At 38.4% G+C, this 70954-nt stretch overlaps 7 protein-coding genes and 2 long non-coding RNA genes across 12 annotated transcripts; 3 read left to right on the top strand and 6 right to left on the bottom strand.

Moving 5' to 3' along the window:
- Window positions 1-24438: 24438 nt before the first annotated feature.
- Window positions 24439-33050, bottom strand: LOC126372342 (gamma-glutamyl hydrolase A-like). Of its 4 annotated transcripts, none has more exons than XM_050018045.1 (7): window positions 32806-33050; window positions 29322-29594; window positions 28636-28686; window positions 27864-28096; window positions 26013-26119; window positions 25595-25692; window positions 24439-24922 (listed from the first exon to the last, which is right to left on the bottom strand). In XM_050018045.1, exons 1-7 carry the CDS (start codon window positions 32826-32828, stop codon window positions 24601-24603), a joined length of 1107 nt encoding a protein of 368 aa, XP_049874002.1. In that variant the 5' UTR covers window positions 32829-33050; the 3' UTR covers window positions 24439-24600. The 4 variants fall into 4 exon arrangements, with proteins under 4 accessions (XP_049874002.1, XP_049874003.1, XP_049874001.1 ...); XM_050018046.1 differs by having other exon boundaries at window positions 32878-33048; XM_050018044.1 differs by lacking the exon at window positions 32806-33050 and adding an exon at window positions 29837-29987.
- A 106-nt stretch (window positions 33051-33156) lies between these two features.
- Window positions 33157-35525, top strand: LOC126372340 (COP9 signalosome complex subunit 1). Its single transcript, XM_050018042.1, has 4 exons — window positions 33157-33261; window positions 33403-33480; window positions 33575-34918; window positions 35003-35525. Exons 2-4 carry the CDS (start codon window positions 33469-33471, stop codon window positions 35093-35095), a joined length of 1449 nt encoding a protein of 482 aa, XP_049873999.1. The 5' UTR covers window positions 33157-33261; window positions 33403-33468; the 3' UTR covers window positions 35096-35525.
- Window positions 35526-35693: 168 nt separating this feature from the next.
- LOC126372345 (E3 ubiquitin-protein ligase FANCL) lies at window positions 35694-39775 on the bottom strand. Its single transcript, XM_050018052.1, has 5 exons — window positions 39068-39775; window positions 38406-38564; window positions 37822-38009; window positions 37180-37310; window positions 35694-35730 (listed from the first exon to the last, which is right to left on the bottom strand). The coding sequence occupies exons 1-4, from the start codon at window positions 39561-39563 to the stop codon at window positions 37206-37208; spliced, it is 948 nt and encodes a 315-aa protein (XP_049874009.1). The 5' UTR covers window positions 39564-39775; the 3' UTR covers window positions 35694-35730; window positions 37180-37205.
- Window positions 39776-40303: 528 nt separating this feature from the next.
- On the bottom strand, window positions 40304-44299 carry LOC126372334 (DIS3-like exonuclease 2). The gene is made up of 3 exons (XM_050018032.1): window positions 41578-44299; window positions 41218-41476; window positions 40304-41128 (listed from the first exon to the last, which is right to left on the bottom strand). The coding sequence occupies exons 1-3, from the start codon at window positions 44157-44159 to the stop codon at window positions 40934-40936; spliced, it is 3036 nt and encodes a 1011-aa protein (XP_049873989.1). The 5' UTR covers window positions 44160-44299; the 3' UTR covers window positions 40304-40933.
- Window positions 44300-45798: 1499 nt separating this feature from the next.
- On the top strand, window positions 45799-46481 carry LOC126372356 (multifunctional methyltransferase subunit TRM112-like protein). Its single transcript, XM_050018065.1, has one exon. It carries the CDS (start codon window positions 46089-46091, stop codon window positions 46464-46466), a length of 378 nt encoding a protein of 125 aa, XP_049874022.1. The 5' UTR covers window positions 45799-46088; the 3' UTR covers window positions 46467-46481.
- A 747-nt stretch (window positions 46482-47228) lies between these two features.
- Window positions 47229-52753, bottom strand: LOC126372341 (cytochrome b-c1 complex subunit 2, mitochondrial). The gene is made up of 10 exons (XM_050018043.1): window positions 52613-52753; window positions 52289-52425; window positions 52003-52177; window positions 51352-51483; window positions 50605-50775; window positions 50168-50262; window positions 48780-48877; window positions 48295-48458; window positions 47749-47970; window positions 47229-47420 (listed from the first exon to the last, which is right to left on the bottom strand). The coding sequence occupies exons 1-10, from the start codon at window positions 52655-52657 to the stop codon at window positions 47337-47339; spliced, it is 1323 nt and encodes a 440-aa protein (XP_049874000.1). The 5' UTR covers window positions 52658-52753; the 3' UTR covers window positions 47229-47336.
- Window positions 52754-55719: 2966 nt separating this feature from the next.
- On the bottom strand, window positions 55720-60738 carry LOC126372672 (uncharacterized). Its single transcript, XM_050018521.1, has one exon. The coding sequence runs from the start codon at window positions 60736-60738 to the stop codon at window positions 55720-55722; it is 5019 nt and encodes a 1672-aa protein (XP_049874478.1).
- A 915-nt stretch (window positions 60739-61653) lies between these two features.
- On the top strand, window positions 61654-63512 carry LOC126372365 (uncharacterized). Its single transcript, XR_007567154.1, has 3 exons — window positions 61654-62224; window positions 62318-62448; window positions 63375-63512. It is a non-coding gene; the product is annotated as an uncharacterized LOC126372365 (long non-coding RNA).
- Window positions 63513-64260: 748 nt separating this feature from the next.
- Window positions 64261-66296, bottom strand: LOC126372364 (uncharacterized). The gene is made up of 4 exons (XR_007567153.1): window positions 66141-66296; window positions 65560-66045; window positions 64779-65386; window positions 64261-64375 (listed from the first exon to the last, which is right to left on the bottom strand). It is a non-coding gene; the product is annotated as an uncharacterized LOC126372364 (long non-coding RNA).
- Between the last annotated feature and the right edge of the window lie 4658 nt (window positions 66297-70954).

The raw sequence follows: 70954 nt of genomic DNA, 5'->3' as shown, positions 1-70954 counted from the left end.
CATGCACCCACTTCAGAACCCTGTCGTAATAACATTTTTGACATTCAATGAGACTTAACGGTTTAATTTGTCAAAAAAGTTAATGTGACATAGTTTCAAAGTGTATCATATTAGTACTCGTGACCGTACTTCAGATAGAAGTCTTGTGTTGGTAATCGGTATAAAGTTTTATTATTCTGTACAAGATGTGGTATACGCGTTAGAACTAGGGCTAGGTCGTGTCGTAACCTTAGACATGGTATTTTTGACATCAGTAGCTAGGATTAAGTTGCTTGCACATGACCTACTTACGCGCAAGGGTCCCGAGGTCTCGAGTCGGATTAACGAACCGCGCTGTCTATTTGTCTTCTTCTTTTCTCCATTTAGACGTGAGCTCGCATCACGAATCCAGGTTTCGGTTACAGAATCAGGCCGGCATTACCTAATGTTACAATCTGATGAATGAATGCGTAACGGTTCGACCATTACTCTAGTTTATCTACCCTACATTCAATGTTTCAACAAATTAGGGCGATATTTTAATATTATTATAACCTAGAAAAAGGCTCGTAGATAATTATAACGTTTAGAAACCTTGGTTTTAATAATTTCGTTGAAATAATTTACATTTCTGCCACGTAACCCAGTTATAATATTTAAACTACTTCAATGTCCATAACACACAAACATACACAAACAGCCTATATACGTCCCACTGCTGGGCACAGGCCTCCCCTCAATCACCCGGAGGGGGAATGTCCATAACAATCACTGTTTATTGTTAGACCTTTTGAAACATACATCACGGAACATGTCCTTTCCCCTTTCTACTTCTAGTAGCATCATAGCAATTTTTTATTGAATAAACCTTCAGAGTTGGAGAGGGGGTTTCACCCCCTTTAAAGGGCATGACCCGCGCTATCCATGTCAAGGATGATTCTTTAAATAGAAATTTTCAATTTTCCCCTCCTCTGATATTTCGCAACTATTTTCTTAACTTTGCCTGAGTAATTAATAATATGATGGATTTTTAACTCAATGACCGAGGCTAGACTGAGTAAGGTTTTTTATAGATATCTATATGCAATAATTATATCTCGTCTTTTAAATTTAGAAATTTGTAGTACTTTTTAATAAAGCGTAAAATAGAACACTTTTCTAACGACATTCATCGATATCAATTAAATTAAATGTTTCTTGAAAACTCAATAATAATTAAGTCTATCATCAATGCCATTCATACACGTTATTATTTGGAGCCACTCTGAATTGATGATTTTCTGATTGAGCTTTCATTCAGATCACATATGTAGGAAAATCACTGCAATTACTCGTTATTATCTTTTGTATATTAAAGAGTATCCCGCTGTTGAAAAACACATTTATTCCATACACTAAGTAATTCTGTGAATATTTTTATGTCATGACCTTTCTGTATATAAATAGAAAGGACGGAGAGAAATGACCTCGCGATTCATCTGTACCTGCGACCTCGATGTTAATTGTATCTTTGTATATGTGCGGTGGATGGGGGGGGGGGATGCAGGGGTGTGCACGGGAGGCTGTGATCTAGTTTTGAATGGGCTCGCGGAGACTCGCGCGTGACGTCACGGAGGCGGAGCAGTGACGTCAGAGGCAGAAACTGGGTCGCGCGGTCGCCGACCCTGGGCTCGCTGCAGTCGTAGCACACGATTGTGTCCTTGTGCCTCCGCTGAAGAGATACAACCCACGTTTAGGCGATTTCAAAATCCAATTAAAAAAAATAAAAAGAAAAAATATCTCATTGCATAAACTACACAACAGTAATTGATATCTCCTAGTAGACAACGTATCAGAGTCCTATGTCAGGAGTATCTCTTATTTTGTGCGTGTGTGTATATGTGTGAAAGAGGGTGTGAGTATATAGCGTGTGAAGTGAAGTGGGGGCAGGGCAGAAGCATCCGATTTGACCTCCGACTTACATGTCTCTTCTTATGAGGTCGAATAAGTTCGACTGACGGCTGCGCTTGGCTGAGGGAAAGCAGAATGATTATTTTTTCAGAATGTCAACCACCTCACCTGAAAAGCAGATTAAAATGTTTTAGAAGGGAGAACGTGATTATTTCTCAGGCACAATATTTTTTGTGTCATAAAATCATCTAGGATTTCGTTTGGCCAATTTACAAAAAAAAATTCTTGGTTTGTCATTTTAAATTTTCAAATTATTATTTTTTGTTTATCATTTTCAAGATGGAATTCTAAGCCTACTTTCTTACAGTAACAGACTGATCCCGCTGCATATTTCTGTTAAAAAAATGTTGAATAATTTTCGATGTAAGTACTCGTGCTTATTTTTAATTTTATACACATGCACACAAACATGCGCACACACTGTCACACAACCACACACACCCTCCCACACACAGACACACATGTTAACCAACAACAAAACATTTGAATCTGGTATTGTTCATATTTCCCGGACATTTTGAACAAGTAAATTTTCTTCGTTCTCTCAACCATGCATAACATAACATAACAATTATTGCAATCACAGAAAATACAAAACACATGAGTAATAGAAAAAGAGTACTATAGGCGGACTTATTGCTAAATAGCAACCCCCCCCCCTAAGTAAGTTCCTAAGTAGCCTAACTTCTTGGCGCAGTAAGTATTCGACCTTATAGAAAAATGTAAGTGTGAGGTTACATCGGATGCTTCAGGCCTACCCCCACTTCTGTTATTTCATTGAACGTGAGAACTGGGTCACCAGTCCCGTGACCCGTGGGTGCTGCAGTCCCGGGCACGATCGATAGCTGGCGTCAATGAGGACCCTCCACTGAGGACCTCAAGCCCTGCTATAAATAGACCCGAAGGTAGAACAGAAGACAACCGTACACTTATGTAAGCCTAGCACTTTGGTTGCTGTACTGCATTGAATTTGCGTCATTAAAATACTGTCCTTCATAGGTAAAGAATGTTCTACTCCAATTCTAAAATGTATATTCACAGTACAGTCAAACTTATACTTAATAAGGCCCTGTTAGGGCCCTGTCTCGCAGGACACCATGGTTGCTCTACCAGCGGGAAATTATTCGGGATTCGATTGGCGACAACAGATTGGTTACGCAACCAAGTGAATCACCCTTTAATGGTGTCCTAGTGAGATAGGCTCCTAAGCCAAGTAGTTGCTTATAGTCATCCTATTAGTACTATTAGTAGTAGTCATAATTGTGGCGTGGTCGATTACAGAATTATCCTTGTAACTCTACCTCTCATTAGAGATAAGGGCCGTGAATTTACAAGAATATTATGTACTTATAGGTACTATTCCTAAAAGACACAACATATTTCAATATTTTAAATAATTACCTTCAAAATATTAGGCAAAATGCTTATCATCATCACTATTTTAAGACCCACACTCTTGTTGGTGTAGTATCCTCTGTGCTATTTTTTAGGGGAAATAGAGCAGTGGTTGCCCTCTTGCCTTCTGCCCCGCAGTACTCTATCTGACGCGAGTGGGATGGCGCCCAGAGTAGTCTATTTCAAAGCCGCAAAATTCTAAACAATGTTTATTGTACTGGTAGCTTAGATGTAAAACAGATGATGATGATGATCTCTCCGACCGATTTCGGCCATGGCGACCACTTCGACTCCTAATTGGCACGACGCCGATGCGCCCGAAGATGGCTTATGTGGCTTATCTTTACAGTGAACTCCCGCGCACAGTGAGGGCACGTGAGCACACCGTTTTGGTAATTATAATGAATAGCGGCAAGGGGACGGGCCTTCAACTCATCACGTTTAGCGTCGAGGTCTGCCGAGGTGTTGCTCGAACTCGTGTACCCGCCTCATCACCAGCCTGCGCCATTCTGGGCGCTGTGCTGCCAAACCCTCCCATCGTAAAACAGATATGAATAGAAAGAATTACGTTTAAATAGTCATAATAAGATAATACGCTCATTGCAATAGGTTCGCCCTCTATTTTATGGGACTTACATAGCTGGCGAGGCTTACCCAGAATAACCCTAACCTCTTAAGGGACACTGGCGTAATGGTAAGTTATGTTATGTTGTTTTATTAAAATAAGACAGGATACGTATATACAAATAAAACCTCTTTGTTTTAAGTTGATTGTGCATGCTGTGACTACTTGTAATTGAGCCTTTGGCTGTGCAGAGTGTAGCTTGTAAGTTGTCCATAATAAATAAAATAAATACTAAATTTACTTAAATAATATAATCAAAAGTTTCTAAGTACTTACGTAAGATGATGCTCGTCGATGCCCGGCAGCTTAGCTTATAAGTAGATAATGATTAGAATTCGATATTAGTTTAATTGAGTAAACTGTGTAGGTAGATGATTAATATTTATTTCTGTATTGGTTTATTGACACTGTTTTATATAAGCTGGTAAACATTCTCAAAGAACTAAGATTACGTATTTGATTCAAAACGATGAGTAATATAATCAGATTGGTATTGGTTCATTGTTATTGGTTGTATAACTAAAATACGTCGCATTAGCGCCTTACAAAAAACAGAATATTTTTTTACGTACATAGCATAAACTCACGCCTATTTCCCACGGGGGTAAGCAGAGACTATGTTATTTTAGTAAAGGCCAATTTATCTACCTTAATATAATCCATCGATTAAGCAATGCCTTTGTTCTTTGTACTGTACAATATTTACAATCCTGCCATGTACATGTATATGTACCTATTCTATTTGCGAAGAGCTGACGTTAACACTGTCCTATTTTCCAAACTTCAACCTTTCATTGTTATAAGACCCGACGGCTCACCTCTTACCTTCCTCTTGCCTAAGAATACTTGTTCCATTAGAAAACGGATGTAACATAGGGTCACTGCCCTTTGCATTTATACTGACTTATTCAGAACCATATTCAAATCGAATTGTGAATATGTTTTCAGCACCAAGTGAGTATTATATGAAATGTCGTGACAAGTAATTGAAATAACCTTTCAATTCCAAAAGACGGAGGTAAAAAATAAACCTTTTCTGGTCCCTGGTGCGGTAAATGAGGTTAGTACACCCTTAACTTATGAAAACTATTGTAGGACCCTAAAAAGTTTCTTATTTATACCGATGGCAAAGCGAAGAGAAGGGTTATGTGTATGTACGTACTTATATGCACATCTGTTCCCGAATAACGTCTGAATCATATATATTTGTTTATTGATAACATAATATCTCAATCATGATTTGAGCAGCGTTTATCACCAAGCTCTTCGATCATACCAAACCTTACCAGTAATAGATACATAGATAAAGCAAAGAAAAACCCAAAATTACGATATATGTAATAACAAATTAAAATCTTGTTATTACATTATACTATGTCGCCCCACTACTGGTTAAGGCGCCTCCATTTCATATTTCTACCTTTCACGGTCTTCTGCGAAATGCCATCAGGGATGTCAATGTAATTACATATTGTTTCAATCCAGTGAAGCGTGATTAATTCTGTCGCAGTGTTACACGCGCGATCGTTTATCGCTGTTTACGCGCGAATGAACAATAGCTATCCTTTAGGATGCAGCCTACGACACAATGCACTCAGAATACCCGTGTGAGGAACCTGACATGACACCCGCGTCACTATTCAGAGAGCTTACGTCAGAGGAGGTATACCACGCAATTTGACTATAAAAAAAAAACAATTTTTACATAAAATAATATTTGTAATACATACATAATATGATGACGTAAAGTCTCAAGTGTCAAGATGATTAAATTCTGTACTATAAAGTATATTTGATTTTCATTTCATTTGAAGTAGCAATACTTTGGTTGACTTTTACGATATGCCCGAGATACATATTATATATTATTATAAGTATATACATGTCATGTGGTTTTGCCATACCGCGGGACAGCTTGACAACAAAATATTTTATTACGCATTTAAGTACATTAACTACACTTTGTGCAAAAAAAAAGGGGCGGGGGAGGGGGTTAAAAAGGCCACATCGAAGCAATTCATCAAAAAAATTTGTCACGGTCATATTACACCTATTACAATTATGTCGTTTTGTCGATTGGTGCTAATATGTGAACCCAAAGAAGTCATGTCGTTCTGTCAAAATGCGAACAATATCACGTGACACGCATGTTAGGGAAAAAAACAAACTAATCGATTTTGACAAAATTGATTGAATCGATCGATAATTATCACGTTGCGCATGTTAGTCCTGCAGGTGAGGTATATACTGCATTAATTTTGTTGGTGGCGTAACCACCGTGGTACTACCATGGTGTTCTAGTGAGATATGGCAATATGCTGTAAATAAATTGTGTGTGTGGTTTGCAAAGAACAGTGAGCATTGGAACTTGTTGGCAACATCAAAGTCTTAATATATATTTTTTACTGTAATATTATTTGCTCTGGCAATATTACAGGACTTACGCCATGTACTTTGCCGACAAGGCATGTTTTTCTTGTCTGTTTAACTTTTGTAAATAATTTCCTAGGTTTAATTTATTACAGTCCACTTTTACACCATCTCGAAGGAGTTTTATTTACCGCACCCAACATCACCTCCAACAAAGGCATAAAGGTATAGGCATGTATCTCCAACTGAAATTAAAGTGTAGTAAAACATAATAAAAAAAAATATTTTTTTTTTACCATACGCAATAATGGCCCTAAATATTATTACTTTACACGTGCTACAAATTACTTATGTGCCCACAATTTATGCATCGATTATTTTCATAATAAAAACGCAATAATGTGAAAGAAATCAGAATAAGAAAGGATCTTGCACGAGTTTCTTGTCACAGAATTCACGCGCTGAGGTGAATGGTATTGTGCCAGGCAGTTACAGGATGAAATATACTCTATCATTAGTTACAGTTGCTGGAGAAATGTAGGCATCCAGATTTACAAACTGGAGTTTCAAAGTACCGTGAAATTAGTACACAAAATAAATGCGACCATCAAGTTGTCAGACCCACTGTCTATAACACTTTGTTTCAAATTTTTACGTACTCGTAGGTAAATATTTTTATGTACATTATCTACAGGCTTTTGTTTCCCCAACATTGAAGTAAAAAATTACTTATGGAAATGAGTTTTTTAAAACTTCTCTTCTATCGTGTGGGTTGTGAGGTGGATTACCAACTCCATCAACCCTGGTGTCAAGTTGCTATTGAGCCGCCTACGGCCCCAGACATGGCTTTTTTTTAATGACCACTATTTTCCTTTCTCCGCGTCATTCTAATACCTACTATGTAAGGAAAAAACTTGATATGAAATACCCTCTGGTATTAGCACCTAACAAAGCCATTAAAAGACGCTACACAATTAGACGGCAATTTAAATCTAGCTAAATTTAACATTGATTACGTTTAAAATTGTTCGTCCCTGTATCTCTCTTCTATCCATTCCCTTTGTGTACGTAATAAACAACCATTGAGTTACAATAATAATTAACACAATAATTTCGTTACAAGCGGTCCCGTACAAAGACCGTTGCGTAATACAATTTTGACTGTTTAGACTCCTGCCGGGTCTGCATGACAAGCGGCGCGAATTATATTGAGCGCTTCGACCAATAAACGATACGAATGCTATCTACGTAAACGGACGCCAAACGGCTATTGGTCGAAGGCCTCGATATAATTCGCAGTGCGGTTACCGTGCAAAGCCTACTGGAATTCGTAGTAAAATAGGTCCTACTTAAGACCCTTGAGATAGAATCTAGACAATAATACTTATGTTTATTCCGTTTGAGTTGTTCACAAGTAATTAAATTGTATCAACAGTGGCTGCAAGTTGTCTTTGATTACTTGTGGCTCTGCCCACCCCATTTGGGATTACGGGCGTGAGTTTATGTATGTGTATGTATGTATTAAAATTGCCGCGAGGGCATTGTACGAATCTGAATTGTCTACCTCATTTCAGACCTCTGTATATTATGAAATTATTACTACGCATAAAATCTCCTTTTGTCTTTTACAAAAGCAAGGTAAAGTGTGTTATTTTGTGACATTAAGTACATAACTCCCGTCCCACTCCTCAAATTTCTATGACAAATCGTTTACGGTGCGAGCTATCCGGCTATGGAATCTGCTACCTGAGTGTATCAGGCGGGCACCATCGCTGGAGTCCTTTAAAGGACAAGTAAAGGCGCACTTTGTGAACTCTGGCTCCTCCTCTTTTATGTAAACCATCCTTCCTTTTCCATAGTGTTATTATATGTATGTATAATTATTTAGTTATGTATAATAGTCATATTACATATATATGTAGTTAAATGTACTTATTTTATGTAGGCTGTTCTTTTAATTATTTATTTTGTTAGAATGCACTAACCCGCTATTATTATACTTGTACAAAATTTTCCTGTACCCAAAGGTTGCCTGGAAGAAATTGCTGCATGAGCAATAAGGCCGCCTGTTGTGCTTTTCTGTATATGTTGTCCTTATCTCTGTATTTTGTGTCCATTGTGCTCAATAAACTATTCTATCTATCTATCTATAACCTACGCAAACTGTGTGAAATGCGATTCTCACACAACACCGCGCACAGATGCGGTTGGCGGTGAAGCGGTCGGCAAGGAGGCTTTGACTTGTGTGTAATCCGCTGATGCCTAACACACGAAAACCGCCGCGCCGCGCGGTGCACCGCCCGTACGCGTACAAAACTCGCGTCACGTAAGAATCGCCAAAAAGAAACCTAAATCCCTATAATCAAAGGTGCTTATGTCAGGCGTACCCTCACTACAGGCTTATTTATTAAAGTACGTCTTATTTAAAAAGGTAATTACTTACTTACCTATTATAAATTTAAAAATATAGTTTAATTTGGTAGGTAAGTTTTAGTTAAAACCATAACCATAAGTACCTATTTTAAGTGTATGGTAAAGTGTATTCGATTTAAATACTAAACTTTTTAGCTGCATTAAGCTGTAGGAAACTCGGCCGCCTTTTTTAACGGTAATATTTATGGTGGGATATTATTAATTTTATTATTATGCAAAACACACACACACACAGTCTCTGTGGTCTAGTTGTTAGAGTGTTGGGCTCACGATCTGGAGGTCAAGATTCGATTCCAACATTGTCGAAAACACTTTGTGAGACTGTCCGAAAAAGTTAGATGGTTCCGTGCTTCGCAAGGCACGTTAAGCCGTTGCTCAGGGCTACTAGCCCAAATACCTCTACCAACTCGCAATGGAGCAGAGTGATGGAATATACTCCATAACCCCTCCAGTTGATTGATGGGAGGCCTGGGCCCAGCAGTGGGACCTATGTAGGCTGTATATGTATGTTATGTTATACAAAACAAGACTGAATGTCATGTGAACGACCCGAAAGACGAAACGTAAGTAAGTTTTGCGTCATACTCGGGCCAAAAGTTTGCTATATCGTACTAGGAGCAATTTGCTAAATCCCTTGACGGCCAATGACTATCAACCCACGTCCAATGAAAACTTTGACGGATATATTTGTAGGTACCCCAATATTGGTATCCGAGTTCGGTGCAAGTTTTATTCCCCATCTAATTTAAATAATATATAAACTTACTGTCTTAAACTTACTGGTTACTTAAATATAAACCTGATAAACCTATTTCTGAGAACAATTCTTATCTACTTAATCATTGTAATAAATTCTGTCTTAAACTTATAAGGGAAAGGAATTATTAATATTGTCGATAATTACTCATTTTCCCCAGGTTGATGCCCTATGAAAAGTTATTAATTTAATAAGATCGGAAATTGCTTCGCCACAGTTTATAAAACATAGTAGTCTACCAAGAGAAGGGGAATGGAGCACACTCCATTAACATGTTATAATAAAACATACTTAGGTACATAGTATCAATATATGTTTTGAAATTATTCTGCACGCAGTCAGATGAAAGTTATCTACTTAGCAGTGTAACCGCGTAACGGTCGCAGTTCGTCGTAGCTAGCTACGCAATATAGCGCTACTAAATCTACTAACAGCATCACAAATTATTGCTCATTAACAATAATAATAATAAAAAAGTTTATTTAGGTAAAATTACGACACACTATTTCATTCATTCATTATTTCGTATAAATTGCTAACCACACAAAGGTTACAGGTGGCTGAACTTTTCTCAATTTAAAGTCTCTTAACAGCTCAATGAAAGATAAATCATATACTTACTCGATTTGCGACTTTAATCGCTTTAAGATTCGATTGCACCGATATCTAATGAATATTTTGTTTATCGCCGTGTCATTGGCCGCCACAAGTCGATTACCTTCACGTCCTAAAATAAACAGGACACCAAGTTTCGTGTCTGAAGGGCCTTGTGTGGTTTCTTTGGAACACTCAAAGGAATCTCCACATAGAACCATCTAGATTACACTACACTTGTATGCTCCTAGGGCGAAGAAACATCTTCTTTCAAAGTTTTACTCATCAGTTATTCGATTGTGTTCTTACTAATATTAATATTAATATTAATTTATTCAATATCTCCTATACTTAAAGGTTGCCTGGAAGAGATTGCTACTTAGCAATAAGGCCGCCTATTGTGCTAATTCTATTTCTTTTTTGTTTTGTATTTTGTTTTTTCCTGTTTGTGCAATAAAGTATTTGTTATGTTATGTTATATTTAGGTTTAATTCAAATAAGATAGTCTATCTGTCTGTTACATTCTCATGCCTAAACCTCTGAACCAATTGGGAGGAAAATTGGCACATGATAGATTAACACCTAGAAACAATTCTGGGCCGTCTTTTCAGGGACGCACTTATTGTGTTTACCGGTACCACTATTTTTCTACACTATATAATAAGCGGACAGCATTTGTGTATAATGTTTGTACTACAGAGTACAAGCTAGTCAGTTATATCTCATAGTATTTTTGTAGCATTGATCAAAATCAAACAAAACACTATAACAACACACACCATACACAAAAAACAACAAGACAAACAACAATACCAACAAACAAACCACAACACAACATTAACGTTAGTATCATTTATTAATAACTACTAATAGTACCATACATAACAACAAAAGAATACAACGTTAACATTAGTAACATAAGCCATCTTCAGGCGCATCAGCGTCGTGCCAACTAGGAGTCGATGTGTTTGCCATGGCCGAAATCGGTCAGAGAGATCATCATCATCATCATTTAGTACTAACTAATAGTAACATTTAACATCATCACGAGTGCGGTCGAACTGTTCCGCCTCGCGGGAGTTAAAGATAAATATTCGGAGCTGATAGCCAACCTCCACTAGTTGGAGAGGCACCTGAAGAAGAAGAAGTAACATTTTTGTTATTTACTGCAAAGGCAATATATTTATTTATTTCTTCGTCGGGAACTAAATAGCTGTAAAAAGAGAAACACTGATCTTTTTTCAAACACGTGTAAATAATATCAGTTTTCCTTACTTCTAGGGAAACATTCATTAGTCTCCAAATGTTTTCAAATTGCAAAGTTCCTTGAACCTCGTTAATGTGGAATCTAAATCGCAATTTTAGGTAGACCAGGAAGGGTGTGAATTAGACCCGCAGGTAACTAAATTACGGTAATTTGGTTAAAATTTACCTCTTAACATATTATTATGTTAAGATGCGGGGATTACTTCGGGTCACATTAAATGTATTTTAGCATTTTATTAAATGCTTTATTTTTATTCCCTATAGAGAACCTTCAGTGCAAGTATGAAAAAATAGGAAGTACCTATTGCAGGAGTCAATGACATTCCTAAAATCAACTTTTGCAGGAAGATTTATAAACTTTGGCAATAATTTGAAATCTCCTGGGTAATAATGAAATTCCGATCGGATATATTTTTTCCGACTTGACATTTCTTTGGTGAAATGAAAAATTCTACGTTTGATGATCTCATTCCTGTTTTTTTTTAAATGGTACTACTTACGTTAATGGATATTGCAAAAGCCTTAAACAAGTAGCAAACTTTCAATAAGTCGCATAATGAATTATTTTTAACACCGATTATAGAAAGTAAGTTAATGAGTTATAATAACCTGCTGAATAAATGTACATAATTTTAATAAGTGAAAATATATAAGCCCTCTTATACACGAGCAGCACTTGCTGTCGTCAGAGCCAACTACAGCTGTCACAAAGAACAGAAGAGAAAGAGGAGACCAATTTCTATAATAATTTATTTTCCAATAGATGGGCCTGAATAGATGATAACAATGGTACACCTTATCATAAACAATAAAATAAGCTACTTATTAAAAATTTACATATTAATGAAAAGTGTTAATCAGCAAAAGTGTTATAGGCACTGCAAACTCATCCGAATATCGTTAAAATTCATGTTACGTTTTATGCTAATTGTATCGCCCTTACTTTCCTTCCCGCATTATCACAAAAGGGTTGTAACAATTTATGAGTTCACTGAACCCGTGCTCTAACCACCCGATGTCGTAAAAAGATACAGTAACAATAATATTTTTCCACTTATCCAATCCAGTATACTTCTTTGTTACGAGTGAGCAATATTTTTTGTCATTCAATATCTATTACAGTGTCGGCGTTAGGTGAAAAGAAAATTCCGATTTAGGTTTGTCAAAATAGAGTAATTTTTCCAGCAAGAAGAATAAAAACAGGGAAATCAAAGTAGAAAATATAGATATATATATAAGTCATTTTCAAACAATTCAAACAAACTGCGTTTTGCTGCAGTGCATTTACCTGAGCTTAGGGAAACTCACAAAGATAAAATTAAATTAAAGAAAATTCTGACTCGGACGGGGCTTGAATCCGCAGCTCTTGACAAGCCACGACGAGCGTGTTACATTACACCGCCGGGTCCTCCTCCTGTCCATGCGAAGTTCGTCCGTCAGATCTATGTATCGTCCGTCATTAAACCGACGCTGACGCCAACTGTGAACACTAATATTAATCAAACTGATTTAATTCTACAGTTGCATATGAATTTCAACTTATCGTAAAGAGGACACTAGCTATTTTTAAATGTTTTTTTTTTTTTGTTACCCGTGTTTAGGGAAAATCACAAAGAAAAAATTTAAAAAATCAGAAAAAAATCTGTTTCGGATTGGACTTAAACCCGCAGTTCTTGTCAAAGCCGGGACGTAATGGTTAACACGTTCGTACCGGCTTGACAAGAGTTACGGGTTCAAGTCCCGTCCGAGTCAGATTTTTTAATTTTCTCTTTGTAATTTTTTGATCTTTGTGAAATCGATTTAATTTTCTACTTGTTTTTAAATAGTTTAATGAAATGTTAAGTATTATAGCAATCCATCGTATGATCTATTTCGTTTCTAGCTACGGGCCTGTGCCCTAGTATCCGATCAAAGAGGGGAGGGAGATATATCAAACTGTCGGTGCCCGGTCGAAAGCTACACTTCCTTATACATTTTATCGGCTCGAATTCACATGTCATGCAGAGATATATTACTAAACTCTACTTATCTTAACGCCAGTTAGTATTACGACGATGGTATCGACGACTTGACTCGACACCATGGTGTTTGGTTTGGTGGTTCCGATTACGGTTTGGCTCCAACACTTACCTACTATCTAGCACTGCACAAGTAAAGTTGTGGTTGTTGAGTAGCTTTGTTCCATTTTTTACACCTAATGCCAATATTATTATATTGTAGTATAATTTCACAGAACCCAGAAATATGTATCCAGAGACATGATAAGTTTCAAATTTCGAACTTTCCTAAAAGTTGCAAATTCAATTAGAATTCAATGTCAGCGACCAAAAAAACAACAGACTGCCCGAATGAATTAGCTTCACGTTACACTTTTTTAAAGTTTTTTTTAATTTCAATCCCTTTGGATTGAAGTCGACGACCTCCGCATAATTAAGTTACGTAGTGTCCTTTTACAATACATTTACATCGTCTAAACAAATTCTCAGTAAAACGTCAAGTGTGATTTAATCTGAAGCCAACCGTGCTAAAGGTCGTATAGTTCGAATACCTACACACAAGGAAGGTAGGAATCTTATATTAGATAACATAATATAGACTCACGACTATAATAGCAATTGGGGTAGTTAGAGGTAAGTACAACCATCACAAGATGAACTAAGTACCCACACCTCATTGAGCTTTCTGTTAGACCAACGCAACGTGTTAGTTGGTGAATCGAGCCAACTGTGTTAGTGAAAACAATAACCAAATGATGTAAGTCCGGAATTTGAACCGGCGCTCCCCGTTTGAGAAGCAAGACAGTGATCCACAGGACTTTTAGAAAAAGTTTGATTTTAAAGAAAGTACTTTAAAACACACGCATTTACATAAACTCCTACCCGTAATTCCTAATGGTGGACGAGTCAGAAATAATATGATCGGAAGAGAACTTGCATCCACTTTTAATAAGTACAAAGTCCTGAGATGGAAATGACGTGGTGGCAGCGGTATCGATCAGGTGATTAGCCCAACGCCCATACTACCCATATAATAAAATACACCTAACGGCCTCCGTGGTCCAGTGGTTGAGCGTTAGACTCACGATCCGGAGGTCCCGGGTTTGAATCCCGGTGGGGACATTTACATTTACAGTTTGGTTAGGACATTACAGGCTGATCACCTGATTGTCCGAAAGTAAGACGATCCGTGCTTCGGAAGGCACGTTAAGCCGTTGGTCCCGGTCACTACTTGCTGATGTAAGTATGTGGTCGTTACATGAGCCATGTCAGGGGCCTTTGGCGGCTCAATAATAACCCTGACACAGGGTTGATGAGGTTGGTAATCCACCTCATAACCCACACGAGAGAAGAAGAATAAAATACATTACAAACTCATCTGCCTGTTTTACATGCCCGGGAAGACAAGAAGTTGAACATTTTCTTTGTTAAACAAATCAAGGTCACTGTCAACATATTGTCAGTAAAATTTGAACTAGTTTGAAATTTCTATCTACACCAGCAAGATGAGATGAAGTTACGTCAATCTGAAATATATCAACCCGAACTTAGCTGTCGTTAAAACTCCACCACAATTTATCCCAACTTTATTTTAGTGAAGGTGAAAACTTCAAAGTTGTTAAAAGTTCTTTGTCTAATAATGACACTCCGTAACCTTCAAATATACAAAGTAGATTTCCGAACTGAAAATTTTACTGAAGTAAAGTCGAAGTAAAGGCCTCCAAAAATTACTGTAATGAAGTCGAAGTCAAATTATTTATTTCAAAGTATTATTACACTTGTCAACAAGTAGATAACAAAACGATATTTGATACTCAATATTGTTGTAGTTAAGCGCTATATTTTCTTCAACGAATTTTGGGGTTTAAAAGATCACTCACCTTCATTATTTCATCTTTGCACATGCGTATTTGAGGTCAGATACCGGTACATCGACAGGAAAAATACCTAAACTAAAACGATACCAACTACGTATAAGCTGTTGACGCATCAATCACTCTTTTAAATACAGCGGTGTATTAAAAGCCTTTTACCTGGTTTTAGGCACCTTGTAAACTGGATATTAACCCCAGGTGCACGCCCTTTCAGAGAAAGCCACTTTGCAGAAATAATCTAAAGAAAAGATGAACCTGTAACATTTGGGAAACCTATCAAGTTTTGTTTAATGTTCTTATTTTTGTTTTGTTCATTGCCACCCCGTTTGAACCTTCTGCGTCATAAACTCAGCATAGAAAATGCTATTGTTTTCACCCTTAGTTCCTTTTGTTTATTCAAGAAAATACGTGTGGTTCTAAAATTAGATTAAAAGGTGTGCGTCAAGCTAGCGGCCTCAAAAAAAAAATGGGCACGAAAAAATAATTTGACCATACCAAAAAATAGTACTCTTATTGAAAAAAATAGTACCTGTTGTAAAAAAATTAGTACCATCACGGTTCTGGATTTATAGCCATGTTTTATTGCACTTGCTAGCTTGACGGTGAGCGAAATTTGGCGAGAGTTAACGACAAGGTCTTTCGCTTTGATTTAAACGCCAAAAAATAGTACCGAAATAGTACTCACCCCCTGCAAAATACCGAAATGAGTACTTCAACAGTTCCAAAGTTATAAAGGCAGTTCTTTGATCCCGCTGGCTTGACGTTTTGAAAATACCTATTATCTGGGGAACGCTTGCATACTTCAGTATGTAACTAATGTCAATAAACTCGTATGAAATAGTACTTCCTACCATCATAATTTTGATCCGATTCTCTTTGTAGAAATATGTTAAAAAATCATCATAACCTATGCCATACATTTATCAAGACAGGTACCGTCGCGAACAAAAATATTACACATGCTCAAGAAGAACACATTAAAAGCTAGTGCGCCACACATTGGACAGTGTAGTCACTGAAATTTCATATGAAAATAGTTCTAAAATCGCAATCCAGTCACGTTTGGTACCAGAAACTGTCTAATAAACATTGTACTTATCTAAGATAAGGGACGGAAACGAAGCCAAAGCTGGCCGGTCATTGCACTTGTCCTTTTTACTCTCCAAACACTTACTAAGATGACGGATTACACGCATCAACTGAGCTTATGTCAACGGTTCATTATTACCTACGTGGCGGTCAATTTTCGGAATGAATGATGAAGTCTGTGAAGCTCATGATCAAAAATGAGAATGGGAAATATTGTTATAATTGTCAAATACTAAATAGTACACCATAGTGATTATGCAATCTTACATACAGACTGTTCGTTACTTCTTTTCATTGTATCAAAAATAAGTTTTTCTAGTGTACGGCCCATGTCGCACTGTACGTGGAGGTGTCTCCCGTCGTGGCCTGGTAGTCTACTTATCGTGTGGGTTATGAGGTGGATTACCAACCTCATCAACCCTGTGTCAGGGTTATTATTGAGCCGCCAAAGGCCCCTGACATGGCTCATGTAACGACCACATACTTACATCAGCAAGTAGTGACCGGGACCAACGGCTTAACGTGCCTTCCGAAGCACGGATCGTCTTACTTTCGGACAATCAGGTGATCAGCCTGTAATGTCCTAACCAAACTGTAAATGTAAATGTCCCCACCGGGATTCGAACCCGGGGCCTCCGGATCGTGAGACCAACGCTCAACCACTGGACCACAGAGGCCTGGTAGTGGCGATGATAAATACGAAAACTCCTGTTTTTGTTGACATTTATTAATAAGAATATTGAGCACATGGTAGAGAGTCCCTACCGTGTATAGCAAAGAAAATTCTAGGTCCTGTAGACAAATACTCTGAATATAGGGTGGGCAGGTATACATAATAAGGCAAATATTAACTCAAATAGTAGATAAATACTCATATCTTGGACAACCTACACTTATAGCGATTTATTTATGTCTAGAGTCAAGAGTTCAATGACCCTTTTAATGATTTTTAAAGAAGTGTTCAGTGAATTTATCCAATAATCGTTTACAAATTCTTTACGCCCACAGTGTGTTCAACTAATTTTCTAAATTGCTTTTCCGCTTTCCTTTAGGTGACACTTCGGATATCTTAATAATAATTTTGCAATTAAACTCTTCACTAAGGTAATTAATTATTTGTCGGCTAGACATGGAGTAAAGAAAAAAATAAAATGATTGATTTTATTTCGGATGCTCATCTCATCACATCTCGGTATTTGAGATACGTATCATAAATAAAAAAAACACCACTGGAACCTCTGTAGCGGTTACAGATGTGAGTAAATTCTGTCTGTTTGTTCTTTATATTATAAACATCAACAATGTCGCACCAGATTTTTGTTTCCTAGAATTATCTTTATTATGTTCCCTTGTGGCGGGAACCAGACTGAAATAGCCTGAGTCGGGCCTTAGCCAGTTCAATGACAGTTAAGTAGTGGAAAGAGCCCGTCACTGCATCCGTAAACATATTGGATGGACCCTCATCCGTCAACTGACGGTGATTTGGTGCCGTTGACCAGGATCAACTCGATAAGTGAAATAAAGTAACATTATAGACGTGATGTAAATACTACATTTGTTTGTTTCCAAAGGAAATCTCGAGATGTCTCATTTTTTTCTTTCCATTATGTTTTTAAAGAATTCGCCGTGTCTTAATCCCCAAGCACTTTTCCGCACAAATTATAAGTGAAATCGATAGGTGTATAAAGGTGATAAGTCTCTGATCTGCGTTACTACGATCGTTGCTTCTACCCTAGAATGTAATTAACCAGAGGCCAAATGTCAAATCTTTTAGGCCCTTCGAAGGCAACAGGCCTGAGGTTGCCCAATTGGGCGTGAACCTCAGCTCAGAGCGTCGTCTGAGAGGATTATATTTGAAAGAATTAATCGACCCTAGTGGGTCGATGGGGATAAGTGCTGAATGAGGGAAAACGTCGACCACGCCCCCGTGGTCACAGTTCTATAAGTGTTTGTTGTCGCGAGCCGATTGGCCGCCTCTATGGCTAGAGTAATCGGGTCGTCACGATCGTATATTATGACCTTCGGGCGCCGATACTTTCTGTACCGTCCCTAAGCGGGATGTATTCGGAAGCCGCAACTACGAGGGGATTTGGATAGTGCGGAACAGAATCGAAAAAACGTTTTGAAGCTAATTTGAGCCACTGGGCAATGGTTGGCAGATCTGGGTCAAAGTGCAGATTCTTATTGCGAAGGAATTTCACGTGTCATTTTGCAAGAGCGCTCTCACAGCGACAGGTTTTTTTGTGTTTAACAATACAGTATGACACCGTTCATACCATATTATAAAAATAAATCCTTCCTTTCTTGGCACTCTTTATACTTCCAATTATTTCTAAAGCCATCTCTTGGTCAAATACTTACAGGTGAAGTTTGTATATTATTTTTTTTATAGAAGTTCTTTGTTATAAATTAAAATAAGTAACGCGTAATTTTTAAAGTATTTAACAATACGTCACAAATACAAACATAAAAACTAGTCATTAAATAACCCGCCCCTCACTGTTCCCGGAGCAAAGGTGCCACAACATTAGCCGAATAAACGTAAGGTAAAATTATTTCTTTAGTCTGTCACTTTTCTGCGAGTAGATGAAGTCATTACTATATACTTACTGATGCATCAGCAAGCAAGACCGACTAATTATGTTCTATCAAAAGCATGAATGTACGTACATACCTTCAATCATCTATTTGATCCTGACCGCACTATATTTGTTATCATTTTCTACTAACAAAAAGTAAGTATACAGGTGTTAGTGACATCGTATCGAAAACTTTAAGAGATGATTCAGACCATGATTCTGAGTTGATACCAAGTAGAACTTTCCGTCGCGAAAGTATGGAACCAAAAATAATTTAAAAAACACAAACAGAAGCTTGATATCAATCCATCCACGTCAGCTGTGCGACGCATCTACACCTATAACTAGAACGCTCACTGCACGTCACAACAATAACGCACCGAATGATACTATTTATTCGCAGAGGCCTACTTTTGCGGAGAAATTAAAGTCCGAAGGTGAATGGCAATATGTGCAGAGACGGAAAGCCAAAACAAAATATCGGTATCACGGTACGACAGGTGTTTCCCACGACGACGTAGGGAATTTTAAAGCAGCAGATTCACTAGTGCCCATTTTTATCACAAAGGTGCACAAAGATACCACCGAAGTCGACATAACAGAGTACGTAAATAAGAAAACGCAAGTAAAAATAACATTAGAGAAAATCGCTTTCAAACTAGAGAAAAGCTTCAATGCTTGTAAGTTTTTTGTGCCAAAAGAGAAACTAGAGGTTTTCTTGGATAGCAAAATGTGGCCGGAGGGTATCATTTTTCGACGATTTATGCATTTTAAACCTATAAGGAACAGTGGCGACACTGTGAGCGGCCCGACAGCTATTGTGAATGAGTAGTGATTTTACCGTCAGATTAGTTAGTTTCAACAGTAAAAGCGTAAAACGCTCTGTTGGACACATAAAAACACTGTGTCATACATCGAGTATAATAGCCCTGCAGGAAACTTGGCTACTCCCTGATGAAGTACAGTTCCTGAGCGGTATTGACCAAGGGTTCGGATGCACGGGCACCTCTGCAGTGGACACGGCGGCAGGAATGTTGCGAGGCAGACCTTATGGAGGAGTCGCTCTGCTGTGGGACAAGTGCGTATTCCAAAATGTAGTGGTCGTAAAGTGCGATAATCCAAGGGTATGTGCAATACGAGTGAATATGGGCCTTAAGTCGATTTTAGTGTTCAGTGTTTACATGCCTACGGATAAAACGGAAAACCTGACGGATTTCACGGATTGCCTCGGCCTGGTGAGTGCTATAGTTAGTAATGAAGATGTCGAATCAGTTTACATACTTGGGGACTTTAAAAATAACGCCCACCCGGGGGAACAATTTTTTGATGAGCTATCGTGCTTTTGTAATGAACAAGACTGGATTATTGCGGATGTTAAAGCGTTGGGACTGCATTCGGACACACATACTTTTATCAGCGAAGCACACAGCTGTAGACGGTGGTTAGACCATTGTGTAGTGACGGAATCGGCGGTAGACTCTATTCGGGATATATTTATAAATTATGATGTTTTGTGGTCAGATCATTATCCCATAACTTTGGTATGTGACTTTGATACAATAAAACCGAAAATAATATCTGACCAGTTAACTGCTAATAATAAAATATTATGGGGTGAGCGTAATCATGAGCAGATTGCCTTATATAGTTTGGTTGAGCTATGTCATAAGAAATTGCGATTAATTGATTTTCCACATGAATTATCAAATTGTTGTGACTATATGTGTAACAAAGTTGATCATAGAATTGTTATTGACACATTATATAAGAGAATAATAAATGCATTGAGTCAGGCCGCAGCAGAAAGTTGTAATTTAGGCATAAAACGTAAAAAGAAACCTGTAGTAGGATGGAACAGGCATGTACGCGACGCTCACGGGGAGGCTAGGTGTAAGTTTCAGCAGTGGACTTTTGGGAATCCACTAATAGACTAAATGGTAAGCCGAGCCTTCCTGTGAGTGTCGACGGGGTTAATGACCCTAAAGGTATAGCCGAAATATTCAGGGAGCATTTTACTGTAAGGTCATCGTTGGGACCATCGCGGTCGGTAATCGACGGGAGTCTGTCTAACCAGGAGTTAAGTACCACATTTGTGGCTAAAGAGGTTGATAAGGCTATAAGATCCATGTCGCGCGGCAAGTCTCCTGGTCATGACGGACTCAGCGTTGAGCACCTGAAGCATGCTGGCCCACACTTATCTAGACTACTAGCCATGCTCTATACACTTTGTATGGGACATACTTATTTACCTGCTGACATGATGAGAACTGTGGTGGTACCAATAGTGAAAAATAAAACAGGGGATGTGTGTGATAGGTCGAACTATAGGCCAATCTCACTAGCCACTGTCGTGGCTAAAGTACTTGACAGTCTGCTTAATGCTCATCTAGACCGCTATTTAAGTCTGCATGACAATCAATTTGGATTTCGCCCTGGACTCTCTACAGACACGGCTATTTTTAGTCTAAAGCAGACTGTCAAGTATTACACGGAGAGACGAACACCTGTGTACGCCTGTTTCCTCGACCTCTCCAAAGCATTTGACCTGGTTTGTTATGATATCCTGTGGCAGAAGCTAAACGATATCAAGTTGCCCCCCGAAGTAACTAATATGTTTAAATACTGGTATCAAAACCAGGTCAATGTAGTGAGATGGTCGGGGGCTTTTTCGGAGCCGTATGGGTTGGAATGCGGAGTGAGACAGGGGGGGCTGACCTCACCGAAGCTTTTCAACCTTTACGTGGACGCGCTGATAGCTCAGCTCAGCGACACACGGGTCGGCTGTCATGTTGACGGGGTACCAGTCAATAACATAAGTTACGCCGATGATATGGTTCTACTGAGCGCTTCGGTCTGTGGCATAACGAAAATGTTAGGTATCTGTGAAAAGTACACTCGTGAACAAGGCCTGACATACAATGTAAAAAAAAGTGAATGTATGGTCTTTCAGGCCAGGGGAAAGCGACTAACCAATATCCCGCCTGTAAAACTTTATGGAACGCCACTACGATGGGTGGATAAGTTTAAATATCTGGGTCATTTCGTTACCTCTGACCTGAAGGACGATTCAGACATAGAGAGAGAACGCAGGGCGTTGTCTGTCAGAGCGAACATGATAGCCCGCAGGTTCGCACGTTGCTCCACCGAAGTAAAACTTACTCTTTTCCGAGCTTACTGTACCACCTTTAACACGGGCGCGCTGTGGGTCAGTCATACGCAAAAACAGTATAACGCCCTGAGAGTTCAATATAATAACGCGTTCCGGGTGCTGGTGGGGCTGCCTCGTTTCTGTAGCGCATCAGGGATGTTTGCGGATGCAAGGATGGACTGCTTCTACACCATCATGCGGAAACGCAGCACATCACTGGTGCGCAGGGTGCGGGCCAGCCCCAGCAGCGTCCTGAGCGTGTTTGCGAGTAGGTTTGACTGTCAGTACATGCGCCATTGTTGTATGATGCATTTACTGGCAAACAAAAACTACTAGTAATTTTGTAATTTTAATTTTATTGTATTTTAATTTTTATTTTGGTTTTAATTTTGATTTTAATTTAACTTAATTTTATTTATTATTTTTTGTTTTTTTTTTTTTAAGTGTGTAATTAATTAATGTAATATGGACCATCATGTCTGAAATAAATGATTTTTGATTTTGATTTTTTTGAATCCAGAATCATGGTCTGATGATTTAGACCCCTCAGTATTTGTTACGATGTAGCTGCTCCCGATATTAATTCACCAACATAATTTATGTTATTTAACAATCTCGTATTTTTAAGGGGAAGCATAACTTTTTCAGGACAAGTCAATATTTTCCCGTTCTTAATCAACGTGCTCTAAAACCTGAGACCCCAAGACACACTTGTCTTAGTAAGTACCTATATACTGATTGTGACTGACCTCGTCTGGAAATAAGTCGGAATAAGTTCCGCGGAGATATTCTTATTTTTGTACATTATGAATGAATCTTGAGCAAGTGTGTCAGGATCCAAGCAAATGGAATTCAATAGACTCTGTTTACCCCGGTGGCAAATATGCGTGAGTTTCTTTTTGTACGGTCACGAGCATTAATATGTATACATTTTGGTACCATGTCACATTAACTTTTTTGACAAATTGAACTGTAAGTCTCACTAAATGTCAAATATAAAGCACATAATAACGGGTTCTTACCGCGTTTAAATGGGGATATGAGACTCCCCACTGGCTGACTGGTTATGATAATAACCGCGTAAACTTAAAACAATGTCAAATATGTTAGTGCGACAGAGTCCTAAAGTGGGTACATTATATTGCTCATGAATGTACGAATATTTATGTAAGTACATGAATCTTCACTTCATTAATAATTATACAAAGGAAAATCTGTATTTTTTTCTAAGTAGTATTCTATTATCTGTGTCTAAAAGATTAGGGTGTGAGGATAAAATACAAAATCTACTAACGCCATTTTTTCACCTGACAACTGATAGCCATTGGGCTCAGTAGGTACTCGTAAAAGGCTGGCAATCTCTCACCTGACCACAGAATGATATAAATGTTCGATTATGCAATGTGCGTCATTACTACGATTAGTGTTTAAAAATCGAATTTGAAAAGTCTTTTACAAATATTCTAACTAAAAGGTCTCTAAATCTAATCTCGTCATTTATTATTCTTAAATTGGTGATACTTCTCCCGGTCACACCCCGGACACTTCACACAAAACAACGTTTTACACAGACACTAAACATTAACGTTATCGTACACGCGCATCTACGATAGAAGACTAAAGTAAGACCAAGGGGGGTGAGGTAAACCTAACTTGGCCGCTGGAGGGGAGCGGAGGATGCCGTTCTATCGTAGAATAATTCCTTATTCTATGACCCGGCCCTTGAACTCATTCATTGCTTTTATCATTAATTCGACGTCGAAAGCCCCTCGAGGCTACTACAGCCGGTTCAAACCTCCAGGTGAACGCTCTTCACTTCAGAGCCAATAGTCAAAACATTAAAATGTGTAGGTAGATTTTCTCTAACTTTTCCCATCAACAGCCGAATCGTCGCAGTTCGTAGTTAGCAATTGCTTTCTAAATAACTATTTAAACACTTTAATCCCCTGGAAATTTTCAGGTAGATACTACTAAATAATGTCATATTAAATGAGGAAAATGTCAAGCTAGGGAACACTTTAGACGGGAGTTTGACAGTAGACCCCGAGCAATGGGTACGTAGAGAGTTACCTAAATGCCTATCGCATTGCGTAATGATATGAACTACATAATTTAGTACTTTTATTTGAGTTGCAAGGGGAGGTTGTATGCGCTACGGGGCGCCCTAAACAACCCCGTGGCGGCTATCAAACACAGCCGCGGGCTATTTGTAGTCCTCAACCAAGAGGAGTGTAATGACCTAAAACTTCGTACCACATACACGTAACAGTACCCGAGACTGTTGTCAACGGAGGTAAACTTGCGTAATCTTACATAATTACATGCTCGTAGATCTAATCTTTGACTTAAGCCAACGGGATTTAGATCAAGTGAAACTACCCATCAATAACAAAATATCACAATTTATTGTTCATTTATGCATTGTTCATAAGGTATGTATGAACGTGAATTGAAATATGAAAATGGTTAACTACTTAAGTACTTACAATGAAACCAAGAATCTTTTTTCTCTGTAAGTAGGTACTAATAGAAACAGTCAAAGCATTAAAGGCTATTACGGGTTAGGTTATTATCACTAAACCTGCGCTCGGACTTAGAGACGGTGCCTCTCGGCTCAAACAGGTAGCACTGATGATAAGCACTGCCGAGTACCCCGGTAAAGAAAGGTTCGTAGTTATAAATCAGGTACTGGTTTTCCTCAGCGGCATTAGCGAAGGAGTGACTGCTCTTTCTGCATTTGGTGACGAAGAAGTCCATGAAATATCGGTTCGCTCTGACAGCGTTCATTGAGTGAGGATAATTCTTGGACAACTTCCACTCAAAAGAATTCTTCTCAGGGTGGAACTGAACGCCAAAGAATGGGTACCTGGAAATGAAAATTCATATATAACATATGCTCACGACTACGTCCCAATTGGACTAGTCAGAGGTACATCCATCGCAAGATGAACTAAGTACCCACACGTCACCGACTTTTGTGAAAATCCGATATCAAACCTAATAGTTACAAAAGATAAAACGACTTTTTTAGTAAGTAAAATTGACATAATATATATTTCTATAGTAGGTACCTTAATCAAGTTGCGAACTTAATAATTAAATACCTATTGTAACTTTTTCAGATGAAAGTGGTGTGTCAGGGTCGTAGTAAGTGGGATTAATAGCCAATTCGTAACTTCGATAATCGCGAAAAATAATGCAATATGAGGCCTTTGTATAAGTATTGGAGAATCTTCTTGTAACATGACATATCTGTTCATATGATATTATTATATCATATAATATTATCGCTTCTAAATGATTCTATTTTATCAATCGATAAGATTAAATTCGCTCTTGAGTTACTAGTCGAATCGTACAATACGATACCTATGTCTTAAACATTACAAAAAATGTACTTACAACAAGTGACTTAGTTGCTAAGGAAGCAATTTCTTCCAAGCAATCATTGTGTACTTCTTGGACCCTTTGAAAACGTATTTACTTACTTAAAGCGTAGGGGGCCATGTTTTCTTACAATACAATTCTCTTTTCTTACCTTCTGTGTTCTATACTTGCAATGAACTCTACGCCATGTGCATCATGACTATAAGATGTGACTTGCCAATCGTGTATGAGATTATGAGATTTTAGATTCTGAAACGAACAAACATAATGTTGCAGATAACGTTTAGCATCGAATATAGGTAATATGCCTAGAAGAAATTTTTGAAAACCTAGTTGGGACCTAGAGCAATAAATAAATCGCCCAAATTTGTTCAGCGACTAATAATTTTTCACCTAAAAGTTACTTTTTGCATCAATTATACATCAATGCCTAAAAGTCTATACACCATGTAAAATATCTTTAAACCAACAAGGGTTTACGTACAAGTTCGATTATAGACACACTATTAAACTCAATTGGCCATAAAAGCAATACCGAGGATAATGATGTAAATTAGGTAAGTACATACTTCATCGACAATACAGAACTGATGAGCGTTCACGGTAATATTTTCATTTGCCAACATCTCAATGACGTCAGCGGGCGCCCCGGCAAACATCTTGCTGCGACGGAAATCTGTAAATAACAAAGAAGGTTTTATTAAAGTCTATTTATAAACATTGTTTGTAGCACATTATATTTCTTACATCACTGAAGGGTAGCCTAAAAACACCTACTTATACTGAAAAGTTGTTTATATTAGCCTTCGAAGTTTGCTTCGGTGCACAAAAAGTACCTCTAAGTCGATTAAGTATAAAAAACAACTGGTATTTACCATAAATTGGGCCGCATAAATTGTAATTAATAAATATTGTTTTTTAACATGAACGATATCGATGTACTGTAGCCAAGAACTTCGCGTCACATTTAAACGGAACCATAAAATAAAGAATAATACTACATATAGAACGGCAACTCTCCGCTCCCCACCAGCGGCTGAGCTAGGTTTACCTCACCCCGTCAGTCTCACTTTAGTCTTCAATCGTATGGGCGTCAGTAGTCACACACACAAATGCGCGTGTACGATAACGTCAATGTGTAGTGTCTGTGTAAAACGAGGTGTTTTGTATGAAGTGTCTGGGGTGTGACAGAACTACGTTGCAACACTTGCGACACGTTATGAGAGTTCGCACGTTTCAAGCGTCAGTATTTATATTTATAGAGAAATATTGATTAATTATATCACGTTGCGGAGTCGACTCATTAACTCGCTGGAGAACAATGCGGCACGTTAAAAGTCGCAGGTTCCGCCTACTATTTACTTAAGTACCTACCTTCCTACGTAGTCGTTGCATAACCTAACCTGTAATAATTGATCTGGTTTTCCCTTCGGATTGAAAGGTTAGATGCCAATAGTGTAAAAAAGAACCCGTATACTGTAAACACTGACGTATCTATAACCTCTGGTTAGGCATGAGGACCCGGGAATAAGTCTAAATAAACACCTGGTCATGCTGAACTAAAGGGTCAATTGATTGTAAGGAATTTGTAGTTCTAATTAATAAGCAGTGCTATTCTATCTAAATTACTGCTTCTTATTCAAATTCAAAATTCAAATTCAAAAATATCTTTATTCAGTAGGTAACATATTTACACTTTGAATCGTCAATTTTTACATAACGAACGTCTAATCCGCCTAAAACTACTGTAGCATCTCACAACCTGTATAGGCCGGGGAAAAGAAGCTGCAAGAAAAATCTAGACGTTCTTTAAAAAAAAACATAAAATATTGTTATACAATTGAGTAATTTAGCTGCCTAATATCAACCCCATGCATTCATAAAATATCTTGTAAATAATCACTTCCTAAAATAATAACCTTTTTTGTAAAGTTTCTGTTTTTTGCAGACATATGGCCTAGGACTGAGGGGTAAGGCGCGTCCTACTTCTGCGTAAAAAGTTTTTCAATAACCACGAGTCCTAAAAAAACATGGCGTAAAATATATTATCGCTACTGCTCATATTACATTCGATAACCTACCTACCTAAAATGTTAAAACGTACATTTTTCTTATTCTGGGATTCTTATAATTTGTTTTTAATTTACAAGTCCTTTTTATAGATCTATCTACCTACCTACATTTAATAGTTAATTATCGCGAACCTTCGTAAGCAAGCCAAGCCTTCTGTCAACATTTTTTTCAAAGTATTTCATTTTTAATATTAAAAAAAATATATAAATGATCCATGAAAAATTTTGCCTATATTTTCTTTCAATTCAACCGGAGGATTCCGGATTCCTACAATTGTTTGAGGGGATACATGTATCCAGGTATGGGACGTATAAAGACTGTTTATGTTATGTTTTTTTTTCACTTACCATTAGTAAAGTTGAGCGGCAAATTATCGTAAGAGTAACATCTGATCCTGTTTTCCTCTTCCCCTCGCCCTGACGCGAGTATGATGAGGAGTTCAAAGCCGAGGCAAGTTCCGAAGATGGGGAAGTAGTCACCGGCATCGTTCAGTTCCATGGCAATCTCGTAAATATGCTGGCCAGCGTCCGCGTACCCATTTGATTGGTTAAAATACGTCGCTCCTCCAGGAAATAGGACTCTTAAATTGAAATACTCACATCAAACATTTCTAAAGCAAATTAGGTTATAAAGTAGGTTAGGGGAAGCCATGGTAGCCCAGTTGGTAGAACACCTGCCCCTCATTTTGAGGTCGCTGGTTCGCATCTAGCAAAGGCCTAAACCAATGATTGTCGAATTTGTTTTCGAATTCATGTTTGGATCATAAATGATTATCACGTGCTCAGTGGTGAAGGAAAACATCGTGCGGAAACCCGCATTCGCGAGAAATGCTTTTTCAGAGGTATACATGTGACCTAACCTGTATTGGGCTGGTTTTCCCTTCGCGGGTTGGAAGGTCAGACGCGCGTCAGTCGCTTCTGTAAAAACCAGACCTGTCAAATCTTCAGGTTAGGTAAGCGGACCCTGTGAAAAACGGGATAATATGATGATAAAAGGTAGGTAGGGTAGGCTATTTAAACTCTGTTCTCGGAGTTAAACCGTCAATTTGTATTCATTGTGATTATACGGGTAACGTTTTACGTTAACGATATAGGTAAGTAAATAAAAATAAAAACTTACCCATTGATTTTAGACATGATGTTCTCATAGTAGGAGCGATCTCTACCAATCCTGAAAAGACAGTTTTAATCAAAAGAGTTGCATATGTATTAAACTTTATAAATATATAATACTAGCGACCGGCCCCGGCTTCGCTCGGGTGCAATGCTGAGGAAAAAATGAAATTATTTACGACATCACATTAAAACCTCAAAAATAACAGTATTTCTCCACTATTTAATGGATGTTATTATACATATAAACCTTCTTCTTCAATCACTCTATCTATTTAAAAAAACCACATCAAAATCCGTTGCGTAGTTTTAAAGATTTAAGCGTACATAGGGATATAGGAACAGAAAAAGCGACTTTGTTTCATACTATGTAGTGATATTGCCTCTTCTAGGATAAGTAGAGCGCAGCGTAGATAAGTAATTTTCTCATTGCTTACTCTCTACCTCATTACCAATAACCTGATTGTCCGAAAATAAAATGACCGCCTTCCTTCGGAAAGCCCATTAAAGCCACTAGTCCCAGCTACTACTTATTGAAGTAAATATGTAGTCGAAACATGAGCCTTGTCAAGGACCTTTGGCAGCTCTAATAATCACAATTGGGTTCGTGAGATCGGCCAACCACCTTACAACTCACACAAAAGAAGAGAAGAAGAAGGAGACCCGTCAAAGCGCTGTTTATTGATCACTTACATAATCGGCACGACCCTCGCACCAGACGCCTCGACATCTTTCACGTAAGACGCGGCTATGTAGCTGGTGAAGTTCTCTTCAGGGTACTTAGTGTGGAGGTAGAAGGACTGCTCCTGGGACAACACACCAATGATGGGCCGGTCATTGACCTCCGCCGGCTCGCTCCTCACCACCACCGCACCTTCGCAGTGCAACAAGTACACCACAGTCAACAGCAAAGCAGCCTTCATGGTGACAAACCCCACCCAAATATGCACAGAATCACTCAACCACCTACAACATTATATAGGGAAATTATCAAGATTATCTCCCTCAATCATTTCACAGTTAATGGACTTTTATCACAGATCTTTATCGTGGATAAATTTTGATCTTTCCGTTAGATTGCAAATTATTAAACAAAACAACTGCTTTAACGCAGATCTTTAACATTTTAGAACTAGAACTCCAATAAATTACCTAAATATATCACACTTAATCACTTCTACGTAATAATTATTTTATAAGTAACTGACCATAAGAGAACTATGTTAAAAGCATCGTTCACTAAACAAGCTGCGACGTTTTGTACTAATTTAGACTTCACATGTGTGGATTTCATGGAGTAGATACTTTGTTTGTTATCTAAAAATATCTCATCTCCGGTCGACGTGTTCCGAACTTCACTCGAGTTAGCATTTACGAAACAATTTCGAAAATTTCTAACGACTTGTTTTGCTCAGATTCACACATGACATGATAATTACTTTAGATTGTTTAGATAAAAACCGTTACTGAAACCACTTAACAAATTACGAGGTAAGTAAGTACTATTATTTTCTATCTATAACATTAATTGTTGATATCAATAATCATTAGGCGAACAATGATTTCGAGTGCAAACACTGTCTTGTTAGGTAATATTCACATTTTACACATCTTGTTTCTTTTGGTATTTATCAATATTTATTTGTTTATTAATAAACTGCAAATATGAGAACTCTGATCAGTTTACTTATTAATCATTCAAGCGAAGGGCATACATAGATGTTGGTTAGGTATATTGTAATCATAAGTACCTAAGTAGGTAGATACGTCATATCTTGCCGTTACTTGATTGATTATTACGTGATACTAATAGGTAGATGGTAGATAAGATCACCGACACAAACTAGGTGGGTAGATCTGTACATCTACGTACAACAAAAAACCATGCACTCGCTAAATTAATGCAGAAAGATTATGTATAGGAAGTTAGGTACTGAAAAAACTATCGCCGCGCTTCGTACTTCAAGATCTGCTTGTCTGTCTATACGTAGGTATGGATGAGACGCGCAACAACAAAAAATAATAGAAACCGAGCTTAGAAGACGCTTGCCAATCATGTTTTAAACCAAGCAAAATAAACTTAGACTTCCTATTAAATACGAAATTCAATGAATTTATTTATTTCACGTTCCTAGATATGCTAAAATAAGATACACAGTTGGCCGGTCTTTCTTCGAGAAATGCCATCTGTAGACAACTCTCTGAAGCTAATGCTACGTGATCGCTCTACGTTCTACCTCCTACGCCGTAGTCGTATAAATCGTCAGGTGCCTATGGATACCGATAGAGGGCAGTAGGTAGAGCTTTTTTTTTTGCGGTTAGTGACATAATTATTATACATCAATGGCTGTTTGTAACAAAAACAACATAGATAAATGACTTACAACTGCCGTTACAATTTTAACAAGCTACTGTAGTATTTTTACTATTCCTACTACATTCTTACCTTGCTCTTGTAATGTGTTTTCAGGTGCGTTACGGAAAATGTACCCTAAAGTATTCCAATATTTTACTATTTTTCTGCCTACAAAGAATACAATCAAAAGGAAAACGTTTATAATTTCCATGATATTTATTTTAAAGCTTAGTTAAATATATTTAATCACGCACGGTTTTCAAGTTTCGGTATGACATACCTACAATAAATAGGTGATAGGTGCATATAAAAAACAAATCGATGGAAACAACGCATGCGCACTTTCCTAAAAGGTTTTACTTTATTATTTTTTTCTATGTAACTTAAACTTAATGTTATTAGTTACAGTAAACAAAAATAATCTTTCCTTTTTTAAAAAAAATAGTCACCTACCTATTCTTCTAATTTAATGATGAGAGATCGATTGAGAGATCGCTTCGATGCTGAACGAACAAAATACAAACGAATTTAGCTCTTGTTTCCATACTCAAAGGTTTAACTAGGTAGATGAAACTTAATTATCTACACGGATCGTAAAAACCGATAGAGGGATTGTGTCCACTCCAACATGATGGACCATGGAATGTGCTAAGACTGGATAGGATGAACTGTATGGTGACAAGTGATCATCCCATCGTCACCCCGTAATGTGCATCATGTCAAAATGCCCTTAGGTTTTCGTATCACCACCGTATCAAAAACGACTGCAAGCTGTCTTCTGAACGTTTGTGACTCTGCTCACCCCATAAGGAAATACGGAAATGACTGTGTATTATATTTGTTCAAATAATCTATAGATAGCTAAAATATTTTATTAATTTTTTTGTGATAAATAGGTTCACGTCTGACCACAGCAAGGACCAAGTATTGACCAGTCTTTCCCTGACTGATGGTTGGTACCTACTCTACCTAAGTGACGATGCCCGGTGGAGTGGAGCTTACTTATAGCCATAGAATAAGGAATAATATTATATAAAACGGAAACTCTCCACTCCCCACCAGTGACTGAGCTAGGTTTGCCTCACCCACTGTGCTAGGGCGACGTACTTTACCTATCGTTATGCCTACTTATACCCGACCACTCTTTCAGAGAATGACTCCTCCAGGCCAATATACATTTTACATTGTGTTGCCTAGCTGTTTGACGCCATGGCTTTGCCTGGAGGATATACTTAGGAACCAGACACGACTGAAGCAGGTAGGCAGGGGATTGTTGTCGCGACAATGAGACATTGGTGCTAATTCCTGTAAATACCGTCTAATTTTATTTTAAGTTATATCTGTCATTTTCTTATCCGCCGAAAAGGAAAGGGACGGGTAATCGACAAGCATAAAATTTATGGAACACACGTCAATTTTAAGCACAAATCTAAACCAACCGTCTAAAAATTTTACATCACTCAATAACCCGACACGTTCATTTACTCATTCTTCCTAAAATTAAGAGCTGTGTGTGAATCATCCGTCGCTTTCCTTTTCGACGGATATGAAAATGACAGATATAACTTAAAATAAAATTAGACGGTGTCTCCAGGAATCGGGGCCATTATCTATCTCACAAAAAAATGTGGATAGTATCGGAAGTAACGAAATTCGAGAGTATCAATAGTCATTATCGTAGTTGTTCGTTTAACATCACCCAGGGACATGAATCAATGACGTGAGTGACTTCACCCCCTAAATATCGAAATCAAATGTCCGAAATTGGGCCGAAACCATTTACTTCGAAATTGCTATTCCAGTATGATTCCAGTTACTTACCAAATTGTCACGAGTGATGACATAGAATAGGAAATAAAATAAAGGAATAATACTTCAGTTATCTACACTGACCTTTGTTAGAGGAGTCGTTTATTGCAGCACTATTATGAGCACTTAACAAAGACCTTGTGTAGAAGGTCTTTGGCACTTAAACATAATCAGATCTTATAATATTAATCACTTTCACTACTAACTAAACCTTGTACTAAATATATTTTCCATCATATTTAAGTTTACATTTTTAACCATATTTTTTATTATTGATGGCATTCTCCAATTTTATTAGATTGGCAGTCTATCTGCAGCGTCATTGCCATAAAAGTTCATTCGGTCGATGGTAAATATTTGCAAGTGGTAACATTTTTAGTGACAAATGTATTTTTTGTATGGCAATATTGCATATTCCTCCATGTCAAAAGAAAAATGCCGCTGCCAAGAAGAATCGTAATGATAAAGGTATTTTGATAATTGTTATTGCTTTTGTAATCATTTTCGTTCTACTTACGTATATTCGAATCTTTTAATCGGAATTCAGAATGCTATTGGCTTCTGATGTAATAATAAGAATTAAACTGATTATAATCGGTTGTGTTTTAGGTTGGTTTCCTGCGTTGACAGTGGAATACGCGTATTTTCTTTTATAAGTCAACAATAGCATACAAAATGTTCGAAATGGTAAGTCCTTATTATTATTGATTCATTACAGTAAACGTTTAACATTTTATTTTCTACTTACGAAGTCTATAATCACGTTCAAATTGGTTTTCAGAACACCGCGGAACCTATGCAAGTGGATGTTCCACTAGAGGACAATGAGAACAACGAAACCGAATGTTACGTTGTCGAAAATCCTACACTAGATCTGGAAACATATGCCGCGTCTTATACAGGTTTTGCCAAGTTGTACAGATTGATGTTTGTGGCAGATCATTGTCCTTCACTGAGATTGGAAGCTCTCAAAAGCGCAATTTCCTACGTTATGAAAACTTACAATGTGAGTCTTTACCAAACACTTCACAAGAAACTGGCAGAAGCAATAGCAAGTTCCGGTCTACCTGATGTTGCTGCTGTTGGTTCACAAGATATCCCAGTGCTTGACACTATGTGGGTAGAATCAAAAACGAAAAAGGCTGCCATAAAGCTGGAGAAGTTGGACACAGACTTGAAAAACTATAAAACAAATTCAATAAAAGAAAGCATCAGAAGAGGACATGATGATCTAGGCGACCATTACCTAGACTGTGGAGATCTTACCAGCGCCCTGAAATGTTATTCCAGGGCAAGAGATTACTGCACTAGTGGCAAACACATTATCATGATGTGCCTCAATGTAGTTAAAGTGTCAGTGTACTTGCAAAATTGGGCACATGTACTGAACTATGTTTCTAAAGCTGAGGGCACACCTGACTTCAATGAAGTTCCAGGGAAGGACTCAAATCAATCTATTTTGACTCGTTTAAAATGTGCTGCTGGACTTGCAGAGCTAGCAACAAAGAAATATAAATCTGCTGCCAAACACTTTTTAGCAGCCAGCATTGATCACTGTGACTATCCAGAACTGCTAAGCAGTAACAATGTTGCAGTGTATGGAGGTTTGTGTGCACTCGCCACCTTTGACCGCTCTGAACTCCAGAAGCAAGTCATAGTTAGCAGTTCTTTTAAATTATTTCTAGAACTAGAGCCACAGTTACGTGACATAATTTTTAAATTCTATGAATCGAAGTACGCTTCCTGCTTAAGGTTACTGGATGAGATGAAGGACAACTTGTTGTTAGATATGTATTTAGCACCGCATTTAAATTCACTGTACATGCAAATTCGCAACAGAGCACTGATCCAATATTTCAGCCCCTACCTCTCAGCTGACATGCGCCTCATGGCTGCAGCGTTCAATCGCACTGTGAATGCTCTTGAAGATGAGCTAATGCAGTTAATTCTGGATGGCCAGATTCAAGCTCGTATCGATTCACACAACAAAATTTTGTATGCTAAAGATGTGGATCAGAGAAGCACCACTTTTGAAAGAAGTCTGGCTATGGGAAAGGAATACCAGCGACGGACATCTATGTTAATTTTGCGTGCTGCCATGCTCAAGAATCAGATTCATGTAAAGGTGAGCCAACTACATTCTGTCAATATAATAATTTCAATTACTCTTGAGTAGCCAAAGTTTCTAAAACATAATTTCATATTACAGAATGTGGGTCGCGAGACAGGTCCTCAAAGTGGAGAAGCACCAGGTTCCAGCACTAGCCTCACGCCGCGCACTTTCGATACTGTGCCCTTGTGATGAATCTACTCATAAGATAGTCAACTCACTTTTACATGACAATTTAAATATAAGTACCACTTACCAAAATACATTCAAACCCTACTATCGAACAATTACTAATATTTTTGTTAGTCCCTTAAATCCAATTCATGTTATTTACTTTGTCATGTAAAAAATGATCTTAATTTTAAAAGAACTCTTTTTGTGTACTGAATAATATCCGCTTTTGTTTTTTCGTTTATTGAGGAATAGATCCGCGTGATTTCAGCAATTTGCCACACAATGTGCTGATATTGTTTTAAGGAAAATGTTTTATCAGCAATCACAAAAACTTGAACAGCTGGTGCAAGCATTATTTCTCAACATTGTTTATACTGAATAATTCTATGTAACCATAAAAATATTATGTCTACGTAATTTTTAATAACATTAAAAAGTAAAGGCATAATGAGTTTTATTTTTTTTTATTTTATATTGCTTATCAAATTATTTGCAAATTGCACCACAAAAATACGAAATACTCGTTTAGGCGTTTATGATTATACCTAGTTAAGAAAACGAGAAGTCCATTACTTCTGAATTTGTACATCTATTAAATAAAGATATAAAAAATACATTTCTTTTTGACCATATAATTTATTTTCTTTATTGAACTTGCATAAGTGTGCGTCAAGCTAGCGGCCTCAAAAAAAAAATGGGCACGAAAAAATAATTTGACCATACCAAAAAATAGTACTCTTATTGAAAAAAATAGTACCTGTTGTAAAAAAATTAGTACCATCACGGTTCTGGATTTATAGCCATGTTTTATTGCACTTGCTAGCTTGACGGTGAGCGAAATTTGGCGAGAGTTAACGACAAGGTCTTTCGCTTTGATTTAAACGCCAAAAAATAGTACCGAAATAGTACTCACCCCCTGCAAAATACCGAAAGTAGTACTTCAACGGTTCCAAAGTTATAAAGGCAGTTCTTTGATCCCGCTAGCTTGACGTTTTGAAAATACCTATTATCTGGGGAATGCTTGCATACTTCAGTTTGTAACTAATGTCAATAAACTCGTATGAAATAGTACTCCCTACCATCATAATTTGGACCTGATTCTCTTTGTAGAAATATGTCAAAAAGTCATTATAACCTGTCATACATTTATCAAGACAAGTACAGTCGCGAACAAAATCATTACACATGGTCAAGAATGTTGTCAGATTTTAGTATTTTTCCCCATTTTTGGGTAAAAATTGGTGAAGTGCCAGGGTTGTCAGATGAAAGTAATATCATTGTTGAAACTCTTTGAGTTATTCTACAAATACTGCAAATTGTTTATTAACAAACACTTCGATCCGTAACAAATTCAACATGAAGGTATAAATTATAAAATAAAACAGCAGATTAAAAATGTATTATCATGTATTAAAATCATAGATTGTTTTCGATAAGAACTAGACCCATGCAGCCATTTTCTATTAAAATTAGTGCATATGGGTGTATGCAATAGGAATTTTTTGTAATAGCAGCACTCTGAAGTGCAAAGAAATGGTAGAGTAGACCTCCAAAATGGCAATACTTACGAATAAATTGTGAGGTTATGTAATTGTCTACATGACTGTATCAACAACAAATGTATGGCATAGGTTATGATGATTTTTTAACATTTCTACAAAGAGAATCGGATCAAAATTATGATGGTAGGGAGTACTATTTCATACGAGTTTATTGACATTAGTTACATACTGAAGTATGCAAGCGTTCCCCAGATAATAGGTATTTTCAAAACGTCAAGCTAGCGGGATCAAAGAACTGCCTTTATAACTTTGGAACCGTTGAAGTACTACTTTCGGTATTTTGCAGGGGGTGAGTACTATTTCGGTACTATTTTTTGGCGTTTAAATCAAAGCGAAAGACCTTGTCGTTAACTCTCGCCAAATTTCACTCACCGTCAAGCTAGCAAGTGCAATAAAACATGGCTATAAATCCAGAACCGTGATGGTACTATTTTTTTTACAACAGGTACTATTTTTTTCAATAAGAGTACTATTTTTTGGTAGGGTCAAATTATTTTTTCGTGCCCATTTTTTTTTTGAGGCCGCTAGCTTGACGCACACCTTGCATAAAGGGAATTAAAACAAAATCAACTATTCGTCTCATTACATGTGATGGGTTGCAGGCATTGAGGGCAGCTACCAGTCGCCACTCCGAACGCAGGAGGCCGGCCGCCTGAACTCGCTACCAGCCACTAAGAAAGACAAATTAGAAAAAGTAATACAAATCTACACATTTACATAATAAATACAACTAACAGTACACACACTTGGACACACATACACTTAGTATTAACATAGACAGCCTATACACGTCCCATTGCTGGGCACAGGCCTTCCCTCAATCAACCGAAGGGGGTATGGAGCATACTCCATCATGGGTTGGTGGAGGTGTTTGGGCTAGTAGCCCGGGACCAACAGCTTAGCGTGCCTTCCGAAGCACGGATATTTTTTTTTTCGGAAAATCAGGTGTCTCAATCCTGCCATGTCCTTACCAAACGAAGGACAGTCTCACAAAGTGATTTCGACAATGTCCCCATTGGGAATCGAACCCAGACCTCTAGATCGTGAGTCCAACGCTCTACCCAATAGACCATGGAGGCTGTACACTTAGTATTGGCGAATTAAAATCGAAAGTTGAATACTTATTATAATAAAAAAATTGGGGCAGCATATTTTTTAATTCTTTAGTAATAATATATTCACCTCATACAAACAATTCCTATGGAAATAAATCCCACAAACAGGGTTCTGGCAGAGTGGTAATGGCACTCCAGGAACACCAGGCAGTTCATCACACAGGCATATGCTGCAAACTGACTTCTCTATTGTCTTTTCAGCAAATCCTATTGCTTGAACAGATGTGTTGGCTAATACAGGAAATTCCTCTATTTCTGTAAAGTGAAAAAATATTTATGTTTTTTTCATATTGGATAATGTGAAGTAAAGGTGTGAGTACTAAGATGACGACTGACAGAGATGGATGGAAAAGGTATACATGTTGTGCCGACTGCACTTAGAGAAGGGTTAGGGCAGGAGCGTGATGATGGTACTGGTAGTTGTAAGTCCTTGTTGCAAGTTTTAAACTGATCTGGCAGAGAGAACAACAAAGGGCCACAGACTTTGAACAATACCAGTTGATTCATTAATGAGAATTATCTGAAAATGATAATAACCCGTAAGTATTTTTACCCCATTTGTGCAACCAAGTAGTTAATGACATTTGCAGCAAATTCTACAATAAGTCACGTAAAAAAGAAAAGAAAGTATTTCATAATAAAATAACACACCAAATATGTTCATTACATTGGTAACAATGTCTATGTCATGGTCCCATTTCAAAAGTCCTTCTTGAAGCTTGTTCTGCCAGTGTTCTGACTGCCCTATCAGGTGGATGTTGGTAGCCAGACCTTGAGGAGTAACTTCTATATGCAGCCAGGTTCTCTCATCTGAAATTTAAAAAATACATTTTACCTATTTCTCTTACATTTATTTATTTTTATTTATACATGACAAGTTAAGGGTGACTATTCTGTATAGTACTACTTTTGATTATGTAATACTTTATTATTTGACCTCTTATTTACTTTCACAAAATAACTTTGCTTTTTGGAATCATTGCTCTAGCTAGGAACATAGAACAGTAATTTTACTTCGTACATGGGTATTTTAGTGCAAAGATGATAATCATAGACCGCCCTAAAAATTATTTGCCACCTTTAGAAAAAATCCTACTTATGCTTAAGGTAGTCTAATCAATCATGATTAACCAGAGGTTCAGGGATTATGAACCTTTAAAACACTTTAGGAGACTTCATAGTCTCGAGATATGGAAACAATATACAAATAATAATGTTACATGGAGTATATTCAAAAGCAAAATACATAAGAATAACAAGCCTTATTTTATCTTGGCAACACTGAAAAAAATCAAGGTTTTATGAAAAGTTACCTAATAAAATCTTCCGGTAATCTTCCTTGAATGTTGGATTTGCTGGTTCCATCACAGTACAGTATCTATCAATACATTCTAATTGATGAAAGTAACCACCTAGACTACTCAAATGCTTTTGAAAAGTTTGTACTATATCATCTAGAGTACTATAATTCACATCTTGTAAAGGTGAATATAGGAAACTTACTGCAGTTATGGACAACATTTTAGGCCCCTTATACTGGAAACATATCTCATGTTCTCTCAAACAATCTTCATCACTAATAAGACACTTAAAATCTCTCAATGTTTTGCCAAAATACAGAAGGGCACATTTATTAGAAACAAAACTTCTTATTTCTTCCAAAAATTCTTTGTCAATTAGATCTGAAGTTAACAAGTCCTTAGTTTGGTTACCAGATTTGAATACAGTTTGCAAGAACTCTGACAGAGAAGGAAAAGTAGTATATTTATTGCTATGAATTAAATCTTCTATCGTTGTTTTTAAATCCATTTTATTATATTTGTGTTTTATACAGAATAATAATAGCACAGAAACTACAGTCCGCCAGAAGATACTCTTAACTCTAAGGAAATTAATTACAAGATTAAACAATTATAAGATTTATCGAAATAATCCAAACACAAAAGAACAAAAAGAAACAGTAGGTAGGTATTTTGAAAAAACGTGAAATTTTAAATTATTGTGAAAGGTCTTTTTTTATGTCATTTGTAGGTTTTTTGCAGTGGACAGGCGAAGAGCTTTGACCCATACAGCCTCATGTGAAGCAAATGTAAAAAAAGTCTTATCCAAGTTATCCAGCAAGTAACCAGTCCATTTAATCTGCCCATTTGTTTCATTTCCATCTCGATTCGCCGGCTCCGGGAGATTTGTCCGATAAGCGTATCACAGGAATGTTTTTTATCTACAGTATTATGTATGAAGGCGTGTCATTTTATATTTTAACATTCTTTAGCAGGTATGTTTCACATTTACTTCCGAAAATAGTTTTGGACAAAATTGTATAAAATGTAATAATTTTGGATTTTTTAATGAGAGAATCCTAAGACAGACACAGTCTGGCAACCTTTCTCTTGCTCGTTTCTTTGAGCCCATTCTCTGAAAAACTATGGATGATGCTATTCTTCTTTGCGAGTCGATGGCGATCGAAGCTAAATTTTGATGCTATGAAAGGGCAGCAGTCGTGCCGAGCCCGCAGGAGCAATAGAAATAAATAAAAAAAAACAATGAAGTGCTTTTAATCATTATTATTATATTTACCGCCATTGGCGATCGTTAACATGCTGATTGAGCGTTTGACCTTAAACTAAATTAAACAGCTACTTGTACTAAGTCACAAAGATGTCAGCCACATTAACATTACATTAAATAAAAACAATATATTCACATTATTGAATGCAACTCAATATACACCATTATATTTAAAAAATGAAGAATATTCCATGATAAAATATTAAAAATGCATCTTCGGCAAGTTACGTCATTCTAGACAATAAAATATTAATAAATAGGTCAATTATATAATCAAACCATTAAATTAATTTAATTTATTTAAAATTAATCATGTTCAGACAAAAGTTTTGAAACTTAAGCATGTTGAAATATAATTGACCGGCAGCATGCACTCAGCATAGTCACCTATTTGTATTGACAAGACTTATGAGTCTTCAATATATGTCGATTAAAATTAAAATCGCATTTTTGTACAGATTTACAAAATATTTACCATTTTTACTATCACAATTTTAAATAATTCATAAAATGAATGTACCTACATTATAGATCATGTGGAAAAATAAAGTTCAGTGCATATTTGATAGTGTGTCACTATTTCTAAATATATTACTATAAATAAATTAAAACTATTGGGGCCGTACAAGTTTGGTTTCCACCTTTACCATATCATCGCCTTTGTGCATCTCGACTTGTAGTATGGAGAACACTTCGATGATCTGGGCAACTTCAGGCAAGTTATCTGTCGCACGCCATGTTAGCTCCATTTTAGACAGCTTCACACCTTTATCATTTTTGATGCATTTGTAGTCACCAGGGAAGTCCTACAATAAAATTAAGAAAACATTAATCCAGCTTTCCTAACTTTTAAATTATTAGTAATAGGTACATAGAGTAATGAAAGAACACTTACATTATTGAAGAAGATTCTTCTGTTCAATCCCATGGCAACTATAATGACATCAATGTACTTTTCTCTGACTTCTACTACAACAGCATCTGTCACAAGTGGGGAATGTAACTCAATGTACTTCAATGTATACAATTCTGTGGATAGTTCACCAGCTTTCTTAGCATTGTACTTCTGTTTATTGCATTGTGCTGCGATCATGCGTACTTTATCTACTTCCCAGTTAGGATTTTCTCTGTACTTCAAACTAGCTGCCAACAATCTGCAATATAGAATAATTAGTTATACAACACAGCACATTTCTAAAAGACACCAATAACACTTCAAAGTATTATGATTGATGACTATGATAACAAAACTTACCTGTGTACCATTATGTCAGCATAACGTCTGATAGGACTTGTAAAATGAGTGTATAAAGGAACATTGAGAGCATAATGATGAAAGTCCTCATCATCACATCCATCAGAACAAAAATACTTGGCTCTTGTCATGGGTTTTGCACATAGCATGTTTAAAACCATAGCTTTTCCTTTGTCAGTGCATTCAGGACCTACAAAGGGTAATAAGGACTTATGCAGGTCACCTGCTGATGATACATCCAAATCAATACCCATAGGTTTTAGAGATTTTGCCAACTGTTTTAACATGTAAGCACTAGGAGGTGGGTGACAGCGTAAAAATGCCAGTTTGGGATGATCTTCATGAATTCTACCTGCTACTGTCATATTTGCAAGTAACATAAATTCCTCAATAAGTTGGTGACTTTCTTTGCTCTCATAAATCCAATATGATTCTGGTAGCATATCCGTAGGGTTCAAGTGAAATGATACTTTGGGCTGATCAATACGAAGTGCACCGCCGTCAAACCTATTCTGTCGAAAGATAGCTGCAATTTTACCCAATATTTTTATTGTCTTGTAAATATCTTTATATTCATATCCATTGTAGGTTTCAGGAAAAATTGTTTCAGCATCTTTCCTGTCTTCAAGTATAGCTTGTGCATGGTCATATGCCAATTGGCAGCAAGAATGGATTACAGTCTTAGAAAATCTGTTTGATAATACTTTGCCTTCTGGAGTTATTTCCCAGAACACGGAGAAGGCAAGTTTGTCAACTCCAGGAAATAGGGAACACAACATGCACAGTTCATCTGGAAGCATATGATATGCTTTATCAACCATGTAAATTGTGGTGGCTTTTTCTGCAACTTTTTCATCTAAGGCAGTATTTTCAGTTAAAAAGTGGGCAACATCAGAGATATGCACTCCAATTTCATAATTTCCATTTTCAAGCTCCCTGCAGGAAACTGCGTCATCAATGTCTCTACAATTAGATGGGTCAATGCTAAAAATACAGAGTTTTCGGCAGTCCTCCCGCAGAGTTATTTCCTCTTCTGGTATAACATAATCTAGGCGAGGATATAAGTCTCTGTACTCTGGTCCATATGGTGTTATATCCAAGTCTGTTTGTACTAGAATAGCCTTAGTCTCAGTAATCATGTTTCCAGACTGTCCTATATTACATACTATTTTGCCCAATGCAAATCTGGTGTCAGTCCAATCTAGTATTTTTGCCAAAAATAATGTGTTTTCATAACTCTTTGCATCATGATAGAAGTTATCTGGCCAGCTAGTGAATGGTATATTAAGTCTGGGGACTCTGTGATCACGAGGCACAAACAAAGCCTTTTGTCTATTTTTATCAGGCATCAACTTTAAAGTACCAATACATGTTCTAGTATGAACTTTTTCTTTGATGTACACAACTTTTCCCTTCTTTTGCTTGTCAACATTATCTTCGCTATTACTTTCGCAGAGTATTTGTACTACAACAACATCTCCTTCTAAAGCTCTATTTCTGTGTTTAATTCCATCAATCAATACATCTTGCTCACTGCGGTCTGTGCTTGACACATATGAGTGTTGGAACTGTTTAGGATTTATTCTTACAATACCCTCAATAAGAGTATTATTCTTTAACCCTTCTTCTACCTCTTCAGGAGATAAATAACAATCAAACTTCTTGTCATCAGCTTGGTCATTCTTTGCATGGGTTCTTTTCTTCTTCTTAGTTGCTTTGTTACCATTTTCTTGATTAACTGGACCTTTTACTTCATCACCAAAAGAGTTCCTTGCAATATTTGTAGGATGTTGTCTTTGGTCAAAACGAGCATGGCTTTCTACTGAAAATGATTTGCACAGTAATGGGTGTTGCATAGCATTTTGTAGATATCGTGGGGTATTTGGTTCAGAGTGAAGAAATGAAGAATTTGGTACATTTGCTGAATTTGGCCTTTGAACCATATGTAAAAATGGAGAGTTGGGGACACTAGCCAAATGCTGCCTAGCTTGAAGGACCTCCCTAGCCTGAATACTGTGTTGCATGTACTGATATTGAGGATGGTGTGTTAAGTTTTCAAGATATCTTGAACTTGTACTTGCATACAATGGACCAATTTGATTCATAAAGAATTCTTGAACAGAAGTCATCTGGTTTTGTACTACATAATTTGCGTGTTCCATGCTCTGTGCAGTTGGTGGTGGCGTTGGTGGCACTGTATTTGCTGGAGGCATTTGCAATTTCAACTGTTTTAACCGTTCTTTTTTCTTCATATTCTTTTTTTTAGGAACAACCGGTGTATCTCCTTGATCCACATCGTCACTTTCACTATTTATATTCAAATTTTGGCACTGTGACGGTAGATCGTTTATCGATGAGTTTGTGAAAGTCCTGCTAGCAATTTTTGCCTCATCCTGTTTTTGTCTGGACATCGATGTATGTTTTGCAGATTTCTTGGACGGGGAAGCAACTTTATGTTCTTTTTCCTTTACCTTGTTATTGAGTGAACTTTTCGAGCGAAAAGGCTGGGATGCGGGTTGTGAAGTTGATGGCCTACATATGTCAACATTTCTTTCGGACACACTATCTCGTATATTTGACATTATATTTATAACCAACGGCCGTATGTATTTCGAATATGAACATTCGTCAAACTGTAAATTTTGATGGCAAATAAAATTAAAGACACGTAAATTGTATTGACAGAAAAATAACCTATTTACCACAGACTAATAAGAGTACGTACGTAATTCGTATCTATTTACACGGTTGATGCACTCTCATAGAAAAAAGTTAATAGGCGACGACGGGGGCTATGTCATAGAGATGGCGATCTGAGATCGATTAATCGAACAATCGATTTTTCGAGCCAAGAAAATCGATTTTTTAAATCGATATGTAGTACTGGATCGATTCATTGGATCGATACATCACCCTTTAAAATCGACATTCGATTTTTTTTGTTTTTGTATTAACCATACAATTAGTTGTAGGTGCCCGTATTACAAGAGTGCTGCCGGTTAATTACTCAAAAACTTACGAGATGGCTGTGTGTTTAGTTTCCTTCGCCTCACTTCTCTTCAATAGAAAAAAGTTACGTTTATAATGACTGAGTGACTTTTTTTATCTGTTCTGTGATTGCGTCATCATATCATTCGATTAATTTGTTTGTTGACAACAAATTGTTGTTTGTTCGTTTTTTGACTAAGTGACTGTTTATATTGTACTTAATAGAAAATTGGAAAAAAGATCGATTTTTTGGAAATCGATATTTTAGATCTCGATTTTTTTGTGGATCGATTCATCAGGTCACGATTCGAATCGATTTAAAAATCGATCTTTTTTGGAATGAATCGCCATCCCTACTATGTCAACCGCGCCCCTCGGTCACCCAACCTCACCCCACCTCACCAATCCGCCATTTTGTTGTTGTTGTTTAAATTCGCCTTAGGACAATGACAGCTCAGTGACATCAACCGCACACGTTGTTTCGTGTTTAGTGAAGTTTTCGCGATATTTTCCTTACTTTTAATAAGTGCGTCAAGTCGAACCTTTCTCCCCCGCCTCACAGCTTCATTGTGTTTTCGAGCCTAGAGACTCATTAAAGGACACACGACGGATTGTAAGTTCAATTGTGCAACTGTCAGCGATACAAGGAAAAGCATTTATAAAATTCAAAAATGAAATATTTATTATAATACGTAAAACAAAACATTTTACAGCTAAGAAGAGTTATCTTTCCTTATAAAGAGAACTAACCGGGTCAAATTGGCAGAATTAACTTATTGCCTTTGCTTAAAGTTTAACCAAAAGCTATTAAATGCCAAATTCAACTTTACCCCTATATACCAAATAAATATCAATGGAAGTCTATCGTCTTAGTCTTATACAATCTGATACGAAGTATTTTCTTATTAGTTTATATTGGTCTGTCTGTGCCTATTTATTTCCAGCTTCTAGTTGGGTCGGGTTACCAGTTCAAATAATAATTAGTTTCCTTTCACATAAATAAAAAGAAATGAAATCTATTGAACAATATTTTTTCGTAAATAAAAGAGATCAATAGTTTTATTAATAAATATAGTTACATATTAAAATAAATGAATATGTAAATTGTGACAAATTTCGATTGGGATTAAAGACTAAGCCTCGAAATGATAGAGCTGCGGGATTTTTTTACGTAAAAGTAAAAGGCCCTTAAAGGTAATTTATCAAGCGCCTTGATTATATGTCAGTGGGTCTACAAAAAGTACCTTGAAACAACAATTAACTTAAATAATATTAGATATGGCCGTATGGGTTAGAAAGCTTATGCTTGTCTCATGGAAAGAAATTTAAAAAATATTAATGTCACATCAGGCGCGCGCAGCAAAATACAAAAATATTGTGAAAATAATATTTTTATGTTGTGTAAATAATAGGGGTTTAAGATTTATGAAGTAAAATAAGACGTACAAATTGTGAGATTTCAGCTACTTAACGGAAAATAGTCTTAGGACTACTGGAAGGCTACACAGACATAACCTATAAAGATGAAACTCATAACACACAATATGCTTACCTCTAAATGTTTAAAAGGCGTTATGACTGGATATCCGCTCACAATCAATGCCTCCAATGTAAAAGTAACAGACGTCGACTTCAATCCAGAATTTATTACACGCATCATACCGAAATTGGATTGGGAAGTAGTATGGGCGGCTGCAGACAGTATCGGTCATAGTGAGGGACTACCAAAGACGATTGAACCTAAGTACGAGGAAAATGAAGACTTTCTAAAGAAAGCTCACAAAGTCTTGCTGGAGGTGGAAGTAGAGGAAGGCTACCTCACATGTCCAGAGTCAGGTCGACAGTTTCCTATAACTAAGGGTATTCCAAATATGTTATTGACAGAAGCTGAAGTACAATAAAATAGTTATAAAGAACCTGCCTTTTATTTCATTATTTTATGTACATTAGATAATATTATGTAATATAATTTGTGTAGGTATAGTAGAAAGTTCGGTGCTGACTTATGGATTAACTGACATTTAGTTGAGAATGACGAGGTTGGTACTCCACCTCACAATAGAAGAAGGAAGAAGTTGAGAATCATTCACAGCATACTTAACTATTGTTGAAGTACACTTTTCGATGCTGCACTTTGCATAATATTGGTATACTCATGGCAAAATTATAGTTGTGATTTAAAAAAATTGTTCTACCTTCAATAGTTCAAAGGTAAATGCTAATCTAATAAAAATAAACCAGTAACACATTTATTATGACTTATTCTATGCCAGTAAGACTTTAGCCATTGACATAAATATTGACTGTTTTTCAAAAGTTCAAAATCTATACCAAATCTAGTCTACTTCAAAGACCCTACTGCTGTGTAAAGGCCGTCGTTTCTTCTTATATCTTGTAATAAATGTTACCTAAGAAATGTGTACTTCGTTTTGTTTAGAACCTTGGACACAACACAAGTATAAAAATTCAATGAGTCCCCAGTGTAACTCTTGTTTTTTTATTGTATAAAACACTACACTGACACACACACTGTTGTTGTTACACTGTTGAGCTCAAGTTGAGCTGCATAAAATATGGTACATTCACTTGGCAGTACCATTACATGTGTTGCATGTGGTACACTGGATGGGCCTGATTCATGTGTCGAATAAAACATTTTCGAATCGGTTAACAAAAAAATGTTTATTTGTTTTATAGATCAATAAATTATGGATCAATTTACATTATATAACTGATGATTTTATTTACTATGTGTTTCTAAAACAATACATTTACAGTTCATCTACCCAAGGAACAAATGCCAGGTTTCCTACTGAACCCATTGACAGCTTGCAGGCCGAAATCTTCTGTAGAGCCTGCAACAGAAATGTTACGTTACTACCATCATCATTACCACCATCTTACTCTACAGTAGTCCAGCATAAATGTAGGATTCCTCCAATATTTGCCAGCATACTCAAAAAGAGAAACGAGAAAGATGATCTCTTAGATAAGGACTCTTTTGTCCAGAGCTTCCCTGTTTCTCTAGGGTTACATATAATTTAGCTGATCATACCAAACAAGACAAATCACGTGCAAACAAGGTCACACGGCGACGTCTAACGTAGCCAATAATATTTTACGAAAAATTGTGTCCTAAATAGAGTAAAAGCCAATACCATACTACAATAACAAGTAGCTTACCCCAACAACATCACTGTCGCTAATGCTGGAGATGGCATGAGCCAAAGCCGTTGGGGACTTGACGCTGCCAGTGTAGAGTCCTTGGGCTGCGAGTGACTCGGCCAAGGCAGTCCCGTTCTCTGCCTCAGTAAGCACCTGGAGCTTCAGCTGGTTCTTGCCAGCGGCGATGCTGTTGCTATCCAGAGGGCAATTCTTCAGCAACTTCGCCACGGCTTTCACGGCCTGAAGGAAATGTTACAAAATGAATCAAGTTTTTTAATAATGTTAGTGGCTGATTCCTGGCAGTGGTTGCCTGGAAGAAATTGCTTCAGAGCAATAAGGCCGCCCATTTGTACTGTTGCTAAATGTATTATAAAATGTTTGTGTGCAATAAAGGATATTTAATTTGAGTTGTGTATTCTGTTTTTTTGTAGTGTATAGTTTACAAAAGTGCAATGGATGGATCAATTACATACATTACTACTTTAGAGTGCATGGTTTGTAAGTAATTTCCACGGTTCCAATCTAGACACATTAATTTAACCAAAGCATATCAACATAACTAACATTGCAAACTTCGTCCTTGGGCGCGGAGAGGACGACACCGAAAAGACCACCATCAGAGTAAGAGACGTTGAAGCCAGCCGCGGCGAAGGGGCCGATGTTACCGATAGCCTGTGACAGCAAGGAGTGGTCTGCTCCCCACTTGGTAGAGGGACCGCTGCCGAGAGCTGGAATAATACATTATTATTATTATATTAGTAAAATTTCCTATAATTCAGAACTCAAGCATAATGAATGTGGTGTTTGTAGTTGAAGAGTTCTGAGGCAAACCTTCAAAACGAGGGGCACAAATCTGATAAAATGAATATTGGAACAGCTAGAGAATAAACTCTTAACAAGTAATAAAAAAGAATCATTTCAATTAGTCTCACCTCACAGTATCAGAGTAATCCATCTGCGTTTTTTTTTAAATTGAATAAAAGTTTTTTCAGATTTCAAACCTTAGCATTAAAATTAAATTGAAAAAAATAATTAAAAAAAATGTGTACCCTTAGCTGCTACAGCGAGAGCGAGGGCGCCGGGATTGTTGGCTTCGAGACCTGGCAGGGCCAAAGCCACGTGCGCCAGGTCACCGCCCATCTCCTTCCTGAAACATTGCGCGTCTTTAGAATAAATATATTGTTATTTCCTCGACTCCAAACTCTTTATTGCTAAAATACAGATTAGAGTCACTTCACTAGTTTAGGTGTCACAAACTATATTTAAGCAGCAAATTTTTAGGGTTCCGTAGCCTAATGGCAAAAAACGGAACCCTTATGGATTCGTCATGTCTGTCCGTCCGTATGTCACAGCCACTTTTCTCCGAAACTATAATAGCTGATACTGTTGAAACTTGATAAATATGTGTATTCTGTGAACCGCATTAAGATTTTTATGCAATGATAGAAAAAAAAACAAATTTTGGGGGTGGGGACCCCATGTATGGGGATACATAGAACAATTTTTTTCATCAAACCCATATGTGTGTGGGGTATCTATGGATAGATCTTCCAAAATGGTATTGAGGTTTCTAATATCATTTTTTTCTAAACTGAATAGTTTGCGCGAGAGACACTTCCAAAGTGGTAAAATGTGTTCCCCCCCCCCCCCCCCTTCCCCTGTAACTTCTAAAATAAGTAAGAAGAGGATAAAACTAAAAAAAAATATATGATGTAGATTAGCATGCAAACTACCAACAAAAATTGGTTTGAACCAGATCTAGTAAGTAGTTTTTTTTTTAATACATCATAAATCGTAAACCGTAATTTACTTTTATATTATGTTACTTGCTGTTACGGAACCCTTCATGGGCCAGTCCGACTCGCACTTGGCCGCTTTTTTATATATTTTGTATCTTTGTGTAACTAGAATTAAGATTTACTGAAATAAAAAAAATATGGTGTATTGTGTGTGATATACCAGGTGATATAGTAGATGTTATACAGGGTGTTAGTGATACCGTACCGAATATTGAGGGAGATGATTCAGCTCATGATTGTGAGTAAATATAAAGTGGAATTTTCCGTCGTAAAAATGTGTTTTTTTTATTATTTTCAGTTACATACTTTTTCGACGGGAAACTCCACTTGATATCAGCTCTTCAAAGAATGGTCTATTTTATCCCTCAATGTTTTCGATATGGTGTCATTAAAACCCTGTATAATAAATAAATACCTCGAGTGATCGAATATTCTGGTGGAATTGTTATTAGATTCAGCAGGCTAACGGTGCTTTGTCAATTGATATAACAACAAAAAAGTGTAGCAATCGCGGATGTTGTAAATTCTTGCTGTTTTGAGTTCTTTGGTGGCGATATATTATATACTTACATGTTACGGTTATTGACGTATGTTTTTGTTATAACTAAATACATAATGAAGCAGATAGTTAAAATTACCTCATTTCACCACCGAAGTATTTGGTGGGCTTGCAGTAGGCTTCAGTGTTGGCGCAGGGCAGCTGCAGTGCTTGGGCAATCAGCAGGCCCTTCTCCTAAAATCCGTAAATTATATGGGTCATTTTACACATAAAACACACATACCTACACATTAAAGTTACAGCCGGGTTTGCATGACAACCGCGCCGCGCGCGGCGCGAATTGTATCGAGCGCTGGAACCAATAAACGATACGAATGCTATCCGTAGATGGACGTCAAACGGCTATTGGTCGAAACGCTCAATATAATGCGCCCACGCGCGACGCGGTTGTCATGCTGACCCGGCAGGTTTGTTATGCAGAATGGAATAAGGAAAACTTGTCAAAGTGAGGATTCATAGAAGATTTCATCTTGGAGTGTTAGTGTGGAACGGTTCTTCAGATCATGGAACTCTTACCTGCGAGTCACCAACAACAACGACGGCGCAACGGCTGGGAATGACGGTGGTCTGGGCAAAGTGCTGTAGGGACTCGGACGAGAAGGAGCCGATGCGTCGCGGCGACATGAACAGCGAGTTTCCGAGCCCGGTGCGGTAGGCCGCCTTGTGCAACAGGTCTATGGCGCGGATCTGGCCATGACACAAAATTAAAATGATTTATTAATTATCAAAAATGGTACAACAAAGATATTAAAATTCACAAGACATAGATACACAATACACAGATGTCAAATAGTTTTTGTTGTTCAATTCAATTTCTTCATTTATCAGACAACAAGATAAATTTAATAAATGTTAATAATATTTTATTTATTTAAGTCATGTAATTCATTATTATTTTATTATCTGCAAGCATAATGGGTACGTTCAGGCGGGGCTCGCTTTCCGGAGGGCTTTTTGATGTTTGATATGGGTTTTTTTTATATATTTGTGTGTTTTGATGTATTTTAGTGAAGGTTTTAATTTGACTGTTATATATTTTATTAACATTGTAACTATAAATGTTTAGTAGAAAAGATCACTTGCCAACTATGTTAGTTTCCCTGGTAACTATTTTTATATAAACTGAATATTTACATATATACATTTGAGAATATAAATTTGAATTGATTTGAGAATAGTGTTGGAGTTATTTTTATAATTAGTGTTGGACTGGGCTTTTTTGGGCATTATTACTACTGGGAAGTATTTGTATTTTTTTATTACCTGAGGAGACAGGGATACAATGTCATATTTCAAGCGAGGTGTGATGTCGCTAATTTCCCAGGGTCTGAACTCTTGGCATGAAACCAAGTTGTGCAGGCACTCAATGGCTCCGTTCAGGTTCGCTTGGGTGGTCTGTAAATAATGTTTATTTATTTATTTACAAAAAGGTGACATCAGTAGCTAACACATATCACAATAGAAGAATTAAGAATTAGTCTGTCATATTAAAGCCAATTAAAGGTGTACACAACATTTTAAAAACAAAATAGAATATATCTATACATAAACTCACACCCTTTTCCCACCAGGGTAAGCATAGACTATGGGATTCCAATTTGCTTCGATCCTGACACACTTCCCTTGCTTCCTCCACACTCAATCATTCCACATTCATTAATTAATTTATCTATCCACAAAAATATTTACTCTTTAGTCTAATTTTATTGTCATAGGCTTTTTTTTACCATATAGAGATCAGTTTCTAAAATGACATATGTATTAAATATGTTACAGAGATACAATCTTGATAAAACGCAGACTAAGTAATTTGTATTTTTCATTCAAGGTAATGTCCCTTATATTCATATTAAAATGAAGGACATAAGCTTAAGTATATATACTCTTTATATTACTATGTACTATAAAACTCACCTCAAGGGTGTAGTAGAGGAATTCTCGGTCTCCTGAAGCAGTAACACTGGCACCAGCCTGTGCAAGTTTGCGGGCAATGATGAAGCTGCTAGCATTGCCTGTGGTAAGGCCAGCCGCACTGCGGAGCAGGTGTGCGATGCCTGTCTCAGTGGGTGGTTCGTAACGGCTTCCGGCCCTGAAAAGATTAGTTGGTTGTTTAGACATACCAAGGAAAAGTGGTCATGTAATATTGTAAATACAAAAGCATGTAGACAGTATCTCATTAACTATGTACTGAGTAACTTACTTGAAGGCAACAGTAATCCTGGTAACCGGTGAGCCGTTCTCCAACGATGCTACTAGGGTGTTAGTGGCAGTCACGCAGCTTTGAATCTTAGCCTCTGTGGCGGCTGGCAGAGCCAGAGCCCCCGCGTATCCCCTTTTCTGAAAAGCATTGTCTCAAGATGAAATAGTTACAGAGCTTTTCATAAATTTAATAGCAGTAAGATTTTTTAAAAGGAAAACTAGGTTTTACATAACAGGGTTTGACAGCTATAAGACAAGATCATATGGATCTAGTGGGCACATAGTAGTTAGACACTGAGAAATTATAAAGGTAAGTAAAACTTACTGCAACATATTGAAACAAAGGGTTTGACAGGGCTTTCGATGCCATTTTTTGCCCTAAAATTATTTTCTTCACAAACACCAATTCGCACTTCGCACGAACAAGATCGAGTCCGGTTAATGTACATCCACGTAATGTACGACCTGATAATCCGTGTACATAACAATGTACACGGAATACGTGCGTGTACAATCCATGGTCGGGAAATATTGGCTGCGAATTATCAGTCCGTACACGGATTGCCCATCCGTGTAATGTACATCCAAATAATTGGAAGCCAAGATGGCGGCCACCTATTCTATCAGCCAATCAGGGGTCAGTATCATAGACACAAAACTCCATTGCTATGCGTCGTTTTAATTAGTTAACCGTGTAGCTACATTAGGCAATTTTTTATTATCATAATGTTAGACAAGGACAAAATATAGGCCCAATAGTGCCCTCAACTTTATTTGTTGAAACCGACCACATTATATGGCTTTTTGGCGGGAACGGAAACGGTACGGCTGCTTTCTTCATTGAATAATCTAAATAATTAATACGAAATGGTGTTTAATGGTCGTATTAAGTTAGTCGGAAAACATTGGCGATAGTGTTTTTATATCTGAATATTTAATAAACAAAGTGTACCTACCTATTTTCGCTTCGTTCCAACAAGCCGCTTCATTACTTATTAATTCGTTTATTTAATTCGTTTCTTTAGTTCGGACTTTTTTTTTTTGTTTCTTTAATTAGTTTATGCGGACTTTTGAGTTAATTCGTTTGGGGTTCGGAGTAGGAGTCTACTCCGAGGGTGGGGGCTTAGGTTTCATCATCATCACCTTTCATCATTACATTAATCATCAAGAAAAAAAATACGTAAGACATGGCTGTATGGGCATAGTTCCCTTTGCCTTACCCTTTGGGGAAAACCAAAACAAATAACAATAACTTCAACCCAAATTCTGTCGCATCTAAACACAATAATTAACTTAATTTTATTGAATAAAAAGCCCAAAACTGATAAATTCCTCACAAAGTAAACGGTCAAGAGATGGTGAGACAATCTAAACTTGTAACATAAAGAGGAATTTATTTATATATCCACTACTATTACTTTGAGATTATTTTGTTGTTGAATACGAAATAAGTTGAGAGCATTTAGGTATGTAATGAGTATTATTATAATATAATGTTACAAGATAAGTGACATCTTCAAAATTAGCTCATATAGGTACTAACTAACCCTTTTTAGTAAATAGAAGAAACTACTGTACCATGTTGGCTATTTAGAAAGCCAGTTACTTAACTTGATAACGACATTTCAAATATGTGATACAGATAATGTTATTCAAATTAACAATCTCTTTTCAGTTCTGACGATCAAGAAGGAATATCACACAGGATTCATCATCATGCAAATGTTGAGGTTATGCTGCTCTACATCATACGTACTAAAGAAATAAATAAAAAGAATTAACGAAAATAACATAAGTGTGAGAGTAGAATCTGTGACGCCAACTAAAGTAATTCATGAACAGTGTCTTCAGCTATATTAATAAATAATGTACTAGTGGAAATGAGACGTTGGTTTTTATAATTGGAAGTGGAATTTTATAATTATTTTCGATTCATCATCATCATCAGCCCATTAACATACCCACTGCTGGAGCACGGGCCTTCCCTACAGAGTGATAGGGAGATCGGGCAATAAACCATCACGCGGGCCCAGTGCAGATTGATGGTTATTATCAACTGCTAATGCAGTCGGGACCAATGGCTTAACATGCCTTCCGAAGCACAGAGGAGCTCGAGATGAAAACTCTTTTTTTTTGTGGTTCGATTATGTTGAATAAATTAATCTTTAATCTCAAACATCTTTTTTAACTAATCTCCCAGTAATAATTTTTGGGTAGTGACAAGAATTGAGAAAAGTATGCTGCAATATATAATAGTTTAAACATATCAAAAGAATGAATGAATATCAACAGAGTTTTTAAACAAATGCCAAAAGTAAGTAGGCAAGTACATCAAACCATCTAAATCAGTGATCATATATGTTTGAGAAAGTTAAACAAATGTATCATAATAGAAAGTGGAATTCCATTGTCTCCGCTCACCTCAGTGGAAAGTTTAGCATTCAATTATTACTATCAATTATGGTTAGCCACACCTTTTTAAAGTATTATTATTGTCGCTATGCCCTCTCCCTAAATTAACTAATAGCTAACATAATTAGCACTCCTAATTTGGTAAATATAAAACTATTTAAAAGAAAAATAATAGTAACTAGTACAAGCTTATAGTTATGTATAATTTATATCTCTTCGAGAGCATAGCAGAACAGATTAAGCAGATTAATACTGTGCTACTGCTAGTTTCATGGGACGGCACATGAAGTACAAAAATAAAGATATTTAATATTCAACATAATATAGGAAGTTATTTACTATATTTATTTTTAGTGTACAAACTACAAACAACCTGGGATAGATATTTGGAAATAGGTTACGCCGGTTAGGATATGGTTTGGACATGGTGATTTAAAACTGTCGGGATAGAATGCACATGAAGTACAGAATACAGATACTTATTTTATTTTATTTTTATTTTATTTTATTTTATTTTATTTTATTTTATTTTATTTTATTTATTTATTTATTTATAGATCACTTACAGCTATGTACATTATAACATTTAGTTAGAACATAATTAAACAAAGTAAAACAGTACTTATGTGTAGTGTAAGCCTATTACTTATATTAGATATACTATGCGAAATTGTTTGATTAAAAGGTACAAAAAAACCACCATATGCTCCGTATGCTAAAACAATAATTATAATATTTCAATATGTAAATAAATATTGTTGTGGACTGTATGTTCAGGATCTCGGGGAAATAAAAGGCTCGATCAAATTTCCGGATCAACTGCTAACTAACTCCAAACTAACTCATTTATTTCATATAAATATCCACCTTAGCTACTAATTTCGCTATCACAACTAGTGGGTCTTACGTTCTAATCTTATAGCTATCCTATTCTAACAGTATCGCCGTCTCGTTCTAGGGGCGGCGCTTCCTTCGCTGTCCCTTTTTAGCGGCGCCGTCTCGCTCTAGTGGCGGCGTCCGCTACATCTCTCCCCCCGGCGTAGCTTGCGAAGCCTCCTTCTTGATCAGCACGGCGAGCTTCCTCGTTGGTCTCCTGAAGATTCCCGTTCTGGTTCTGACGTCGGCGACTCGTATCCCGCCGTCAGGTCCGATGAAGGTCCGAATCACCTCCCCCATTGGCCAGACGTTTCGTGGCAGTGTCGGGTCAACTACCACTACGATGTCTCCTTCTTTCAGCCCGGCGTCGTTGTTCGTAGGCTCGCCTCGAGGTACCAGTGTCGGCAGGTACTCCTTCAGCCAGCGTTGCCAGAAATGGTCGGCGAGGGCCTGGCTTGCTCGCCAAGCTCGTCGGTCGGCTTCGTCGCATGGAATGGAGCGCCCTGCTTGAGTCCGTTCTACTTCAGCGCTAAAGCTCTCATGCTGAGCTCTTTGCAGGAGTGCTCGTTCGGCGCGTTCCAAGTGCTCCACTTCCAGGTTCTTTTTCTTCTTGCGGCACATGTCGATGAATGCCAGTACCCGTGCCGCCGCTCTGATCAGTGTTTCATATTTGGAGAATCGACCAGGGTCAGGTAGCCAGTCCTCCTTCTGTCCATCGCGTGTCCCAGTGTGAAGGACGTCTTCCTCCTCGATGTGCGATGACTGTTCAGCGGGCCAGTGTTCCGGTGACTCGTATAAGAAGTCTGGCCCCTGAAACCAGCGGTCGTTCACGCTGATTGTAGTCCCATGACATCTTGTGGCGTCGTCGGCTACGTTGTGTGTAGTGGGGAGCCATCGCCATTCGTCCTTCTGGGTGAGCTCTGCGATCTCGCTCAGCCTGTGCGCCACGAATGGGGTGTAGCGCCGAGCGTCGTTCCGCACCCAGTGTATCACCGTCGCTGAGTCCGTCCAGTAGGTGACACTGTCGATCTTGATGCGGTGTTCCTTTTTCAGCGTGTCGGCCAACCTCACTCCGATGACGGCGGCTTGTAGTTCCAGTCGCGGGATCGTTTGTGTTCGCTGCGGCGCCACCTTTGACTTGGCGCCAACCAGAGTGACCCCGATGCTTCCGTCGCAGCGCACTATCCTCCAGTAGGCCACCGTCGCGTATGCTTGCTCGCTGGCGTCGCAGAAGATATGTAGCTCGATGCGCTGATGGTTCTTCATCTCGTAGCATCGTGGTAGTCGTAGCCGGGCGACCTCTTCCAGCTGTGCCAACCAGCTCATAAATTGTCCGGCTTCTTCTTCCGGGATCGGCTCGTCCCATGGCAACTTAAGACGCCATAGGCCCTGAAGGATGATCTTCGCTCGGATCGTGTAGTGGCTCAGGAGTCCCAGCGGGTCGTATATGCTCATGACCGCACTGAGAGCTTCTCGCTTCGTAGGCGCGCGGCTTCGTGTTCGCACCTCGTTCGGTACTCTATTGAGCGACGTGTTGAACCCCAGTTCGTCTCGACCTGCGTTCCAGTAGAGGCCAAGTATTTTGTGCTCGGCGTGGCCCTCTCCACCGAGCTGCGTTGGTTGGGTCGCTCGAAGCTCTACGGGCACTTCGTCCAGGACTCCCTCGTAGTTGGAGTTCCACCCGCGCAAAGTGAAGCCGGCGTCTGCGTGGACTTCTATCACCTCGTTGATGGTTCGGCGGCCCTCCTCGATGTCTTCATAGCTCGCCACAAAGTCATCCATGTAGTGACTGTGTGTGATGGCCTCCAGCGCACGTGGGTGAGTGTGCGCGTGAGCATGCGCGTTGTGGTCTCGCACGCTGTGAGCCATGAAGGGTGAGCTGGCCGCGCCGAAGATCATGCTCGTCATCTTGAAGCAGCGAGGCGGATTCTCCCGGTCGTTTCCCCTCCACAAGAACTGCTGGGCGGGTTGGTCTTCTGGGCGGATCTTCACACGCAGGAACATCTCTTGTATGTCCGCAGTGACGGCGACTGGTCTCTCTCTGAACCGGAATACGATCCCCTGCAGTGACAGTAGCAGGTCCGGTCCCTCTAGTAACTCGTCGTTCAGGCAGACACCGTGGCTGCGTGCGGCGGCGTCGAAAACCAGGCGTAGTTTTCCTGGTTTATTGGGGTTCTGCACGGCAAAGTGTGGCAGGAACCAACTGACGGTGCTCGCTCGTTCATGACCGTCACATGGTGCTGCGTAGCCCTTGTTCAGCAGGTTTTCCATTTGGGCCGTGTACTGCTTGGCGAAGTCGGGTGAAGCGTCCATCTTCCTCTCGATGCTTCTCAGACGTCGGAAGGCTGCATCGTAGCTTGGAGGCATGGTCACGTCGTCACGACGCCATGGAAGTCCAACCTCGTAGGCCCCGTCGATCTTCTTCATCGTCTTCTGCACGATGTCCCGAGCGCGCTGATTGGCAACGCCCACGAGCGGTTTGTGACTGACACCCAGTGCGTCAATCTTGAAGTGCGCCTCGACGAGTTGCTCGAGACGTCGGTCGTACTGGTCGGTTGTGTCCCCGTGTCGTTCTACATCGTAGACATGCAGCACGCTCCCTTGTTGTATGATGGTGTTGCGTGGTACGGATCCGTGTACCACCCATCCAAGCTGCGTTCTTGATGCGGCGGGTTCGTTCGGGCCGCCAACTCGAAGTTCACGGGACACGATCAATTCCCAGTGGTCTGTCCCCACTAGGACTCTAGGGCGTGCTAGCTCGTAGCACATCTCGTTCTTGTCCAGGCGTAGGTGCTTGTATTTTCTCAGTAGCGACTTAGAGATGGTCTGCTGGTGTAGAATAAGGTTCTTCACTGTGCGTGCCCTTATTCCGTACGGTGCGTGTTCATTCTTGCCTCGGAGTTGCACCGCGACTGATCTGCTCTCCTCTTCTTGTTGCGCCATGTTCACACCGCGCAGGTTCAGTGGCTGTGTGGGTCCACTTGCGCCGATGCTCTCCGCCAGCTCGTTGTCAATAAGAGTGACGGTGGCGCCTTCATCCAGTAGGGCGTAGGTGGAGACCTCCCCCCGTGGTCCGCTCACGATCACTGGGCAGACCTTCAGCAGGACAGTCCTCGGGCCAGTGGCGGTAGTGGCCACCGACATGACTGTTTCCGGGCCACTCGTCGATGGTTGCGGTTCGGCTGCGGCGGCGGGCGGGTCCTCGTGTAGCGTAGCGTGATGTGGACGGCGACATTGGTTCACGCCGCACACCCGCGCCTTGCATGCTATGCGTCGATGTTTCGAGGCGACACATTTGAAGCAGAGACCTCTCTCCTTCACGAAGTCCCATCGCTGGTTGACTGTCAGTGCCTTGTAGGATTGGCACTGCGGCAACTTGTGATCGTCTCCGCAGCTGGGGCACTGGACGGCTCGCTCGCTCGTGTTATAGATGGCTTCTGGTTTTCTTCCCAATGATGATCTTCCACTCGTGCTGGCCTTTAATTCTTTGCTTCTGTTCGCAGCGGGAGCAGTAGCAGCGGCGACGGTGCTGGCACTCGGGGCGTACATGAAGGAGATCGCTAAGTTCGCCTCGTGTGTCAGGAATCGGGACATCATGACGATCTCGGGAACGTTGTCCTCTTCATGTTGAGATGCGTAGTCACACCAGCGTGACCGATGATGCGGGCTGAGCTTGCCAAGTACTTCTCGAGCCAGCAGTGGGTTGTGGATGAAGCCCCGTTTGTCGATGGACTCCAGTATGCACACTTGATTGCGCAGCTTGATCGCGAAGTTATTGAGGTCTATCGCAGACGGTCCCAACCTCGGTAGTCGTCTAATTTCTTCTAGCGCCCGGTCGATCAGCACCTCGGGGCGCCCGAAGCATTGTTCCAGTGTCTTCATTATGACGCTCGGATCGGTTGCGGTGTACAGCAGTGCCGCCACGGCTTCGCGTGCCTCCCCCCGTAGGCACGTCCGTAGTCGCTGTAGGTTCTCGGCGGCGCTCAAATTGTAGAGACGTGTTGAATCTCTCATTGTTGCTTTGAAGGGCAGCCATTCGTTCGGGTTGCCGCTGAAGATGGGTAGCTCGACGTTCCGGATGCGTGGTCGCGCCATCCGCTCGAGTGCCTCTGCCAATTGCTCGATGCCTTGCTTCGCGTTCGAGGTTCGGCGTCTTCGTTCCGCTGACGGGTGTCGGTCTCGTTCCGGCGACCGTAGTGGGTGTCGCTCTCGTTCAGGCGACGGTGAGAAGTGTCGCACACGTTCCGGCGACTGTCGGGGGCGTCGCACTCGTTCAGGCGACGGTGAGAGGTGTCGCACACGTTCCGGCGACTGTCGGGGGCGTCGCACTCGTTCAGGCGACGGTGAGAGGTGTCGCACACGTTCCGGCGACTGTCGGGGGCGTCGCACTCGTTCAGGCGACGGTGAGAGGTGTCGCACACGTTCCGGCGACTGTCGGGGGCGTCGCGCTCGTTCAGGCGACGGTGAGAGATGACGTGGTGCGCGTTGAGGTGTCGGCGAGGAGCGTAGCGGCGCGCGGCGTCTGGCTCTCTCCTCGAAACGGGTCTGCTTCTGTTCTTCGTCCCGTGTCTCGTCCATGCGCATGAACCAGTCATCGACCCGGTCATTGGGTCCCAGGCATACGTCCTCTTCCTGCAGACGAGCGCTCTCTTCCTCTTGGATGTTCTCTTGTTCGACGGCGAGACGCTTCCGAATCAAATCGGCTTCTAATTCCATCTTGCGTCGTTCAAGCTTCGCCAGTTGTTCCGCGGCTTCTAATTCAGCCAAGCGTAGTCTTGCAGTAGCATTCGTCGAACGTATGGAGGGCGCGAGCGATCCGCGCAGTGTATCTGCAACGCGTCGTGTCGCAGCGGGGGCGGCGGTGCGGGGCGCGGTGCCGACGGTGAGGGGCGCGGTACCGGCGGTGAGGTGCGGGGCGCCCGCGGTGAGGTGCGGGGCGCCCGCGGTGAGGGGCGCGGGTTCGATCGTCGCGCTAGTCGTCGGTTGTTCGCGGACTGAGCGCGTCGCGACGGTCGGTGAGGCGGGGGGTGCCTGAGATAACCGCCTCTGACGTTCCTCTTCGATTCGTTGGAGGGCGAGACGTTCGGTCTCGCGCCGTTGCTCTTCCTCGCGGCGTTGTTCCTCCAGCTCCACAGCGTCGCTCTGACTCCGGGTCACTACCATCTCGGATCGGTGAAATGGCAGGGAGGTACTGAGCGCGTTCCGCGATGGCACCAGATGTTCCCACGATGAAGTGCTTCGGCGATCTGAATCCGGCTCGAAGGACCAGGAACTGTTGTGGACTGTATGTTCAGGATCTCGGGGAAATAAAAGGCTCGATCAAATTTCCGGATCAACTGCTAACTAACTCCAAACTAACTCATTTATTTCATATAAATATCCACCTTAGCTACTAATTTCGCTATCACAACTAGTGGGTCTTACGTTCTAATCTTATAGCTATCCTATTCTAACAGTATCGCCGTCTCGTTCTAGGGGCGGCGCTTCCTTCGCTGTCCCTTTTTAGCGGCGCCGTCTCGCTCTAGTGGCGGCGTCCGCTACAAATATGTTTATTTTAGTGTTTGAGCATAATCGCACAGTCTAATGAGAATATAATTCACTATGTGTTATTAGGTACTTGGAGTCATACTTCCAAGTATTGCAAGTATTGGATTGGAAACAAATTTACGAGTAGTTGGCATAGGATGGCACATAAGTACAGAATAGACAGGTTTTGACTTGATATAGGAATTTATTTGAAATAAATGACATATACACACAATTAAAATTGACCACATGATCAAATTATTCAAATAATAATATTAAGGAATGAAAAATAATGTTAAGTGTTCAATAATAATTTGTCTTGAACCATTTGCTATTTAATCTAAATCATCTCTGTGGGATTTTTTCAAAAGCGAACATTTCATTAATTATACAGCATTTTTGAAAATTTAAACATTGCATTGCAAATTGCTTATCAATAGTATCGCCAAAAACGTGTTATCGATAGGCCTATCCGGGGTAGATGATTTATCAAAATAATAATATTAAATTAATATCCCTAACCTGAAATTTAACAGTTCTAATTTTAAAAAAAGGTACCGCCTGTCTGACCTTCCAACCCCCGAAGGGAAAACCAGCACCAAAGACCAAGTATTAGAATCATTGAAATACTTGGTCCTTGGTTGCGAGAATTTCGATTAGTGTTGCCGATCGATAGACAACTATCCTATATATTAAGATATATGTAGAAGTGAGGATCGCGACCACAGGTTATGGTTTTCCACTTGGTACGGCTATATGCTGCGTGCACCGCCCTCTGTATGCTGCCGCCCACCGTCTTCTTCACGATGTCAGATCACCTCGTAGGCGCCCTTCCTCGCGCACGTTTGCCATCTATTTGCCCAAAGATGATCTGCTTCTCCAGACTGTGCTTCGGAGACCGCATAATATGTCCGAAGAAGCTTAGGACACGATTCCGGCATATTGAGGAGAGCCGCGTCGTGATCTTGAGCTCTTTTAATATGGACTCATTCGTACACGTAAATAGCCTTAAATTACCAAGTAGAGAAAGTCCAGCATGAGGTGAGCACGAAGTTTTGAAGACAGGAGTGATTGTATTAGATTTCCTCCTGAGCAGTTGCACTACAAATTTAGTGATGAAGAGGTGAGTGATCGAAAAAATATGTCATAGAAGAACTTGTAGACATCATATTAATCTGAGTTACTTGTATTAATCAGATTTTTTACTAATTTTCAGGCAATACTTGACAGAAACCTTAAGTGGGATGACATAATTATAAAGAAAATCAATAAGAGGATGAACTCTTTTAATGTTTATAAAACAATAGTATGGAAGAATTTTGATGCATCTTGGAGCAATGGCAACATGTAAGCATATTCCTAGTTAAAAATATATTTAAGTGAGTGTTGCTCGTTGTAAGTGGATTTCCTTTACGGCTGATTAGGCTCAGGCCTAGGACGGCCAGATGAGGAACGGCTAATCCTGTTTTTTTCTCTAATGTGGTTTGTAAGATCAATGACCAACCTCATCAACCTGCTGCTGTGACTATTCGGATGTCCCAGACTAAAGGCCCTTGACGTAGCTTACTTATCTAATGAAATGCCTATGTAGGTACTTAAGTAATTAGTAACGGAGTCAAGACTCTCTTTGTGAATTTGCCTATGTATGAAACCGTTTATCATGCCAGTCATAGTAACTAAACACATAACGGCCTCCGTGGTCTAGTAGTTGAATGTTGTGCTCACAATCCAGAGGTCCCGGGTTCGAATCCTGGTGGAGAAAAATTTGCTTTGTATTCCTTGTTTTGCTAGGACATTACAGGCTGAACACCTGATTGTCCAAATGTAAGATGATCAGTGCTTCAGAAGGCATGTTAAGCTGTTGGTCTTGGTTACTACTTACTAGGCGGACCCTTGGCGGCTCAATAATAACCCAGACACCAGGGTTGATGAGGTTGGTAATCCATCTCATAACTCACATGATAGAAGAAGAATAGTAACTAAGGAAGGGATCTTCTTCAGTATTATAATGGGCTAGGTAATGGACTCCAATGCAGGTTGGTGGAGGTGTTTTTCTTTTTTGGAGCAGCATGGTGGAGTATGCTCCATACCCCCTCTGGTTGATTGAGGGGAGGCCTGTGCCCAGCAGTGGGATGTATATAGGCTGTTTGTGTATGTATGTAGGTAACGGACTGGTATCTATCTTAAAAAACTGACTGCATGTTGTCTTGATTTATTAAAGTTTAGAGAGATGGAAGTGTATACAGCATTTTTAATATTTGTTTTCTCTTCAGATTTGGGAGTTGTGAGTGACAACGAGCAGATTACATAACAATGGGAGGATAACAAGGGCCTTAACTGAAAAAACTGGTGAATGTTCCCAAATAAACCTCACAGATGTAGAAGAAACACAAAATAAATTTGTTTATTTTATTTCTGTTCCCTACTAAACCAGTAATAAAACATACTTGTTACAAATACTTTTTGATTGTATTTTATTTATAACATCAAAACTTGCACAGAAAAAAGAAATATTTATATTTGTGATGGGTTGCTTATCTGTCACCACTCTGGTCATTATGTCCATCACAAGAGGCTGCAGTTGGTCTTCTTGGTAGTGCTCGGCTCAGTCCATCCTGGTATGGTGGTGTGACTATGTATGTATGTACAGCACCACAATGGTAGGTATGTATGTAAGTATTTTTTATACTCCTGGGTTCTTCTTTCTTTATTTGTCACCATCTAAAACATGTATAATGCTTAGATAATTATTCTAATAAGAAACAAACATAGCCTATTTATTATGTCCCACTGCTGGGCATAGGCATCCCTTAAATCAACTGGAGGGGGTATGAAGCGTACTAATGCTGCTCGACTGCAGATTAGTGACGGTGTTTGGGCTAAATAGCCCGGGAATAACTGCTTGACGTGCCTTCTGAAGCACAGAATCATCTGACTTCTTTAGACAATTGGATGATTCAAGCCTGCAATTTCCTATCCATACAAAGGACCTTGACAGCCTCAAAGTGATTTTGACTATGTCCCCATCGGGTATCAGACCCGGATCTCCAGATTGTGAGCTATGGTTAGAGAACCATTAGACCAAGGAGGCTGTTATATATATAACTCATAGGTAGACAGATTTGCATTCATATTTAATGTACTTACATACCTGAGAGTACATTAGGGATCCATGTCACAGACGTCTTTTTTGTTATTGGTGGCTCATAATTACAATTCAGGATGCAGTGGCTATTAGGACTACTTGCAAACGTCAAAGTCAAAGATTTATCACCTGAAATAAAAAAGGATTATTTAGAATACATACATACATCAATTCATGCTTACATTTCCTAACGGGTTGGACAGAAACAAATATAATGATCAGAAAGATGTAAACAAAAAATGTGGGTTCCGTCACATTTCCAGTACATTTAGCATGCCATGATATTCGTGAAAACTGAGATAAAGCAGTAAAGAGCTTGTAAAAGAAGTTTTTTAGCCCACCTTTTGTTACTGCTAACTGGTGATTTTGTTTGGGTCACATCATAAAGTATTTTGAAATAATCTAAAGAAATAAACCAACAAGTAAGGTATCTACCCAGAGCGGGATCAAGTGTATTAGTAATTTGACTTGGGCAATAAACTGTTTAAACTGTTTGGTTGCTGCCATGTTATTTATACCTGATAACATTTACCTTGCTGTGGAGGCCTTCCTTCAGTGTACTTCTGTAGTTCCATTCCATAGATAGGTACATTACTTTTGTAGTAATTTTAAGTCCTGCAGGTCAAAAGGATAAGAAGAAGCAGGCAGTGCAGCCTGCACTGCGCGCCTGGTAGGAGTCATTACAGTTTTGACACACACAGAGCTAGGTATGTGTTGATGTTACAAGTTAATCATTAATATCACTGGCACTGCATTGTTTCAAGCATTCACCACACGGTCCAGTTGAAAGTAGTGTTTAAGATTGACATTATTGTGATTGAGATTGATTGACAGTATTGCCAATATCAGCAAATTTACAGTCCTCCAGTATTAAAAAGTTAAGCCGTGCTACCAATTGTTTCAAACTGCTTATAAAATCCTCTGAAAAATCTTCACATGGGTTTTCACTAAGCAGATATGTTCGCCAACTTTTTCTAACAGGTCAAGGATTTTCGTTGTGTGTTGTTTTTTTGTTAGTCAACGGACAAACATAAATTGGTTTTCTTAGAAGCCATTATGGTGAATAGCTGCTTCACAATGGGTGGCTAGCTCTGATCTATCTTCATATCTATGTAAAAGCCATTCGGTTTACTGGTTGTACTGCAAAAGAAAAAGCAAATAAAATTTATGTAAATACTGATACACAACACGAAGGCTATTAATGTTATCTAGGTATTAACATTATATAATCTCCACAAACATCACAAGAAATAAGCAAACATAATAAATTTCTTAGACAACTTGTTTAAATAAATTGAAATTGTGATAATTACCTGTTGAAGGAGCTTTAGTACCTTTCAGGTAATCATGGACTTTAGTGGCTATTTCTTGATTGATCTATTTTTTAATTTGCCAACAATATCTCAATCAAACCAGACAAAGAAATAGAGATTTAACTTGGACATTATTTTCAAGATTCTCTTTCCGTCCCTGTTCTCTATCGAGAATCACAATTGCCTCATCGGATACTAAACCCTCATTATGCAGATCTTTTACAGTTTCCATCACACTGGAACCAGAAGTGATCACATCTTCAATGATAAGGCACTTTTGACCAACTCTATAATGGCCCTCTATTATTTTTTTGGTACCGTAAGACTTGGCTTCTTTTCTCCTCATCAACATAGGCTTTGTGGCTTGAACGCTCAACAAGGTCGCGACCGGTAATGCAGTGTACGGCATTCCACACAGATGATCGCATTTACTGTCTTTTACAGTACAGCGAACTCATATAGATTGCTATATGTAGATATTAAGTCCTAGAAAGAGTAACCAATTTTAAACCGTATACATAATAGACTAGAATACCATCCACATGTAATCATAATGTACAAAATTGGGTATGATTTCTTACCATAACAGCCGGATAGCTGACTATAACCCTCAAGTCCAAGTAGGTACACCGGTGTCTTTATGCCGATCTTCGTCATAAATTCACCAAATTTCACAGCATCTATATTGAACAGCTTAAGCGCTAGTTCTTGAAGTTTATTATTGTATACCATTTTTATTATTACATCAATTTAACCTAAATTAAAATGGAATAGAAGAGGAACACGTGTGAACAGAATCCACAGGTAGATTATGGTAGATGCACAGACCAAGTAGAGATGCTACGCATCAGGCGGAAATGTTCCATTAAAAAAAAACTCTGTGGAAATTGCATTTATAGAACATGACAGCTCTTTTTTTTAAATTGATTTGCCTTGGAAGTTAGTAGCTTTGGGACAGTTGCTTTCTTCATTGAATAATCTAAATAATTAATACGAAGTGGTGTTTTGTGGTTAATGATCGCATTAAGTTAGTCGGAAGACATTTGCGAGTGTTATTATATCGGAGTATTCAATAAACAAAGTGTATCTGCCTATTTTCGCTTCGTGCCAGGAAGCCGCTTCATAACTCGAAAGTTTATGCGGACTTTTGAGTTAATTCGTTTGGGGTTCGGAGTAGGAGTCTACTTCGAGGGTGGGGGCTTAGGTTTCATCATCATCACCTTTCATCATTTCATTAATCTATTTTTCAATTTGACATGGCTGTATGGGCATAGTTCCCTTTGCCTTACCCTTCGGGAAAAACCAAAAAAATAGTAGCTTTGTAGCAATTTTAGCCTTTTTCAGCCTAAATCGCCTCCCCTTTTCACCCTATAAAATTTATTTATTTTCAATTGGAAGGGGAATTTGAATATGATGAGTAGTGCTATTTATTATTTTATTTTTAATGGATTGTTTTTTGGATCTCATGTTATCAGAGTAAATTCTTGCACAAATTGATGTCAGATTTTTTTCGTGACAATCACCCGCTTTCTATATCTAGGGCGTCGAGGAATGGAGTAAATGGGTGCATCCTCAGAACAATAACTAAAGCATAGAAGGAAGGCTAAAATAGCAACAGAACTCTATAATTCTGCTCTACTTTATCTTACGGAACCGGCGTAATGTTAGACAAAGACGCATATACAAAAATTGTTTCGTAATTTCGTAGGTTGTCACAAGTTTTTCATTGCCTAGTGTTGGGTTTCACTTTAGTAATATGTCGATAAAATTAAATTTACTTACAATTAATGTCGATAAATTTTTTTTACAAGATTTCTTTTTGTAGGATGCAATTATCTTCTTCTTGATGAAAGGAGACTCTGTCTCTGATAGGTAAGTATCTAACCATTTTTGGATTATATTGTCTGGTTTATATTAGTTTGGAGCTGCAGCTCACATTCAGGAAGGAAAGAAAATAGCCAACTGTTATCGTTTCATCGGTAAGTATTTTGTAATATTCGAATTTATTTATGATGTCATCCGCCGTGCACTGGTGTCGATCGACGTGCCGTGCAAATTGGAACCGCCGCCGCCGGGTCTAAGCCGCACAGACGGTAAGAGACCCGATGGGGTCACGCCATAGACATAGAAAAGAGTATGGACTGGAAATACCTACAGAAAAAACGTGCCACTCTGTAAACATAAAATGGCGGTCTTTACTAGGGCTACAAGCTGTTTCACTACTAGGATTACCATACTCGTACCTACTAGATATAGCATTATACTTAAAAAAATACGGCATACAAGTATTCATAAGAGAACAGAAAGGGAAAGTAAAAGGTAGGTAGGTGGTGTACTGTATCTTTCGTGCAAAACTTGTAAGTATTGTATGTTGTGTGCAATAAAGTATATTTGTATTTGTAAAGGAAGGTTTAGTCAAGATTTATCTAAGTCGCTTACACAAATCTATAACATTCATTACATTCTTTATTGGGCGCAGTTCGTATCAACCTGGAGTGTTGGAGTAGGAGTAAATAAGAAAAGGAGGTAAAATGAAATATAAATTAGATCGTAAATCTGTTCATTAGCAAGTATTTATTTCACACGTTATTAATTATGTACATTATATTTACAATAAATACAAATTTATTAATTTCTAAACAGTGTCAATTTGCTTAGAAACTGTCTTTGTGACACCCTGTCACATTGTTTTTTTTTTTTCATTAAGTCGTTTGATCTTGAGGCGGGACTTGTTCAGCTTTTCTTTTAAATTTTTCATCTCGTCTTCTTGAACTGACTGAAATAAAGTTTAATAATAATGTTAAAATAGTATATGTACAAAATAATCTATAAAAATAAAAGTAAAATATATCTGATTTAAGTGCATTGTGCAGCTGGTTGAATTATACACTCTATATATGTATATCATGTTAAAAATATAAAAAAAGAAAATTATTTGATATACCTTTTCATGTAAATCCAGTCGACACTTTTGGATTTAATATCTGAAATCAAAGATAATAATAATTTACTTATATAAAACGTGTACAACTCATAATTGTTTAGACATAAAACAACTACAGACTTAGTATATATACTAAGTTTATTAAGTACATAATAATATGTAGTTGAATGATAGATAGTATAAACGTGTTGTGATAACATGATACAAATATCTTATCTATCTATCCAGCAGTGAGATGATGCAGGCTAGGCTGAAATTTAAATTTAAACACCATTTCATCTGTCTGATCTATAATGTTCAATGTAGGAATAGCATCGTCTCGAAGACGCCTCCACTTTGAATTAGGAACACACATAAATGAATCCGCAGTAAAATGTTTCGAGCAAATACGGCTGTACTTATTTGGAATCCAATTTCGTCTATTAATGCGAATTATCCATTCTTTCTCTTTGTTATCGTCTACAGGAAATCTAAAAATTAAAAGTATCGATAATTTTAGTACATCACTATGGACAATCAACATAACCTCAAATCAATTCCGTATTCATCGATGAAACGTATAATATAATGGATATCTCAAATATTTTATGCTACAAATCTATTCAGCAAAACATATTACTTTCCTAAAATTGTTCAGCAGTTCACATTTCACTAGAAAATTACAAAAAACTTACCGATGAAACGACAGAAGTTGTTAGCTATTTTCTTTTCTTCCTGAATGTGAGCTGCAGCCCCATACCACACAAGACATAATGTCACACAGTCGAGACACTCAATTATTTGATATAAATAAAAGTTTCTTTCCATTTATTTGGAAAAATATTGTTAAATTATCACTTAAAACAATCTGAACACAAGACACTCGTAAACACAGTTGACGCGACCGTGTCAAATAGTTCGGTAAATATAAGTAAAATCTTCTTATGTATGTTACTATGTATTTGGCCGAGTTAAAATGAGTCCAATAGGTCCAAATGACATTTCATGTTGTGACAACCTCGGAAAAAATGAAGCAAAGAGCGAATCATTTGTCCTTTTCTCACTCATAGTTTGTGTCGTAAGCTAGAAGAGAGCCGGTTTATAGTTTCTGAATTCTTATTTTAGCCTTCCTTCTATGCTTTAGTTATTGTTCTGAGGGTGCATCTGAAATAAGAAACACAAAATAAAAAAATAATAATAACCTCACAACAGCTCTAAATTGACAGAAACAAATAAACATCCTACAACGCCACACCCATACCTAGTCCATTCTGTTGAGGGAATTATTTTTTTTGTGTTCTATATGTAGATAAATATGGAAAGTGAAACAACATCAAAATAATTGCCCATAATAAAATAATAAATAGCACTACTCATCATATTCAAATTCCCCTTCCAATTGAAAATAAATAAATTTTATAGGGTGAAAAGGGGAGGCGATTTAGGCTGAAAAAGGCTAAAATTGCTACCAACCAAAGCTACTAACTTCCAAGGCATATAATTCAATTTAAAAAAAGAGCTGTCATGTTCTATAAGAGCAGTTTCCACGGAGCAATTTTTTTACTATGGAACATTACCGTCTAGTGCGTAGCATTTCTACTTGGTCTGTGGTATAAATATATAAATATGCTCTTATAAAAGTAATTATAAAATATTAAAATAAACTGTTTCCAATGCGTAAATTTAATTACCTATTGAAATGACTGGACTTTCATTTTATTTTTTATTATATTATATGGCCAGGTTTCAAGACTTAACCCATGTCGGGTGATGGTTTATTAACCAATCTATTATTATCACATAACCAATCCTTACAAAATCCTTATTAGTCTTGAAAAATAATATAGAATATTTTCAGTTGCTTGTCTTCGCTGCACTGGCATATTGTAAAAATAGACAGCGAAATTGTGTTATTCCTGACTTTGGGTCATATGGACTGGGCAATTATGATTTTGGGTTCTTTCTGACAAAAAGAGTCTAGTATGAGGGAATGGTTTGTTAACCAATCCATTATCTACATAACCAATCCTTGTTAATCTACCGGTCAATTTATACAAAAATGTAGAATATCTTCAATTGCCTGTCTTCTCGGGTATTTTCCTGGCTTACGGATTGGGCAACCATATCTGACTTAAGATTTGTATCAAAAATTGTCTTATAACAAATGGTTCTAATTTAATTACCCCACAAAGGATTGTGCACGGGACTGAGTTTATGTATTATTGTAAACGTGAACAGCTGGTAAGCATGGCTCCTGTCCACAAACTTTAAGTCCTGACAAACATTTTGATAAAACAACTTTCAAACCTCCAGACTTTTTTTTATAAACTGTTTATTAGGATATACTAACATACTGTTATAAAAGTTAACGGCTCTTCGTTTGTTCGTACATTTATTTAAACGTATAAAAATAGAATAAAAAACAAACGAGGTTACCAACAAGCCTGTTTGACACCGTTTCTCTCGCTATAT

This window comes from Pectinophora gossypiella, chromosome 14 (genome assembly GCF_024362695.1).
Source record: "Pectinophora gossypiella chromosome 14, ilPecGoss1.1, whole genome shotgun sequence".
NCBI classification, from domain to species: Eukaryota; Metazoa; Arthropoda; class Insecta; order Lepidoptera; family Gelechiidae; genus Pectinophora; species Pectinophora gossypiella.
This window is presented reverse-complemented; position numbering and strand designations above follow the sequence as displayed.

Bases quoted from the DNA above. Each gene is read 5' to 3' on its own strand.
- LOC126372342 (XM_050018044.1), bottom strand. From the start codon at position 29,922: ATGAAATCCACACATGTGAAGTCTAAATTAGTACAAAACGTCGCAGCT. The intron at 28,687-29,321 runs GTAAGTGATCAA...CTGTCTTTTCAG, and splicing joins GCGAGGGTCGTGCCGATTAT to GATTGGTAGAGATCGCTCCT. The intron at 24,923-25,594 runs GTAAGAAAAGAG...TTTCATTTCCAG, and splicing joins GCAAGTATAGAACACAGAAG to GTACCCATTCTTTGGCGTTC.
- LOC126372340 (XM_050018042.1), top strand. The intron at 34,919-35,002 runs GTGAGCCAACTA...TTCATATTACAG, and splicing joins AGAATCAGATTCATGTAAAG to AATGTGGGTCGCGAGACAGG.
- LOC126372345 (XM_050018052.1), bottom strand. From the start codon at position 39,563: ATGGATTTAAAAACAACGATAGAAGATTTAATTCATAGCAATAAATAT. The intron at 38,565-39,067 runs GTAACTTTTCAT...TTTAAATTTCAG, and splicing joins TTACCGGAAGATTTTATTAG to ATGAGAGAACCTGGCTGCAT. The intron at 37,311-37,821 runs GTGAATATATTA...TGTCTTTCTTAG, and splicing joins ATAGGAATTGTTTGTATGAG to TGGCTGGTAGCGAGTTCAGG.
- LOC126372334 (XM_050018032.1), bottom strand. From the start codon at position 44,159: ATGTCAAATATACGAGATAGTGTGTCCGAAAGAAATGTTGACATATGT. The intron at 41,477-41,577 runs GTAAGTTTTGTT...TCTATATTGCAG, and splicing joins GCTGACATAATGGTACACAG to ATTGTTGGCAGCTAGTTTGA. The intron at 41,129-41,217 runs GTAAGTGTTCTT...ATTTTATTGTAG, and splicing joins GAAGAATCTTCTTCAATAAT to GACTTCCCTGGTGACTACAA.
- LOC126372356 (XM_050018065.1), top strand. From the start codon at position 46,089: ATGAAACTCATAACACACAATATGCTTACCTCTAAATGTTTAAAAGGC.
- LOC126372341 (XM_050018043.1), bottom strand. From the start codon at position 52,657: ATGGCATCGAAAGCCCTGTCAAACCCTTTGTTTCAATATGTTGCA. The intron at 50,776-51,351 runs GTAATAAAAAAA...TGTCATGGCCAG, and splicing joins TTGTATCCCTGTCTCCTCAG to ATCCGCGCCATAGACCTGTT. The intron at 48,459-48,779 runs GTACACATTTTT...GTATTATTCCAG, and splicing joins TCTCGCTGTAGCAGCTAAGG to CTCTCGGCAGCGGTCCCTCT.
- LOC126372672 (XM_050018521.1), bottom strand. From the start codon at position 60,738: ATGGTAGTGACCCGGAGTCAGAGCGACGCTGTGGAGCTGGAGGAACAA.